Here is a 72,089-nt window from a genome sequence, read left to right as displayed (position 1 = left end):
ACTCGATGATAAATCTAAATCCTAACTGAATAGATACTAAACCGATTTCCTCATTTATTCTAGGCTTCAATGAATAATTACTGAACTGGACTGGATTAGTACTGAGTTTATTGAGTTTTCCTAGATTCTAGCACTGACTAAAAGTACCACTAATCGTGACCTGACTGGGATTATTCTGTAACTAACATTGGCTCTAGGTGTACATCTAAATTTTCGGGTATTAAATACCACCAGGACTCAATCGCATAAAGAGTAAAGCATAACATATTTCTGTAAGGCACAACAATGGCCACATGTTCATAATTCACTTTCTAAGGCATTTCGTCAAACACTTGCACATATTTCGGGATGCATACTATCATGTCATAAGTAAACTAATAATTCATATAGGCATTTCAACAAACACCTTCCATGCATAGGTTTAACATCGGAATCATTTAGACATGTCATTATTTCATAAGGTCACAATTAAGATAAAAAATGGATCAGATTGCATAGTTAATTCACTTAGGCATTTAGGCAAACATATGGGAGGCATCACATTATACTTGGGCATGAATAATAATTCAATACATCATGGCTATATTAATCACTTCAATTTAAAATAATTCAACCCACATGCTAACATAAATTCATGAAATTCATTAAATACATCATCTTGGAAATCACAACAAAGGATTAACAACAATACAAACAACCAACAACATAGAAATCATGATTTAAGATTTTAAAAAGGGTTTCTTGAACTCCAAGTCTAAAAGTGCCCTTGGATAAACACTTCACATACCTTTATGCTTGCTTTTTAGAAGATTGATGGTAAAATCCTTAAAATTTTAATCTTGAATTAAAAACACTAATGCTTGTTCTTGAGAGAGTTTGAGAGAAAGTGAGTATAGTTTGGTCAATGGGGGATTAATTTTGTGTTTTTGGGTGAATAAGGGTAGGTAAATTGACCTATTTACCCCCATAACTCGTAAGTTAAATTTGTTGAATTGGGCTACCCATCGCATCATGACCCCTACTTACGTTTACTACCTATCTCAATCCGGCCCCTAGCTGGGTTGACTGGGCCTCACGACACAAGGACATTGAGAACCCCACACTATTTTTTGAATCTAAACTCGCCCTTACACTGGTCAAAAAAACTCGAAACTCACCCGAGATAGCCAACAAATGACCCTGATCATGAATCAATTTGAAAATTTATAAAATAAGGTTGAAAAGGTTGTGAACTAGGATTTCCAAAGTATGATGGATAAAATGACTCTAAGTATAAATACTTAGCTGACTTTTTTCAATGTTTGGGACCCCTTAGTAGGCTTTAAAGGACTGAGTCAAGCTTCGAATTTCGTTAGGTCTTACAAAATGTCCCCCTTGGGAACATTTTTCCTCGGATGAGGATGACTAATCTTAGATTACTGAAGGACTAAACTTATTTACTGGACACAAATAATGAAACATGATTGAAACTCGTGATATATTGAGTTTTTCATACTGAACATCCATATCAGAATGTAATGAATACATGACTAAATATACTGACAAACTAGGTTTGTATACTGAATATGCATATCTGAATGCAATGAATACATAAGTGAAAACACTTTATAAATGCATGAATAAATGTGTAATGGTAACTGTTACCAAGTTTTTTCAAGGGAATTCTAAGTAAGTTTTAAGAAAAATTGTTACCTTGAGCTAAGTCTGAGTTGGAAGATAAGAGGTGAGGGTACATGGTTCACATATTTGTTTTTGCTTCCTAAGTGGCTCCCTTAAAGGACTAATTCTTCCAAAGAACTTTGAATAGATAGACTTTTTTGTTCCTTAGTCTACGAATTTGATAGTCAAGGATTTCGACTGGAACCTCTTTATAAGAGATACTGCTCTAAATATCTATGCTCTCTTTAGGGACCATGACTGGTAGGTCACCTGTGCATTTCTTTAAAAAGGAGACATGAAACACTACATATACTGAAGTTAGATCTGAAGTCAATTCAAGCTTGTAAGCTACCTTTCCAAAATGACTGAGAATTCAGTAAGGGCCGATATATCGGGGACTTAGTTTCCCCTTATTTTAAAACCCCTTCACTCCTTTCATATGAGAGATTTTCAAATACCCATAGTCACTAATCTCAAACTCAAGATCCTTTCTGCACATGTTTGCATATAATTTCTGTCAGCTCTGAGCTATCTTAAGCTTTTATCTGATCAACTAAACTTTATCTAAGGCATCAAATACCAGGTCAGGCTCTATCACCGCAGCCTTACTTACTTGGAACCAACTAATTGGAGATCTATATCTCCTCCCATAAATCACCTAAAATGGAGACCTCTGACTGATGCAATGATATTTGTACTTATATACGAACTCAATCAAAGGCAAGTGGTCATCCCAATAACCTTTAAAATCAATCGCACATGGCCTCAGCATATTTTCTAAAGTATTCATGGTCCTTTCATCCTAACTATGTGTTTGAGGTTGAAAAGCAATACTGAGGTAAACTCGGGTACCAAGAACATTTTGGAAAACCTTCCAAAAATGAGGGGTGAATTGGGAACCTTTATATGAGACAATGGATAACAAAACATCGTGAAATCTTACCAACTTCCTGATATAGAGTTTGGCATAATCATTGGCTAAATAAGTGGTATGGACCGGTAGGAAATAAGCTGATTTGGTTATCCTATCTATAATGACCTAAAATGAATAATGCTTACAATGAGTACGTGGAAAACCTATCCCGAAGTACATGTTTACTCCTTCCTACTTCCAAGTAGAAATTCAGAACTCCTACATGGATCCACTAGGTTTCTTATGCTTAATATTAACCTGCTGACATATAGAAAACCTCTTATGGAAACTATATGGAAAGGGAAAGCTACTGACCTTAGCAAAAATTCACACTTACTGAATTTGGCAAATAGCTGGTGGTTTCTGAGAGTCTGCAATACTATTATGAGATGGTCTACAAGATTCGATTCACTACGGGAGTAAACTAGGATATCATCTACAAAGAGTATAACAAACTTGTCCAAGTACTGCTTTAACACACGGTTTATCAAGTCCTAGAAATTTTCTAGGGTATTAGTAAGACCAAAGGACATGACTAAGAATTTGAAGTGATAGTACCGAGTTCTGAATGCTATTTTTGAGATGTCAAATTCCCTGACCCTGAAATGATGACATCCCAATCTAAATTTTATCTTAGAGAAATAGCTGTCACCCTAAAGTTATCCAAACAAGTCATCAATTATTGGAAGTGGATACTTTTTCTTGACCATAACTTTGTTTAAGTGACAGTAGTTAATGTACATTCTAAGAGAACTGCCTTTCTTTTGCATGAATAGAACTGATGCACCCCATAGAGACACAGTAGATCTGATAAAACCTTTATCTACGAGATCTTTTAACTACTCTATTATTTCTAGGAGTTCTGCTAGAACTATTTTGAATGGACGAATAGACATGGGCTGAATATCTGGGAGGAGATCAATTTAGAAATCAATTTCCTTTTTGGGAGTGACTCCAAAATGATCTTCTAGAAATACCTCTAGCAATTCACAAGTTACTAACACTGATTCAAGGGTAGGGGTTTCTGATCTGGAGTCTGGGACTCGGAAAAGATGGTAGAAACACCCCTTAGATATCATTTTTCTAGCCCAAAGGTAAGAAACGAGCGACCCCATAGTGCTGAAGTACTACCCCTCCAATCTAGGATAGGTTCATTCGAAAATACAAACTAACAAATTCTATTTTTGTAGTTCACTGAGGCATAGTAGGAATGAAGCCAATCCATGCCAAGAATGATATCAGTATCAATAATCTCTAATTCGACTAAGTTTGCCGAAGTGACTTCCAGAGATACCACAACCAAAAAGTTCTTGTATATCCACCGGGCTATGATGGATTTACCTACTAGGTTAGAGACTGAGAAAGGCTTTGCTAGGATTTTAGGACTGAATCCAAAATTAACTTTTATATCTGGAATAACAAAACACAAAAAAGGTCTTGGATCTAGCAAAGTATAACTATGCAAATGATAAACTTGTAACGTACCAGTGACAACATCAGGAATATTTTCCTGATTTAGTTGGGCTAGAAGAGCATAAAATCTCTTTAGGCGCTACCCACTGGAGGTACTGGATAAGGCACCCTACTGATTCGGGCGACCTAACTGATCTAGAGGACGGTTACGCTGACCCTGAGAACCTTATAGGGGATAATCACTAGCTCTGTGGCCTGGCTTGCCACATCCCAAATCGGCAGACATCTTGATGGTTTCTTCCACACTACTAGCAGAAAGGATTCATTCAAGCACTGCTAACACTACCCTAAGGTTTAGGGCCTGATGCCCTATCTCTGTTGCTATATCTGAATTTCGGCACTTAAGCACTAGCTTAGGATGGTAATTCCCACTCTCTAAATTAGGCTGAGCAAAGTTAAAACAACCTGTTTTAGCCCTTTTGTTCTGTTTCTCTCTATCCTTATTCTTCTTCTCTTCAATTGGTTAAGCATAAACCATCAATCTAGATTACTATATCTTACTAATATGCATAGTAGTTCTACACTCCTTAAGCATAGTGTCACTAACCCCAGACACGAACTTGCTCATCTTCAACCTGCAATCTGCTACCATGTGCAGAGCATATCTCGCTAATTGAGTAAACTTTAGACAATACTCTTTCGCATTCATGTTGCCGTGCGTTAGATTGATGAATTCTAGAACCTTTTCTTCCCTTAACTACGGTGGGAAGAACCTATCAAGAAAAGTAGTATAAAACTCCTCCCATTGTATAGGCCCTACGTCTTGGGCTATTTTTTCTTTCCACTGCCTGAACCACGAGTGAACCACATCATGCAACTGATATGCAGCTAGCTCAGCACTATCAGTAGTCATTACCCCCATAATGTTAGTAACTTTTTGCACCTGATCAATAAATTCTTAAGGGGACTCATCTGACTTAGACCTAGTGAAAGATGGAGGGTTCATTCGGGTGAAGTCCCAAATCATGGAAGCCGCTATATTGGCCACTGGGTTGGCTGGAATGACAACTAGGTTCTCATCCTGGGCTACTACAACATGAGTTTGGGCAGTGAAAGTTGTTCTGAACTTAGCATGGAAGATAGGTTAATCTAGAGGATCTAGCTAGACGAGATGGGGATCTGGCTGGTCTCCCATTCCTCTTCCCTTAGTTATTTTAGGAGGACTGATTTGTAAACAAAATATAAACTTGGATTAGATAGAGAGTTTAACTAGAGCTCATGCTCATTCGCACGACATGAATAATGAAAGAAGGAACACTGTTCCTAAAATATCTCGTAGCCTCTTGTCCATAAGTGTGGCGTGCTACACACCCATGCACAAGACTCTACTAGATGCGGCTTCTAGACTTTCTAGGACTTAGTTGAAACTTTGGTTCTGATACTAAGTTTTGAAATTCCCTAATTTTATACCCAAGATGCTACACGGTGCTAACAATCCTGAAGTACCACTAGCTAACCCATGACTAGTACCTGCTATAAGCTCTGAATAATAAAGATGTTGTAATTAAAAATTAAGGAAGTAAATGCAGAAACAACCATAAGGTTCAAATCTCAATACAATACTTTGTACGAAAAACTGAATGCGGGAAAACAACTGTCTAAAAACACTTTAGTCTTATAAGCCTCTAAATTATCTTAAATATGGAGTTGATGGGGTAATTCCCCAACTAACTCTGTCTAACTGCTGAAATAACTGAAATGCTAAAAATAATCATGTCCTCGAAATATGAGGACTCACTACTACCCTATCTACTAAGAAGTTGTACTGCTGATGATGCTATTGGGCCCTGTGTCTGAACCTATAATATAAGACATCATAGCACAAAAAGCATGCGTTAGTACTTTGAATGTACTGTTATGCTCAGTGTGGTAGGCTTAAATGCATGGGTTCATGATGCATGAACAATACTAACTGAATAACATGAATATTAAATTAATGGGAGTGGATGCATGAATACATAGACTGTAACTGAAATCATGATGATACCGGATACTGAGTTTGAATACTAATTTACTGATATCTGAGTTTACTAATTCTGTATTACTGACACTGAAATTGAGTCTGTGGGAGGTAATCATCTAACTTTCATGCCCCTTTTTTGAAGAGGTTTTGTGGTCTAACCTATAATCCCAGTTAAAAGGGTGTCAGTATCATGCCACGGGTAAAACAACTGAAGAGGTACCCTCATCTAGCAAGTACTCTAATAAGAACGTTGGAACCATCAACTAATAGGTTAAAACACCTTATCCACCCTCTACTAGTAGGTTTGATGTATCAACCTATGCTGCTATGTATTTCTGGAATGCAGGGATTGTTTTTGAGAGTCACACCCTCTACTGGCAGGTGAGTCCCTATCCTTGGGTTCACTCAGTGCTAAATCCTACTCCCAACTGAATAGTGACTTAATAGATTTCCTAGTTTATACTAGGCTTGACAGAACTGTTACTGAACTAAACTGGATTTGGATAGAGCTTACTATGTTTTCTTTGATTTTTGAACCGACTAAAAGTACCACTAATCATGACCTAACTAAGACTATTTTGTAATTGACATTGGCTCTCGGTGTATAGCTATATTTTCTGGTAGTAAATACCCTCAGGACTCGATAGCGTAAAGAGTAAAGTGAAACACAAATCTTGAAGGCATAACAAAGGCCACATGTTCATAATTCACTTTCTAAGGCATTTCATCAAATACTTGTAAATCGTGAACTTGTACATGTATAGGGATGCATACTATCATGTTATAAGTATACTAACAATTCACATAGGCATTTCAACAAACACCTTCAAGGCATAGCTTTAACATGGGAGTCCTTTAGTCATGTAGTTCTTTCATGAGTTCATAATTAAGATCAACAATGGATCAAATTGCACAATTAATTCACTTAGCCATTTTAGCAAACACATGGGAGGCATCACATTATACTTGGGCAAGAATAATAATTCAATACATCATGGCTATATTAATCACATCTATTTAAAAGATTTCAACCCACATGCTAACATAAATTCATGAAATTCATTAAAGACATCATCTTGGAAATCACACCACAAGATTAAAATGAATACAAACAACCCAAAACATAGAAATCATAATTTAATATTTTAAAAATGGTTTCTTAAACTCCAAGGATGAAATGGCCCTTGGTTGGACATTTCATATACCTTTATGCTTGTTTTTGAGAAAATTGATGGTAGAATCTTTGAGAGTTCAATCTTAAATTGAAAATCCTAATGCTTGTTCTTGAGAGAGTTTTAGAAAGAGTGAGTATATTTTGGTGATTGGCGGCTTAATTTTGTGTTTTTGGGTGAATAAGGGTGGGGAAATTTACCCATTTAGCCACTTAACTCGTAACTGAAATTTGTTGAACTGGGCTGCCCCTCGCGTCGCGACCCCTACTTGGGTTGACTACCTATCGCGACACGACCCCTAGCTGGAAAAACTCAAAACTCACCTTATATGGCCTACAAGTGACCCTGATCATGAATCAATTTGAAAATTGAAAAAACTAAGGTCAGGAATATCGTGAACTAGGATTTCCAAACTATGAAGGCTAAAATGACTCTAAGTACAAATACTTAGCTTAATTTTTGTTCTATGTCTGGGACCACTTAGTAGGATTTAAAGGACTTAGTCAAGCTTAGAATTTGGCGAGGTTTTATAAATATCCTATGTCTTCTTAGAGATCTTATCTCAAGAATACTATTCCTTACAACTTCAACAACATACTTCAAACTCTAACAAGTAGTTCCATAGTGCACAAATCATTCATCCACTTATATAACAACATAACATCCAAGCCTATTGTTATAACAACATATGAACTTCTAGGCAACCAACCCATATAGGAATTTTTACTATATTCTCTAATACCTCTATCAATTACAACTTTCATGCATTATTCCAATGTAGACATTCCTAGAATTCTCAATTAACTATGGTGTACCCAAGCTTTGATTCACTCTTCTTTCATACCTATAACATTAAATAAAACAAGCATTCAACAAATTTTACCTAACAAGGAACACCTACTCTCCACCCATCTATACCATTATTCATCAATTATCTCTAACAAGGCATGTCTATATCAGGAAAGTCATAGATTAGGTTCCATAATGATAGAAATCTAAGAAAAGGAAAATTCTAGAGAAAGAATGGATCACTATTTTATCACAACTCTTATTGACATGCATCATGATCTAATTCTCAAACCATTTTCGGTTCTTCACCTTATCATCTACTCCTTAGATTAAAGCCAACCTTCCAAGCTTATGGTTCTATTCTATATCCTCAACACTAACCATTAATGTCTTAAATCTAATGGCCTTCACATAAAAGCTCAAACTCAACCAAATAAACAATGCCTTGACAATACCACTTTCTTTCTTTGACACTCCCTTAATATCTACCATCCTTAACTTTCCCTAGCTACATTAATCATCATTATATACTTACGCTCTTCTTCACCTACATACTTGTCTATCTAAACATATAATCTACCTTTTCTTCATAACTTAGTAATATCACACCTTTAAACTTATAATTAACCCTAAATTATAAGAAATGAAATTATTTTATAGACTTAACATCCTCAACCTATAACTCCCATCATAGGTATGAAGAACACTATATACTTTACACTAGCCTTCTTAACAGATAGCAACTTATGGGTACTATCTAAGCACACAAGATACTTTAAAAACATTGAAAATAATGCGTCCCCATATCACCTTGGGTACACCGCAGCATCATATCTACCCCATCATACTCCATTGAGAATAAATGAGCTTAACTTCTTTCATGTATCATTCTAAGCCTACTAACCATCTTACCTATAACTAGACTCATTATTCCAAGCAATCATTATTTCGACCTTGATGATCATCTACTATTTAAACTTATTATCTAAATCAAGAGCTAATTAACCACACAACTTCAGACTCTATTCATGCTTGGAAACTATAAAAAAAAATACAAAAATACTAGTCCACTGGAAACTCATAATAAAAATGATTGACCATAATCTTATGGTCTATCTTTCCATAATCAATTAACATATCCTCCTTCCACGCATTGCTAATACTTCTATATATCAAAATTATACTCCTTGCACTATAAGCATCGACCTATTTCTCTTTCATAACCACAAGGCGAACCCATATTAACTATCCTTAACAACATAATACTTTCGTTAATAACTTATACTTTCAATACAATGGAATATCATCGAGAAATCCTTTCCTACTATAACCATAGAAAAATTCACCTTAAGTACCAACTCTTTCTCTACCTTCAACCATGAAATCTACAACTCTCTCACTACCCTTTAGCTAACACCCGAAAGTATATCATCTTAATTCTAGCTCAATATCATGCATTGTTTCATCTATATAAATTAAATCAATAGTTATCATCACATTTTGTTGTCACTAAATTTCTAGTACTACTAACTCTCAGGTTGTTCTACTACTTATGGATCAGCACACCCTAATTATAATATCCTTTAATAAAAATAAAAAAATCGACAATCTAGGTCCATACTCTTTCATCTCATGAGTGATATCTTTAATGAAGGGCTAAGAAGATATCTAAATACATGGCATATTCTATCTTAATCACATAATTTATTTGGATGAGGAGAAAAGCTTTCAAATGAGGGACTTATATTACACTAATAGGCTCTTGTTAAGCCCTTTGTGTGCATTCTCAAATTACTGATAGTTAATCTTAGAGCATCATATCAGGAGGAATTGGAATTTACTTCTAATATTAACTCAACATAACTCATAGTTGTGGGATTATGAAGTAACACACGTATCAAAAAAAGTTTTTGAGAGAACAACTTTGCTGCATGATCTAGAGCATGATAGAAGAGAAATATTTCCTAAATGCCCAATAGCCTCTAGAAGAAAAGTACATTAGTCTCTACACCATTCTCAAAGACTTTACTAGACATGACTTCACAAATTCCCTAAGACACTTAAACAACTCTTTGATACAATGTTTTGTAACATCTCGAGACTACCCCCTGATGTCACATACTACTTAAAACCATAATTTATCCTAATCTAACCCATGATACTGTCATAACTTCTTAGAAACTAAATAAAATAAATAAAATTAAAAGTAATAAGAGGAAGAAATGCCTTTTGATGAACATTTTCAATACAAAATTTGTTTAAAACATTACAGTTTGGTTATAGAAAATAAAGTTGAAATTAAATACATCAACTTTAACTGACTTTCTATGAATCCTTTACTAATATTGTCTGTAAGTCAATGGGACATGACCCCCAGCTAGCCATAATTAATACAGTTAGATAAAAATGAAACTAGAACTATACTTGAATCGAATCCTCAAATCAGAAGAACTCATCATTTGTGGGCTGAAAGATGCAAAGTATGTAATTATGATGTGTGGGCTACATGTGATACTTAAATTACTAAACAATGTAGAGACATATACGTATATATAGTCAGTACATCTGGAATGTACTGAGTATATGGGGGTGAATGCATTAGGTCAAACTGAAGATGAACATACTTTCAAATCATACATGCAAAGTGTAAAAAGACTCACCTTAATCATTAATAAAATTGACAGCTTAAATATCATAAAACTTAAATAATAAAACATAATATTATAAGCTTAGTGAGTCATTACACTTAGTTTCTTAAATCTTTAATTTCACGAGAGATTCTTATAACCAATATAAACCATGTGAGCAATAACGGAATCCAATGTCTTACCCATGTTGAGAAGAGTTTTCCTACCCTTGTCATCAAAATTGAACCTTAACTTAGAGTGATCACTAAACTTAGGACCATATTAGGCAAGAGGAACACCCTATGGCGATGCCCCTAAACCTATGGTTGCACATAGTTTCTGGGAAATAGGATGTGCTAAACCCATATTCCCCTCTCAAGGATAAATACTACTACCAAAAAATATACTTAAATACTAGTGCTTGTGAAATCTACCTTAAAATAGCACATGGATTTGTAAACTGAAAACCAACTATGCTTCTCTTACATAAATCATATTCATGAGGAAACTTGTGGATTTCATGTCATATCTGAGATCATAAGATCAAAATAGAACTTTAATCATGATGTAAAACTTGTATCTTGAACTTATAAATTTGAACTTCTAGTAAACTTGGTAACTTATGCTTCAACATGAAATCATTCTTAATCTCATAGATAATTCATATCAAAATATCAAAGTTAATTCTTAAAATCACTTTCAGGGATAAAAACATATGTAAACATGAAATCAGATGGAAAAAAATGTTTAATTTATGAGAAAGCATCAAAATCTCAAAGCATAAGGAAACTGGGTTTAAACCCTTGTAAGACAATGTCTTTAAAATAAATTAAAAATCAAACTTTTGGGCACAGGAATGAAGAGTATCCTTGTTAAAACTCCACATACTTAAATTTCTTCACTTCTTTAAGGGATATTGAATTTAGTGCCTTGGGAGGTGAATTCTTTGAAGAAACCCTACCTCTTTATCTCTTGAGAGTAGAGAGAATAATATGTTTGATAAGCGACTAAGAAAGGGAAAATGTTTCCTATTTGATTATTAAAGTTGTTTCAAGAAAGTATACATGTACATAAGGAATGGGGAATGACATAGGGATATGAAAACACTCTTATTCCCCTAAAATATACTAAAAATGGACAATAATATGGGGGGAAAGGGTTCTCAGTATGACCCCAATTGCAAACCTAGGGGTTGGTAGGGTGAACCCAATCATGAACCTCAATAATCATGGGGAGAACCCAATTCTGAATATTAGGGTTTGTGTGATGAATGAAAATTGTGATCCTCTTGCGATAGCCTATCGTGGGTCTCTTCACAGCACGGGGATGCCGCAAAATATTTCACTAAAACATCTACACCCTTTTAATCCAAATTCGGATTGATGATCGGTCAGTTATGTTTGAAATAAGTTTCAATGGTCATTAATTTGATATATAGAAGGTAACATAACACGGTATATTCAATTATTAATGGTCGTTGAAGTTGACTAAATTAATAACTTCCACTAAATATTCAATTCATAAGAAGGTGCTCAACATAACTTTGAGATGGGAGAATTTTTTTTATTAATGCTATCTCCAAAGGTGTTCCCATAATTAAGAATTGTTATCCACAATTATATATAATTAGGAAATTAGTAAGTTTGGGTCTATTTATCAGGAAGGAAGATTCAAATTCTAGGCTAAAAATGTGGGGTGTTACTACATGCGCAGTAGTTTAATAATTGGATTCAATATGAGAAACCTACTATGTTAGAAGAAGATCACTAGCCTAGTTTTCATTTCAGACTATTTACAACTAATGCTTTTGAGTTCAGCTACTTGTTTTATATTTCGAGCGCAAACCCCCTGTTTACTTTTAGTACTTCTCGTTGGTTACAGCAAACGAGAGAGACAAGCCCACCTATTTTCTGTGGGTTTTACACCAGCCTTAGTTGGTTAACTTTACTTTACAATGACAACTTTATCATTTATTAAGAGTTTAGTTTTGGCATTGATCACTACACAATCACAAATTAAATAGTGATCCGTTCCTACTTCCTGTAAGGCCCTGAGTCTGTACCCCAGATGCTACACCGTTCTCATAATCCTAAAGGAATACAATCTAACCCATGACCAATACCTGCTGTAATAACTGAACAATAATATGTTAATATGCAAAAAATAGGTAGAAAACTGGCCATAAAGTTCAATACTTTAAATAATACCAAATATGGTATCACAATAAAAAAATTGTGCATCAATACTAAAAACTAAAAACTATCTAAAATACTCTAGTCTCAAAAGCCTCTAAATTGTCTTAACTGTAGAGTTGATGGGACAAGTCCCCAACTAACTTCTACTACTAAAAATGAACTTAAATGCTTTAATAAATAATCATGTCCTCAAACTATGGTGACTCACCATAACTTTTCATGCTGAGAATGTTAACTTCTAAGGGTGATCGGGAGCCCTTGCTTCAGAACCTATGATATAAGACATCATAGCGCAAAGAAAATCTTGCGTTAGTACTTTGAATGTACTGGTATGCTCAGTGAGGTTGGAGGAAATGCTTGGGTTCATATCATGATCAATACTAACTGAATATCAAGAGTACGACTGAATGAGAGTACATGCATGCATATGCAAAATGTATTTAGATTGTAATAACACTGAATACTAAATTACGAATAACTGAATGACTGTATCTGATGGTCTTAATTCTATAGAACTATTCTGAGTCCCGTACTGAGCTGAGTGACTTTGTCTGACAGTTCAGAATCTATGAAACTTAATTGAGTTCCATAATGAGACTAAATCTGAAACTAAGACTGTGGGAAGTAATCATCTAACCGATATGACACTTTTCTAATTGATTTGGGGCCCAACCTGTAACCCTTGTTGGAAGTGTATCAATACAGTGTAACGGGTAAGGACAAGTACTGTGTTACCCTTTTTTGGCAGGTGCTCTGAATGAGAACGGTGGTACCTTCAACTGACAGGTAAATCACCTTATCAATCCTCGACTGGTAGGTTAATGTCTCAACCTATGTTGGCTACGTAGTTCAAGAATACAAGGACTATCTCTAAGGATTTCACCCTCTACTGACAGGTGAGTCCCCATCCTTGGGTTCACTCGGTGCTGAATCTTACTCCTAACTAAATAGAAACTAGAGAAATTCTAATTTGTACTAGGCTGGACTGAACTATTATGGATCGTACTATATAACTGAACTGAACTGGATTAATTTTGAGTTCAGTTATTTATCCTAAATTTGTTAACTGACTAAATTTTTCTAATTTTGATATGACTGATACTACTCTGCGACTGACCATGGCTCTAGACAATAATCTAAATTATGGGGTGTTAAATATCCTTGGGATTCAATAGCATAAACTTAAAAGACATGGGATAATCTTGAGCCAGGGTAATTAACTACTTAGTCATCATTCATTCATTTAGGCATTCAATCAAACACTTGCATGACATGAACTTGAATACATGCTAACATGATGTAATTTCACTATTCCCTACACACGGACAATTAATTAAATACTTGTGGGGCATAATAGATACACATAATACTAAAACAACATGTCGGCATTGTGATTCAATTACAATTACCTAATTCCAAGAGTTTCAATATCAATTCACATGGAAAACGACAAATATCAATTAACTCTACATGAATCTTGTAGTAAATCATGAATAGAAACCCAATTAAGTAATAATCATGAATAAAATTTAATTCAAATCATGAAAATCATGAAATCACTCTACATGAGTTTTAAAAGAGTTTCTTGGACTCCAAGGGTAGAAGGAACCCTTGGATGAACACTTCAGATACCTTCGTTGGTGTATTCTAGAAAATTAATGGTGGAATATTGAGCCTTGAATTTGAATTTAGTTCACCTCAGACTTTTTTTCTCTAGAAATTTGAGAAATAATGATTATATTTAAGTAAAAGAGGGTTAGATTTCGTGTTATGGGGACTGAAGGGCATGAGAAAAAGACTTAATTAACCCAGAGGATGAGGCCTTTTCAAAAAATGTAAACTGAATCTCGACTTGCAAGACGAAGTGCCTCGTTGAGTCCATGTCAATTCACTGGAAATTCACTGACCTGCGGGAAAAATTATCTATTGATGTGATGGACGATGCGATGCATCAAGATCGCATCGACATACTATTTTTGTCATTCAAACATGATCTAAATGAGGTTCGAAAATTCCAAAACATATCTGAAAACACCTATTGACATTCCTTTTCAAGAATTAACTCAAATATCAACATTTAATGGATATAAAAATCATGAAATAAGTTTGCCAGCTTTTAACGCTAAAATAACACTATGTTTGAATACTGAGCTAGAATTTTCTATGTCTGGCACCCCTTAACAAGTCTAAAAGACTGAATTAAACTAAGAATTTGGTGGGGTCTTACATTATCTCCCCCTTGGGAATATTTGTCCTCGAATGAGACAGGCTAAGCTGAGAATACTTGTAGACTGAACTTACTTACTAAACATGAACATCTTAAACATGATTATCTAATTGTCACTACTGACATACTGAATTTCATACTGAACATGCATATCTAATGCATGAGTACATAGTTGAATTGACTCCTAAACATATGAGTGAATATTCAGTGTTAACTGATCCAAAGTTTGCATTGGATAATCTGAGCATAAAACTGATTAACATTGAGAAAAACTATTACCTTGAGCTGAATCTTAGTTTGTGGAGAAGAGCTAAGGATATTTGGTCTGCATATCTGCTTCTACTTCCCAAGTAGCTCCCTCAATGGACTGATTCTGCCAAAGAACATTTACTAGAGTGACTTTTTTTGTTCCTCAGACTGCAAATCTAAAAGTAGAGGATTTAGACAAGAATATCTTCCTAAGAGAAGCTGTTCTAAACGTCTATGCCCTCTATAGGGACTACGGCTGATGGGTCGCCTATGTATTTCTTTAGCAAGGAGATATGAAACACTGTATGGACTGAAGATAGATCTGAAAGAAACTCAAGCTCATAAGCTACCTTTTCAAAATAGCTGAGAATTCAGTAAGGATCGATATATCGGGGACTGAGGTTCCCTTTCTGGTGAAAATTCTTCACTCCTTTCATAGGAAAGATTTTCAAGTACACATAGACACTAATCTCAAACTCGAGATCCTTTCTGTGCATATTTGCATACAATTTCTATCATATCTGAGCTGTCTTAAGCCTTTCCCCGATCAATTGAACTTTCTCTAAGGTATCAAATACCAAGTCAAGTGATACCACTATAGCCCCACCAACTTCAAACCAACCAATGGGTGATCAACATCTCCTCCCATAAAGAGCCTCAAACAAAGCCATTTGAATACTGGAATGATAGTTGTTATTGTATACAAACTCAATCAAATAAAAGTGGTTATCCCAAATATCTTTAAAACCTATAGCACATGCTTGTACCATATCCTGTAAAGTCTGAATAGTCCTTTCTGCTTGACCATCTATCTGAGGGTGAAAAGCTGAAATGAGGTGAACTCAGGTACCAAGACCCATTTGGAATGCTTTCAAAAAATAAGAGGTGAACAAGGTACCTCTATCTAAGATGATGGACAATAGAACATCATGCAATCTGACCAACTCCTTCATATACAATTTGCTGTAATCCTCGGTTGAGTAAGAGGCATGGACTGGTAGGAAAAAAGCTAATTTGATTGTACTGTCTATAATGACCAAATTGAATCATGCTGACGACGAGTAAGAGGAAAACCCATCACAAATTGCATGCTCACTTCTTCCTATTTCCAAGTAGGAATGCTGAACTCCTGCTTAGACCTACTAGGCTTTTGATGCTCAATCTTATCCTGCTAACATATCGATTGCTTAGCCAAAAACTCTTAAATATCCCTCTTCATCCCACTCCAATAATAGACCTCCCATAAATCACGGTACATCTTAGAGACCCCGAGATGAATAGAGTAGCACGCACCATGCGCTATTTCAAGAATTTGCCTCCTAAAGTCATCTACACCAGGCACACATAGTCGACTTTAAAAATGAAAAAAAACCATCTGACTTTTGGTAGAAAACCTTTTCCTTTTAATCTCTAACTGATTCTTTTAACTTGACTAGACTGGGTCCCTATCCTACTTTTACAAACTTTGAAAACTAGGGATAATTCTAAACTACTCTACACCCATACACTACCTTCTGCTGAATTGACTAAGAGGATACCTAGTTGGGCTAGCTGATGAACTTTCTGAGCTAAATTTTTATTAATGTCCTCGGCATAAGCAATACTACCCATAGACATTCTACTAAGAGTGTCGTCCACTATATTAGCCTTGCCTGGATGATACTGGACACTCATGTCGTAGTTTTTCAACAACTCCAACCACCTTCTCTGACAAAGGTTTAGGTCTTTTTTAGATAATACATACTGCAGGCTCTTGTGGTCTGTAAACACATCTACGTGAACTCTATACAAATAGTTTCTCCAAATCTTTAATGCAAATACTACTGCTTCTTGCTCATAATCATGAGTAGGGTAATTCGTTTCATAGGCTTTAAGCTACCTAGAGGCATAGGCTATGAACATACCTTTCTGCATCATAACACACCCCAAGCTAACTCTGGAGCCATCACAATACACCATAAAGACATCTAAACCATCCAGTAAGGTCAACACTGGAGTTGTAGTGAGTCGAGTCTTTAACTTCTAAAAAATTTTCTTACAAGAATCTGGCCATTATAACTTGACTTTTTTCTGAGTCAATTTGGATATAGGGGATGCAATAGACGAAAATCCCTCAGTAAACCATCGGTAATAGCCGACCAAACACAAAAAAATCTTAATATCTAATAGAGAGATAGGCCTGGGCCAGTTTCTCACTGTTTTCATCCTTTTGGGATCAACTCTAATGCCATCACCGAAAACTCGATGGCCAAGGAAAGCTACTGACCTTACCCAAAATTCACACTTAACAAATTTGGTAAATAACTTATGAATTCTGAGAGTCTATAATACTATTTTGAGATTGTCTACCTGATCATGTTCACTACATAAGTAGACGAGAATGTTATCTATGAAGACTATGATGAACATGTCTAAGTACTGCTTGAACACACGGCTCATCAAGTACATGAAGGTTGCTAGGACATTGTTAAGACCAAAGGACATGACTAAGAATTTGATGTGACCATACCAAGTCTTAAAAGTTGTTTTTAGGAGGTCACACTCCCTAACTCTGAGACAATGATAGACTGATCTAAGGTCTATCTGAGAGGCGTAACTGGCACCCTGAAGTTAGTCAAACAAGTCAGCATTTCTAAGAAGTGGATACTTGTTCTTGACTATGACTACATTTATTTGATGGTAGTCAATACATATTCTGAGGGAATTATCTTACTTACGCATGAATAAAATTGGTACGCCCTATGAGAATACACTAGGTCTGATGAATCCATTATCTAGGAAATCCATTAACTGCTCTTTTAATTCTCTGAGTTTTATTAGAGCCACCTTGTATGGCGGAATAGATATGGGTTTTGTATCTAGAAGAAGATAAATTCCAAAATCAATTTCCCTTTTTAAAAAAACTTTACAAATATATTCGAGAAACACATCTAGGGATTCACATGTACTGACATAGACGTAAGAGTAGGAGTTTCTAAACTAGTGTCCTGAACTCAAACTAGATGGTATACGCATCCCTTAGATATCATTTTTCTATCCCGAAGGTAAAAAACAAGTTGACCCTTAAGTGCTGAAGTGTTACCCCTCCACTCTAAGAAGGGTTCATTCAGAAACTGAAACTTTAAAATTTAGTTTCTGCAGTCGACTGAGGCATAGCTGTAATGAATCCAATCCATGCTAAGAATGACATCAAAATCAGTCATCTCTAATTTGACTAAATCTGCTGAAGTGATTTTTTGAGATATCATAACTAGGAAGTTCCTATATACCTGCTTGGCTGTGATGGATTTACCCATTAGGTTACAGACTTAGAAAGGCTCTACTAGAATTTTGGACTGACTTCAAATTCAACTACTAAATATTGAGTAACACGGGACAAAGAAACTCTTGGATCTATCAAAGCATAATTATACAAATGGAAAACTTGTAACGTACCAGTGACCACATCAGGAGAACTCTCCTGATCCTGTCAGGATTGAAGAGCATAGAGTCTATTTGGGAACTGCCTACTGGTGGCACTAGAAACGACAATCTACTCATTCGAGTGATCGAAATAACCTGGGGGACGCTTATTCTAACCCTGAGAACCTGACTGGGAACAATCTCTGACTCTGTGGCCTAGCTTTCCATACCCAAAACACACATCGCTACCTGCTCTACAATTCTCTTATGATTTCTACCACACTTCTAACAAAAGTGATTGGTTTGGGCACTGCTAACATTACCTTGGGGTTTAGAGCCTGGTGCCCCATCCCTACCGCCGTCTCTGAATTTTGGCATAGGAGCATTGGCTAAGGAAAGAGCTGGGACGAATGAATATAGGTGGAATGGAGATCGATTTCCACCCTCTGAATTAGGATGAGCAAAGTTAAAACTACCTATTCTCACTCCATTGTTCTCTATCTCCTTCTCTTTATTCTAAGCATCTTCTATTAGCTGAGCATTAACCATGAGCCCGATATGTCCATCTCATTAATAAGCATTGTGTTCGTACACACCTTGACCTCATTGCTATAAATCCCTGACACAAACTTACTCATTCGGGATATACTGGCAGCCGCCACATAAGGAGCATATCTAGCTAATTGAGTAAACTTTAGAGAATATTCTTTCACTATCATATTGCCTTACTTCAAATTTATATATTCCAAAACCTTCACTTTCCTCAACTCTAGTGGGAAGAACCTATCTAGAAAAGAAGTGGCAAACTCCTTCCACTCTATGGGCCCTGCATCTGTAGCCCTTTCTGCTTTCCATTATTTAAACCATGACTGAGCCACATCTTGCAACTGAGCTAGGGTGTTGGAGGCTTCTCTAAACTCAATGTGGAAGACATTTTCATCCAGTGGATCTAGCTGGACGGGCTAGGGTTCTTGCTGGTCTCCTGTTCCTATTCCCTTTGTCCTTTTTAGTGGAATATTTCTGTAAACTGAAGAGAAAAGATTATATTAAGAGTTGAACTAGAGGTTATACTCTCTTACATGACCTAAATACTAAAAGAAGGGAAACTTTTCCTAAAACATCTCATAGCCTCCTATCCATAAGTGTGGCGTACAACACAGCATGTATGAAACTCTACTTGATGCGACTTTCAAACTTCCTAGGACTATGTTGAACCTTATGCTTTAATATAAAGTTTGTAACGCCCCGAGTCTGAACCCCACACGCTACACGGTGCTCATAATCTGGAAGTACCATAAGCAAACCCATGACTGGTACCTACTATAATAACTGAACAATAATATGCTAATATGCAGAAAACTGGTGGAAAACTAGCCATAAGGTTCAATACTGTAAATAATACTAAATATGGTATCATAATACAAAAACTGAACATCAATACTAAAAATTGAACAACTGTCTGAAATACTCGTCTGAAAAGCCTCTAAATTATCTGAACTATGGAGTTGATGGGACAAGTCCGCAGCTAACTCCGACTACTGAAAATAAACTGAAATGCTGAAATAAATAATCACATACTTGAACTATGAGGACTCACCACTAACTCTGTATGCTGATAATTCAAACTACTAAGGGTGCTCAGGAGCCCGTGTTTCTGAACCAATGATATAAGACATCATAACGCAAAGAAAAGCATGCATCAGTACTTTGAATGTACTGGTATGCTCAGTGAGGTAGACTAAAATGCATGGGTTCATATGCATAAAAAATACTAACTGAATATCATGAGTATGGTTGAATGAGAGTATATGCATGAATATGTAAATTTTATGAAGATCGTAATAACACTGAATACTGAATTACTGATAACAGAATGATTGTTTCTAACAGTGTTGATTTTGTGAAACTGTACTGAGTCCTATACTGAGCTGAGTGACTGTGTCTGCCAGTCCTGAATTTGCGAAACTAAAATGAGTTCCATACTAAGACTAAATCTAAAACTGAGACTATAGGAAGTGATCATGTAACCGACATACCCCTCTCTAACTGATTTAGGGTCTAACCTGTAACCCAAGTTGCAAGGGTGTTAATACCGTGCCACGAGTAAGAAAAAGTACTGATTCACTCTCATCTGGTAGGTGCTCTATACAAGGATGGTGGTACCCTAAACTAGCAAGTAGATCACCTCATAAACCCTAAACTGGCAGATTAATGTCTCAACCTATGCTGGCTTCATAGTTCTAGAATGCAAGGATCATTTCTAAGGATTACAACCTCTACTAGTAGGTAAGTCCCTTTTCTTAGGTTCACTTAGTGCTGAATCCTACTCCCAACTTAATAGGCATTGGAATGAATTCTAATCTATACTAGCCTAGACTAATTATTACTAATCATACTGTATAAATAAACTTAACTAATTTTACTAAACTGAACAGGACTGATTCTAAGTTCAGTTTTCTTAAATTCTATAACTGACTGAATTCCGCTAATTGTGACATGATGGAGGCCCTAGACAAGCAGGAAAATTGTTGGGTATTAAATACCCCCAGGACTCGAAAGCATAAACTTAAAAGACATGATATAATCTTGATATATGGTAATTAACAACATAGTTATCATTCGTTCATTTGGGCATTCAAGCAAGCACTTGTATGACGTGAACTTGCATACATGCAAACATGATATAATTTCACTATTCCCCTCACATGGACAATTCATCAAACACTTATGGGGCAAAATATATGAACAATATACTAAAACAACATATATGCATCGTGATTTGATTCCAATTACATAATTCCAAGAGTTTCAACATGAATGCACATGTTAAAGCACACATATTAATTAACTCTACATGGATCTTTTAGTAAATCATGAAATAGAAATCTAATTATGTAATAATCATGAATATACTTTAATTCAAATCTTGGAAATCATTAAATCACTCTACATGAGCGTTAAAAGAGTTTGTTGGACTCCAAGGGTGGAACTAACCCTTGGATGAAAACTTCAGATACCTTTATTGTTGAATTCTGGAAAATGAACGATCGAATCTTGAGCCTTGAATGTGAATTTAATTCACCTAGTGTTTTTGTTCTTGATAAATTTGTGAAAGAATGATTATAGTTTGGTAAAGAAGGACTAAATTTTGTGTTATGGGGGCTGAAGGAAATAGGAAAAGACTTAATTAACCCTGATAATGCAGCCTTTTTAATGACAGTAAATTGAATCATTGATACACAGGCCAATGCACCGTATCATTGTCATCGACGTGATAGCCAGTGCGTTACATCGAATCCGTGTAGAGTCGACATTGATTCACTGGATATTGCACTGAGCTGAGGGCAAAATTATATGTCAATGCGATGGATGACGCGATGAGTCAAGATCATATCTACTCTCTATTTTTTTCATTCGAATATGATCTAAACGAGGTCCAAAAATTCCCAAACTTGTCCAAAAATACCTATTTACATTCCTGATAAAGAAATAACTCAAATATCAACATTTAATGGATGTAAAGGTTGCAGAATAAGATAGCCAACTTTTGAATGCTAAAATAACAGTAAGTCTTAATACTTAGCTAGAATTTTTTAAGTTTAAGACCCTTAACAACCTTAAAGGACTGAATTAAGCTACGAATTTGCGGGGTGTTACATTATCTCCTCCTTGGGAATATTTGTCCTCGAATGAGACTGACTAAGATAAGAATGTTGGTAGACTGAACTTATTTACTGAACATGAATACCTTAAACATGATTATCTGATTGTCATTACCGATATACTGAATTTCATACTAAACATGCATATCTAATGCATAAGTACATGACTGAAATGACTCCTAAACATATGATTGAATATGCAATGGTAACTGATACCAAGTTTGTAATGAAAAATCTAAGCATGAAATAGAATAAGCTTAAGGAAAACTATTACCTTGAGCTGTATCTGAATTTGCAAAAAAGAGGTGGCGATAGTTAATCTGCATATTTGCTTCTGCTTCCCAAGTAGCTCCCTCAATGGACTGATTCCGCCAAATAACATTGACTAGAGGGACTTCATTCTTCCTCAGTCTGCAAATCTGATAGTCAATGATTTCAACTGGAATCTCTTCATAAGAGAGGTTATTCTGAACATCTATGCCCTCTATGGGGATTACGGATGATGGGTCACCTATGAATTTCTTTAGGAAGGAGTCATAAAACACTGTGTGGACAGAATATAGATCTAAAGGCAAATCAAGCTCATAAGCTATGTTTTCGAAATGGTTGAGAATTTGGTAAGGAACAACATATCAGGGACTGAGCTTTCCGTTCTTGCCAAAATGTTTCATTCCTTTTATTCGAGAGATTTTAAAGCACACATAGTCACAAATCACAAACTCGAGATCTTTTCTGCACAAATCTTCATATAATTTTTGTCAGCTCTAAGTTGTCTTAAGCCTTTCCCTGATCAACTGAGTTTTCTCTAAAGTATCAAATACCAAGTCAGTCTCTACCACCACAACCTCACCCACTTCAAACCAACCAATGGGAGATCTACACCTCCTCTCATAAAGAGCCCCAAATAGAGCCATCTAAATACTGGAATGATAATTGTTGTTGTATACAAACTCAATCAAAAGAAAGTGGTTATCCCAACTACCATTAAAATCTATATTACATGCTCACAGCATATCCTCTAAAGTCTAAATGATCCTTTCTTCTTGACCTTCTATCTGATGGTGAAAAGATGTACTAAGGTGAACTCAGATACCAAGACCTTATTGGAATGCTTTCCAGAAATAAGAGGTAAACTGGGTACCTCTATCTGAGATAATGGACAATGAAACATCGTGCAATCTGACCAAATCCTTGATGAAGGGCTTAGCATAATCCCCAATTCAGTAAGAGCTATGGAATGGTAGGAAATAAGCTGATTTGGTCATCCTGTCTACAATGACCCAAAGTGAATCCTACTGATGAGAAGTACGAGGCAAACCCATCATAAAGTCTATGTTCACTTCTTCCTATTTCCAGGAGGGAATGCTGAACTCCTGCATGGACCCACTAGGCGTTTGATGCTCAATCTTAACATACTGACATATCGAGCACTTAGCCACAAACTATTCAATATATCTCATTTCCCACTCCACCAATAGATTTCTCATAAATCACAATACATCTTAATGGCCCCTGGATGAATAGAGTAGCACGCACCATGCGTTTTTTTATGAATTCGTTGCCTTAAGTCATCTACGCCTGGCACACATATCCAACCCTAAAAATGCAAAATTCTTTATCCCCCTTTGGAGGAAACCTATACCTTCTGAGCTCTGACTAATTCTTTAAGCTTGACTAGACAAGTATCCCTATCCTACTTTTCCTTCACTTTGGAAACTAGGGATGATTTTGAACTACTCTGTACCTGTACACTACCTTCTGCTAAATCGACTAAGTGGACACCTAGTCAGGCTAGATAATGAATTTCCTGAGCTAACTTCTTCTTGTTGTCCTCGACATGAGCAATACTACCCATAGACATTCTACTGAGAGTGTCTTCCACTATATTGGCCTTGCCCAGATGATACTGGACATTTATGTCATAATCTTTTAACAACTCCAACCACCTTCTATGATAGAGGTTTAGGTCTATTTTAGAGAATACATACTATAGGCTCTTGTGGTATGTAAACACATCCACATAAACTCCACACAAATAGTGCCTCCAAATCTTTAAGGCAAATACTACTGTTGCTAGCTCAAGATCAAGAGTTGGGTAATTATTCTTATGGGGTTTAACCTTCCTAGAGGCATAGGCTATGACCTTACCTATCTTCATCAAAACACACCCCAAGACAACTTTAGAGGCATCACAAAACAGTACAAAGTCGTCTGAACCATCTAGTAAGGTAAACACTAGAGCTGTAGTGAGTAGAGTCTTCAACTCCTAAAAATTCTTCTCACAAGAATGTAACCACTGGAACTTAACTTAATTCTTAATTAATCTAGACATAGGGGATGCAATATACAAAAATCCCTCCACAAACCATCGGTAATAGACAGCCAAACCCAAGAAACTCCTAATATCTGATAGAGAGATGGGACTAGTCCAGCTTCTCACTACTTCAGTCTTTTGGTGATCAACTCTAATGCCATCACCAGAAACTATATGGCCGAGGAAATCTACTTACCTTAGCCAAAATTTGCTCTTACAGAATTTGGCGAATAAATAATGATTTTTGAGAGTCTATAATACTATTCTGAGATGGTCTACATGATCAAGTTCACTGCGAGAGTAGACAAGAATATCATCTATGAAGACTATGATGAACATGTATACATACTACTTGAACACATGGTTTATCAAGTCACTGAAGGTTGCTGGAGCATTGACAAGACCAAAGGACATGACTAAGAAATTAAAGTGAGCATACTCAGTTCTAAAAGCTATTTTTGGGTTGTCATACTCCCTGACTCTGAGCTGATGATAGCCTGATCTGAGGTGTATCATATAGAAGTAACTGGCACCCTGAAGTTGGTCAAACAAGTCATCGATTTTGTGAAGTGGATACTTGTTCTTGACTATTACTTTACTTTATTGATGGTAGTCAATACATATTTTGAGAAAACTGACTTAGTGATGCACGAATAAAATTGGTGCGCCCCACGAGGACACACTGGGTCTGATGAATCCCTTATATAGGAGATACTTTAACTAAAATCTTAATTCTCTGAGTTATACTAGAGCAATACTGTATGGCAAAATCAATATGGGTTGAGTATCTGAAAGAAAATTGATTCCAAAATTAATTTCCCTTTCGGTAGGAACTCCAAGAAGATCTTCGGGAAATGCATATAGGAAGGCACATGCTACTGACACTGACTCAAGGGTAGGGGGTTTTGAACTAGTATCCTGAACTCAAATGAGATGGTAGACACTTCCCTTAGATATCATTTTTCTAGCCTGAAGGTAAGAAACCAGCTGACCCCTAAGTTTTGAAGTGCTACCCCTCCACTCTAGGATGGATTTATTTAGAAACTAAAACTGGAAAATTTTGTTTCTACAGTCAACTGAGGCATAGTAGGAATGAAGCAAATCCAAGCTTAGAATGGCATTAGAATCAGTCATCTTTAATTTGACTAAATCTGCTTAAGTGATTTTTTGAGATGTCATAATGGGGCAGTTGTTGTATACCGCTTCCTGGCTATGATGGATTTACCCATTGGGGTAGAGACTGAGAAAGACTCTATTAGAATTTTAGGACTGACTCCAAAATGAACAGATATATATGGAGTAACAAAAGGTAAAGAAACTCCTGATCTAGCAAAGCATAAACATAAAAATAGAAAACTTGCAATGTGCTAGTGACCACATCAGTAGAACTCTCTTAATCTTGTCGGGACTGAAGAGTATATAGTTTGTTTGGGCGCTGCCCACTAGTGGCAATAGAAGTTGCACCTTGTTGATTCGACCCACTAGACTGACCTGGTGGACGCTTATTTTGACCCTGAGAACCTGACTAAGGACAATCTCTAACATTATGGCCTGGCTTGGCACACACGAAACACACCTCGCTACCCGCTCTACAGATACCCTGGTGGTTTCTGCCACACTTCTTACAAAGGGAATTGGTTTGGGCACTCGTAATACTGCCCTGGGGATTAGGTCCGGGCTTGCCACACCTGAAACACACCTCGTCCCCTCTAACTTAGGTTGAGCGATGTTGAAACTACCAGTTCTCACTTACTTATTCTCCCTCTGCTTCTCTTTATTCTTAGCCTTCTCTATCTATTGAGCATGGACCATGAGCCTCGATATTTTCATCTCCTGATTAAGCATTGTGGTCCTACACTTCTTGACCACACTGCTAGATACCCCTAACATAAACTTACTCATCCGAGATCTGTTGTCTGCCACCACATGAGCAGCATATCTAGGTAATTGATTAATCTTGAGATAATACACTTTCACTGTCATATTTCCCTACTTCAGATTGATAAATTCCAAAACCTTCACTTCCCTCAACTCTAGTGGGAAGACCCTATCAAGAAAAGCAATGGCAAACTCCTCCCACGCTATGGAACCTACATCTGCTGACCTTTTTTCTTTCTATTGTTTAAACCATAAGTAAGCCACATCCTGCAACAATATGGGGCTAACTCTGCACTCTTGATAGAGGTCACCCCTATAACATCACTAACCTTGTACACCTCAACAAGAAATTCTGAAGGATTCTCATCTGACTTAAACTCGATAAATTATGGAGGCTTCATTCGGCTTAAGTCCTAAATCCTGGAAATAGTAGTACTGGCTACTAGGTTGGCCAGAATGGTAGTTAGGAGTTCATTTTGGGCTACCATAAAATGAGCTAGGATGGTAAAGGCTGCTCTAAACTTAGCGTGAGAGACGTGTTCATCTAGTGGATCTGGATGGACGGGCTGGTGTTCTTGCTGGTCTTATGTTCCTCTTCTCATAGTCCTCTTTGGAGGCATATTTATTTAAACAAAAGAGAAAGGATTAGACTGAGATTTTAAATGGAGCTCATACTTACTCATACGACACAATTACTTAAAGAAGGAAAACTTTCCTAATATATCTCATAGCCTCCTGTCCATAAGTGTGGCGTGCAACACACCCATGCACCTGTTGCATAACTGAACAATAATATAGTAATATATGGAAAATAGGTAGAAAATTGGCAATAATTTTCAACACTATAAATAGTACAGAATATTGTATCACAATAAAAAAAATGAACATCAATACTGAAAACTGAACAACTGTCTAAAATACTCTACTCTGAAAAACCTCTAAACTGTCTGAACTGTGGAGTCGATGGTAAAAGTCCCCACCAAACTTTGACTACGAAAAATAAACGGAAATGACAAATTAAATAATCACATCCTTGAACTATGAGGACTCACCATTAACTCTGTATGCTGAGAATCTAAACTGCTAAGGTACTCAGGAGCTTCTACATCTGACCTATGATAAGAGACATTATAACACAAAGAAAAGCTTGCGTCAGTACTTTAAATATACTGCTATGCTCAGTGAGGTAGGGTATAATGCATGGGTTCATATGTATGAATAATACAAACTAAATATCATGAGTATTACTGAATGAGAGTACATACATGAAAATGTAAACTATACTGAGATCGTAATAACGCTGAATACTGAATTATTGATAACTGAATAATTGTATCTGACAGTCTTGATTCTGTGGAACTATATGAGTCCCATACTAAGCTGAGTGACTGTGTCTGACAGTACTGACTCTGCGGAATTGAACTGAGTTCCATACTAAGATTGATCTAAAACTGAGACTAGGGGGAAGTAATCATCTAACCGACATGTCCCTTCTCTAACTGATTTAGAGTCCAATCTAAAACCCCAGGTAGAAGGGTGTCAATACCATGCCACAGTTAAGGACAAGAGATTAGTCACTCTCATCTAGTAGGTGCTCTGAATGAGAATGGTAGTACCCTCAACTGGCAGATAGATCACCTCATCAACCCTAAACTAACAGGTTAATGTCTCAACCTACGTTGGCTATATTTTTCTAGAATAGAAGGACTATTTCTAAGGATTTCACCGTCTAATGGCAGGTGAGTCCCCATCCTTGGGTTCACTCGATGCTAAATCCTACTCTTAACTGAATAGACTAATATGTACTAGGATGGACTGAACTATTACTGATCGTATTATATAACTGTACTGAATTGATTTTACTGAACTTAACTGGACTGATTCTAAGTTCACTGAGTTTTCCTATATTCTGTAACTGACCGAATTCTTCTAATCATGACATGAATGACACTACTCTGTCACTGACCATGGATCTAGACAGGCAGTTAATTTTTTGGGCATTAAATGCCACCAAGACTCGATAGCACAAACTTAAAAGACATGGCATAATCTGGAGACATGGTAATTAACCACTTAGTCATCATTCATTCATTTTGGCATTTAAGAAACAACTTGCATAACATGAACTTGCATACATGCTAACATGATATAATTTCACTTTTCCACTCACATGGACAACTCATCAAACACTTGTGGGGCATAATATATGTGCATAATACTAAAACAACATTTAGGCATCGTGATTCAATTCCAATTACATAATTTCAAAAGTTTCAACATGAATTCACATGACAAAGCAAACATATTAATTAACTCTACACGAATCTTGTAGTAAATCATGAAATCGATACCCAATAAAGTAATAATTATGAATATACTTTAATTCAAATCACAGAAATAATGAAATCACCCTACATAAGGTTTAAAAGATTTTATTGGACTCCAAGGGTGGAAGGAACCCTTGGATGAACACTTCACATACCTTAGTTGGTGAATTTTGGAAAATTAATGATGGAATCTTGAGCCTTGAATTTGAGTTTAATTCACCTAGGGTTTCTGTTCTTGAAAAATTTATGAAAGAATGATTATTTTGGTAAATGAGGGATAAATTTCGTATTATGAGGACTAATAGGCATGGGAAAAGATTTAGTTAACCATAAGGACACGCCCATTTTAATAACTTTAGGCTAAATCATCGACGCGTAGGCCGACACGTTGTGTTGAGTCCCCATCAATTTGTTGGAAATTGCTCTGAGCTAAGGGTAAAATTATCTATCGATGCGATGCTTCAAGATCGAGTTTAGTCACTATTTTGGTCATTTGAACATGATCTAAATGATGTTCGAAAAATCCCAAACTCGTTCGAAAATAACTATTGACATTCCTGATCAAGAATTAACTCAAATATCAATATTTAATGGACGTAAAGGCCGCGAAATAAGATTTCCAACTTTCTAAGGCTAAAATAACACTAAGTCTGAATACTTAGCTAGAATTTTCTAAGTCTGGGACCCCTTAACAAGCATAAAGGACTGCATTAAGCTAAGATTTTTGTGGGGTCTTACTAATCCACTAAGGAATGGGAAACCTCTAAAGCAAACAATTAGGTCTCAATTTCATAGCCTTCACCTGCTGACAACATAGTCAAAAAGGTACAAAATCCACTACACTCTTACTCATACCACCACATAAATAGTGCCATCTCGAATCATAATACATCTTAGTAACTCTAAAATAAATTGAATACCTAGAATAATGAGTCTCTTATAGAATCAATATAATCTAATCACCCCCTCTCTTCACATAAACTAGGCCTTTAATCTTTAAAGCACCACCTGGATCAAGCGAGGCTTCCTTATCTTCTCCACTCAACACCTTATCCCAAAGCACTCTTAGTCTAACATCATCAAATCGATGAGCCTGAATCTCCTCCATCAAGAAAGACCTAACCTCAAAAAAATCCAAAACACACCCACGTGTTGAAATATGAACCCTAACCATATGAATAGCCAAAGACTGAACGACTAAAGACAAAGGTATCTCTTAAATGACAAGATATACCAAGCCACCCATGCTAGTCGACTTTTGGCTCAAAGTTTTGCAACCATATTAGCCTTGCCAAAATAATAGAGAATAGTCATGTTATAATCCTAAGAAACTCAAGACAACGACAATGGCTCATACTAATTTCTTGTCGGGTTAAGAATATAGAATACTACGATGATCCAATAAAATCTCACTAAGGATATCATACAAGTTATTCCTTCATAAATTCAAAGCTAAAATAACCACACAAAACTTCAAATGATAGGTAGGGTAGTTCTCTCATGGTGCTTTAACTAATAAGAAGTATACGCAATCACCTTACTGTCCTGCAGCAACCCAACACCTAACCCAACACATGAAGCATCACAAAAGATTATAAGACTAATGACCTCCTTCGGCAAAGCCAAGATAGGGGATAAATTTAACAATCCTTGAGCTTTTAAAATCCTACCTCACATGCGCCGTACAGCTAAAAGAAAATCTACTTCTGAGTCAACTTGGTCAATGGAGTTGCAATAGATTAAAAACCCTCAATAAAGTGCCGATAAAAACTTGCAAAACCAATAAAACTCTAAATCTCTGTAGAAAAAGTAGGCATTTCCCAATCATAAGCCGCAACAATATTTTCCAGATCAGCCGTAATGTTATCTTTGTTCACAACTATTGACACAAAAAGTTATCCCATATTTCTTTCAAGTCATCTTTGCGCTTCTAATAATTTTGATAACTTAGAAAATGCATGTATGTTATTTCTATAATTTGGAGTTTATGAAAATCTTGCCACCATTTATATTTTGCACTAGGATTCACTGATATTATTTTATTTTTATTAATATTGATATAATTATTATCAATTACTATTAGTGTTATATTTTATATTATCATCACATTTCTTATAATCATCCCCTGCTTAGGAAAGGGGATAGGGCGTGGTGTAAGGACTGTAAGGTCATCCCGAGTGAGAATCTTTCGACCCAGCATAGGCTCTTGGTTATGGATTTAGGTATAAAGAAGAATAGAAAGAGGAGGAGTAGGGAGTGTAGACCTAGAATTAAGTGGGGTGGCCTGACGCCAGTGAATGCGTGGGAGATAGGGGAGAATTTGGCGGGAATAGGGGTGTGGAAGTGTAGGGGAGACGTGGATAGTATGTGGGATAGGGAGGCTAGGTGCATCAGGGAGAATGCAAGTGAGGTGTTGGGGGTTTCTAGGGGCCGGGCCGGGCACCATCAGGGAGATTAGTGGTGGAATAAAGAGGTGGAAAAGAAAGTGGGGACCAAGAAAGGGGCGTATGCCAAGTTGGTGGAGAGTAAGGACGATGAGGAGAAGCGGGAAAATAGGAAAGAGTACAAGCTAGCGAGGAAGGAGGCTAAGGCAGCAGTCACGACAGCTAAGACGGCCGCCTTTGAGAGCTTGTATGCAGGGTTACAGGGGAAGGGAGGGGAGAAAAAGTTGTTTAGACTCGCTAAGGCTAGGGAGAGGAAGGGTCGTGACCTCGATCAGGTGAGGTGCATTAAGGGGGAGGACGGTAGAGTGTTAGTGGAGGACGGCCACATTAAGAATAGATGGCAGTCGTACTTTCATAGGCTCTTGAATGACGAAGGGGATAGAGCTATTGTGTTAGGGGAACTGGAGCACTCTGAGGAGTGTCGGGATTTTAGCTATTGTAGACATTTTAAGGTAGAAGAGGTTAGACAGGCTGTTCGCAGAATGTGAAGGGGTAGGGCAATGGGGCCGGATGAGATACCGGTGGAGTTTTGGAAGTTCGTTGGAGAGGCTGGTGTTAGGTGGTTGACTGGATTGTTTAATGAAGTCTTCAAGACGGCAAAGATGCACGAGGCTTGGAGGTGGAGCACCATGATACCTCTCTATAAGAATAAGAGGGACATCCAGAGTTGCAATAACTATAGGGGGATTAAGTTATTGAGCCACTCTATGAAGATCTGAGAGAGAGTGGTCAAGGTGAGGCTGAGACGGATAGTGTCTATTTCAGAAAACCAGTTTAGATTTATGCCTGGCCGCTCGATGACGGAGGCAATTCACCTGGTACGGAGGTTGGTGGAATAGTATAGGGAGAGGAAAAAGGACCTGCACATGGTGTTTATCGACCTGGAGAAGGCCTACGACAAAGTCCCCTGGGAGGTGCTTTGGAGATGCTTGGAGGTGAGTGGAGTACCGCTGGCATATATCAGAGCAATCAAGGATATGTATGATGGAGCAAAAACTAAGGTGAGGACAGCGGGAAGAGACTCAGAGCATTTCACTATCCGGACATGGTTGCATCAGGGATTTACTCTTAGTCCCTTTTTGTTTGCATTGGTGATGGATGTGTTGACGCGGCGTATTCAAGGGGAGGTGCCGTGGTGTATGCTTTTTGCAGATGATGTAGTTCTGATAGATGAGACTCGAGGGGGTCTGAGTGGCAAATTAGAGGTGTGGAGGCAAACCCTTGAGTCTAAAGGGTTCAGGGTGAGCAGAAGCAAGACAGAGTATGTGGAATGCAAGTTTAATGACGTGAGGTGGGAGAATGAGGTAATAGTAAAGTTGGAATCACAGAAGGTAGGTAAGAGGGAGAGTTTCAAGTATCTCGGGTTCGTGATCCAGAGTAACGGTGAGATTAACGAGGATGTCTCGCACCGTATTGGGGCGGGATGGATGAAGTGGAAGCTTGCGGCGGGGGTGCTGTGTGATAAAAAGGTGCCGCCCAAGCTTCAAGGCAAATTCTACAGGGCGGTAGTCCGTCCGGCCATGTTGTATGGAGTGGAGTGTTGGCCAGTTAAGAACTCCCACATCCAAAAGATGAGGGTGGCAGAAATGCGGATGTTGCGCTGGATGTGTGGGCTAACTTGAGGGGATAGAGTTCAGAATGAGACCATCCGGGAGAAGGTTGGTGTGATTCCAGTGGAGTGCAAGATGCGGAAAGCCCGATTGAGATAGTTCGGACACGTGAAGAGGAGGATCATGGATGCCCCGGTCCGTAGGTGCAAGAGGCTAGCGTTGGATGGTTTTAGGCGGGGTAGGGGTAGGCCGAAGAAGTACTGGGGTGAGGTGATTAGGCGGGACATGGAGCAGTTACAGCTCACCGAGGATATGACCCTAGATAGGAAGGTCTGGAGGACGCGAATTAGGGCAGAGGACTAGGGCCAGTTTGAGTCGCTAGTGTAGGAAATTGCTTTGTGGGGGTTTATTCTTGTTAAGAGTCCGTGTTCCATGTTTTATTATGAATCTGTGTGCTTTCCTCTATTTTATATTACTTATGGGTGTCGTATTTATCTTATGTAATCTTGTGCTGTGCTTTACTATGTGTTTGTGTGGTATCTTGTGTCTTAAGCCGGGGGTCTATCGGAAACAGCCTTTCTACTTCTTCAGAGGTAGAGGTATGGACTGCGTACATCTTACCCCCCCCCAGACCCCACTAGGTGGGAATACACTGGGTTTGTTGTTGTTGTTGTTGTTATTCACAAAATGCATTATATTTATTTTAATATATTTCAATGAAGTATTTTGTAGTGTTATACTTTTTAAATACTATCATTTAGTTCCAACATTTATCATGCAACTTTTTTAAGTATGTAATTTTTAATATTAAATAATTTTTATTTAGTCAGATATTTTTAATATATTTTAATTAATTTTTATTTAGATTAGTTTAGAAGCTCAAGGAATATAAGAAATAAGACATTTCTAATTAGCCTATTTTATAATAATCTTGAAATTTTGGCCCAATTTCAAAGCCTAATCCACTAAGCCCACCCTTTTACTTTCAGCTCTTATGCATCAATGCTATGTGGATGCCACATTTTTTCATGTAAGGTGCCAGATATTAATGACAACCTCCTAGCACACGCTTGTAGCACTTCTTCTAAAATAACCACATGTCTCGCCAGTTGTCTCACGCTTATTATCAGGTCAAACTTAATTAATTTCTAATCACCATGAACTACCTCTAATACACTCAATTACCCATATGAAGTACCTGTAATGCCTTTTGAAATCTTAGAAATAGACTAGGTTGTTCTCCTCTACTCTATTAACACTGCAATTTTCTCTTAATTATTAGCAAAAGTCTCACCTTATTTATCCATGGAAAGAATCTCCCATCCCATTTCTTCTACAAACTTTGATAACTCGATCATCCCTATTCACTTCTCTCTCTCTATGATGATTTTAGCCGAACATAGTAAAAAAAATTCCTTCTGAGATATTAGATTGCTATGTTTAGAGGTTCAACTTTTACAAATTTTTCTTTGAAATTCAAATAACTCTTTCATATTACAGATTACCTCCTAAGGTAGTTTCTACTCTATAAATACCAAATTCTGGGGGAGGCTTGAGGGGGATTTATTTTGAAAGCCAAGAAGATCTCTATTCTACAACACAGAATAAAAGCTTCTCTTTTTAGTAAATATCAATTCCTTTCATCTCTATTTGATGTTTTGGAATCCTTTGTTCCATTCGAATTTGGTGCTTTCGGATATAAGTGCTAATTTTTTATCTATTACTACCTTAGTTCAATTCTCCAAAATAGAGCATGTTTTATATTCTCGTGGCTTGACTTCTTCTCTGTTCAAATTAGAGAAGTGATCGATAGATGCATTATGTGTCATTCTCAATCAGTCTAGTGCTTCGTTTCCCTCCTCTAAGCTTTTATTTTACTTTGTATACACTAATGAGTGGTAAATTTGCAACTTATTTAAATACAAATTTATGCACACTACTGATCTAAGGTGGATTTATGCACCTGATTGTTGTTATCCGAGCGTATTTAACCATGTTTAAAGGACTTTTTATGTGCAAAATATGTAAATAATGATGTAATTCAAAATATAAGTGTTAAGCTATGTGATTACAATGTTTAAGGTTTTTTTGAAATAATTTTTTACTTAAATGTGTTGCTTTGAGTTTAAACAAGAAAACTAGTGTTACTGGCTTACGCTCTGTGTAGTTTTAGTTGATCTCAATCGACTGAAGTGTGTGTAATTTGTTCGTGAATGGTATGATTGTGTAATTTTGTGAGGAAAACATTTTATAATGTTTAAGGTTCAATTGAAACAATCGAAGAGTAAAAACTAAGTTAAAGATCAAAAAGGGCAAAAATAGTTCTTAAGTTTCTAGTTCACCGTCTTATATTGTGTGTTTCTTTAAGCTCTAATTTATGGTGTGCGATTCAATAGGAAGCTAGGTGATTTAATGATGTTTATATAAGTATGATACGCAAGATGTAAATCAAGATAAACCCATACCAAAAGGCTTGGAATGAATGGATGAAAGCAAGGGACAATATTTGATGTAAAACGGACACTTTGGAGGCCTTAGCGCATCACGGAATATATCCAATGCTATAAGGTCCGAAACATGGAATTGGGGGCTGAAAAGGGGACAGAAAACAGAGTGTATCCATTATAAGAGGGTAAAACATACCCTAGGCACTACAACGGAGAGGGCGATGTGGACTCTAGTTCAAAACAGACAATTTTTTCCTCCTATAAATAGGACACTTAAACATGATTGTAAACACCATGAACGACCTTGGAAATTTGGGGGAGGATGGATAACACTTAAAATAGGGTTTTTATTCCTTTACTTAAGTTTTTTTACTGATTTGAACAAGTATTTCATCATTGCGATTACGGTTATGTCCATGAGCAGCTAAACACCCTTTTCTTGGGTTAAGGCCAAAAACATGATTACTATTGTTATGAATTATTTTTGCTTTGATTAATAATAATATTTTGTTTTTATTTATTCTTGTAATAACTATTTTAATTGTTTGATATCCTTAAAATACATCTAATGTCATCTAGTGAACTAAGAAGGAAGAAAAAGATGATAAAACGTAGTGGTAAATAAAGTAGGGTTGTAATCTTCTACAAAATAAAGTTATAATTTGAACTAAGTATAGGAATATAACTAACTGACCTATTTGGTTCACTTATGAGATGAAATATGAATGCTTTTAATTTAGCTCTCACATCCCTGCTCAATAATGTAGTTGTGTGTCTAAGTTAGATAGGTGACTAGAGGCTCAAAAGCCCATAGTCATAATATCTACCTCATCTATCAACAGTCAAGATAAGTTATATGACCAATGATGTTTAATAATACATTATGATTATTCATAGAGCCTTAACCCTGGGCTATTTCCATTGATGGTAAAAGAATCTTCAGTTTGTTGAATTGTTTACTTTACTTTTAGGTATAACTCTAAAACTCTCATGGTTATGTTTGCACTAATTTAATCTCAATAGTTAACTAGAACTTGATAGTAGTCAACACAAGTCTCTGAGGAATCAATACTTACCTTTTAAGATGTCTCTATATTACTTGGTGAGACCGGGTACATTTGCGTGTGCGCTTAGATGCAAGAATTTTTTGAAGTCGGGGTAGTATTAGTCTTAGTTTTGAATTTATAGGAAATAGGTTTAGACGCTAGTAAGCTGGTAAGGGATAAAGAAATGGTTAAACCAGAACCTGAGCGAGAATAACGCTTAAAACAACGTAAAAGAGAAGTAGTCCTTCTCTACTGCTTCTTGCAAATCAATAAAGAGCAATATAATTTTTTTCGCTTGGCTAACCAGACAGTCCGCAATATAGTTCGCGAAGTGTAAATCCTACTTCTGAAAAATTTGACCTCCCTAATTCAAAATTCTGGAGGTATATTTAAGCTAAAGCAAAACATTGTACAACTTTACAGAGAAGTGGACAATTCATCGAGCTATCACATAAAGATCCACAAGTCCACTTGCAGAATGCTTTGGAGATCAGTGACATATTCATCCCTACATGTGTGTCACCTAACTCGGTGAGGATGATAATTTTCCTCTTTTTACAGATGGGAGAAGAAAATAATCTGTTGAATGTTAAGCTGGAAAATGCAATCACAACTTTTGATGACATATCCCAAAAGTTTATCTTCTTCTTTCTACTTGGAAATACTTCGAGACTTGATAATAAATTTTATAATGCTTGGGATGGATTCAAGTCTCTTCTTCAGGACTTTCCACATCATTTGTAGTTCAATGAGGTATTAAATCACACCTTTGTTGAAGCCCTTGATCATAATACAAATTTTTTTCTAGATTCAGTTACTAGTGGTCAGGCTCTTCAAAAGACTTATGATAAGTCTTATACGGTTTAGAATCGTATTGAACAAGGAAATTTATATTAGAATGGTGATGCCTTAGGAAGATCAATGAAAAAGGTTGTAGGCATGATTGAATTTTTTTTTGTTTCCCATCCGGTATCTGGTACCCGCATTGGAGCCTGACTAATCTGAATTCATGCCAAGTAGAGCTCCATTTGGGGTGTAGTGCTCCCAATAGAGTTTTCTCCATGTCTAGGGTCGAACCCTCGATCTCTGGTTAAGGGTGGAGCAACCCCATCCATTGTACCACAACCCATGTTGCCTAGGCATGATTGAATTTTACCATATTACAACCTTAGCTGCCCAACTATTAGCTCTGAATAACCAAATGATAATATAATACAACAAGTTTGGTGTGCAACAGACTCCAGCATGGTGCGAGGTTTGTGATTATATTGTCTACTCTGCAGATACTTATGATGTAAAGCCTGAGTCAATTTATTTTGTGAGTAATGCTTAATGACCAAATTATGGTAATGCCTAAAACAAAAGTGATAGACTCAGACACCAAAGAATTTATTGAAAAATAATCAACTATATCAGCCGCAGCAAAACACACAAGTCAGTAACCTAGAGGACATGTGAAAGAATATCATGGACACCCAAGAACAGTTGGTTTCTAAACTCAAAAATCAGTAAGTACATGAGAAAAAATTGAAGTATCAGTTGGAGAAAAGTCAACAGGAACCAAATACCAGGCCTAAAGGTGGTTATACAAGTGATAATAAACCTTCTAATAAAGTAATGACAATTAGTTTTAGGGGTGGTAAAAAGTGAGTGACAGATCTCTAAATACAAATAAAAAGGTAGATGCAGAATACGATGTTTTTGGTTATTTAGGGAAGTTCGAGTACCCAAAATAAAATGTTGTAGAGAAGGAGAGACCACTACTACCATTTCTAAAGAGGCTAATAAAAGCAAAGAAGGAGGCATGCTTTAAGAAGTTCTTTAACATATTCATAGAGATTCACAGTAACCTTTATTTTTTTGATTTTTTCAAGAAATGCCCAAGTATGCTAAGTACTTGAACGATGTGGTAACGAATAAAATTAAAATGCAGGATATAGAGACAGTAGCACTCACTAAGCAGTGTATCTATTTGGTGATACAGAAGATACCTAAAAAGCTTAAGGACTCTGGAAGGTTTACACTCTCCATTTAGATTGGTAGCAGTGAGGTATTCCATGCACTGAGTGATTTGGTAGAAAGTATCAATTTGATACCCCTAGCAATGTTCAACACTTTGGGCTGGAGGAAACTGAGACTGTACTCTGTACTACTTTAAATGGTAGACCAAACCATAGTCTATCCTAAAAAAAGTATTGAGGATATTCTCATTATGGTTACTAAGTTTATTATCCCTATTTATTTTATTGTGTTGGAATATAAGGCAGGTGATAGGGTGTCGATCATCTTAAGACATCCATTCATGGCGACCAAAGTAGCATTAATAGATGTAAAAGAGGGAACATTCACCATGTGATTGGATAATGAAGAGATAGTCTTCAAGGTTTAAAAACTACCCAACATAATATCCTAATACAAATATATATACATGGTTACAATGATGGAAGTCGATGAGTATGGGGTGGTGCAACCCAATCCACTAAAGACCTCTTTGAGCTTTCTCATTGAACTTACAAACACACCAATACCTAAGACAGAAGGGCTACTAATTTATAAGACATAAAAGACTATTGTTGTGAAAGATATTGACCTTTGGAGTTCACACTCAAATGGTCAAAATCAAATAAAAGGATGGTCTCCAAGTAGGAGGAAGAGGGTGATGAAAAATGGTTAAGTGTGATATAGGTCATGTTGTGACACTAAATTAGGCACTGTTTGAGAGGCAACCAAAGTTAAGGTAGGTATTTAGTTTTAGTATTTTTGGGTTTTACTTCACGTAGTTTTTATTTTTGTTGAGTCAAAAGTTGATTAAAAGTCTAAGTACAATATATCTGAGCTAAGGATCATAGAAAAGACTAAGTGTGGGGTCCTTAGATCAACCTGATATATATAAAGAAGCTACTATCCTGGCCTAGAGGCCTCATGAAGTATGTCTAAGCCTAGAGTCCTCAGGAAGTATTTGTATCTCTACTTTTGATTTGACTTTAGGGCCAAGTTGATTTTTAAGTGTAGGGTTGTGAAATTGCCATTATTTTGAGTGAAGTGAAGTTGTAGGGTCTTGGGTTTTAGTTGTTTTGCTAGTTTTTGGGTAAATTTGAAAAAAATTACAGAAGTATATTATCTTTTTAGTTTAAGTTGATTGGGTCAGTTAGTAGGTGCATACTTCACCCACCCCATGGTTGATTTTTTTGGTTATTTACCATGGGGGTGCCCCTTGGACCCAATATCTTTTTTATTTTTATGTGTAAATTTTAAATTTTTTGTTATAGGTAAGTGAGATATTTTTATTGGTCCTATGTTTGATTGCCCCATGCAAGTATTTTGGTTGCAAAATCATGTTGATTATGTGAAATACTGCTTTTAAGACTCATAGGCTAATGATTATAACTCTTGTACATTGTTGGCTTAATGTTGAATTCGTGCTATTATTTGGTTTAAAGTTTATGATGACCCTACTTGAGTTGAACATATACCATCTGCGATATAAGGTTGTTATGTATTCCTTGTTGCATATGATGTCTAGAACTTGCCTAGTGTGTGCAAAGTGAAATAAAGAGTGTGATTTTAAGAGATAATGTATGCATTTTTTTGCTAGTCTTATTTCATACACTCTTTTACCTACCCTTGTCCATAATCCTAGTTAAGCCCATTGAGCCTTTTGATTATTTTCTTTGGTAGCCTTATATGTATCTTGTATCCCCTGCTTTGATTAATCATAAGTTGGTCCAAAACCAACTAAGCGATTTAGTGAAAAATTAATTGAGTTAAGGAAGTTTAATTTCATGTAGGATAAAGGTGAAATTAAAGCCCTAAATTAATAGTTATTGGTGTGTACAAGTGATGTGTTGTGTCTTGGAGTGCAAAGAAAATCTGTCCAAAAATTAAATCATGAATTAACATACAATACCCCCTTCTATATTATATGTGAGTTTGTTTAATTAGATAGGGAAAAACAAAAAGATATGTGTGAAGATAGATGAAGTTGAAAGTTGGTTGTTAAAGGTGAATTGAATTAAAAGTTTCATGTATCAAAGAACTTATGGAAGATAGTCACTATTACTGACCCAAATAGTTTCTAACTATCCCATAGCATACATTGCAACCCACAATGACCAATTTGATCTTGAGACTTAACAGTCTGATATTAGCGGAGTACAACACTAAGGGAAAGCCTTTGGTTCATCATTGTCACTTGTGAATTCTTTGTGAGAGTTAGTGTAATTTGATTCTTATACCCAACTTGTAATTAATTACATCTATGTGAAGGATTATGGGTAACTATTTTTTGCTGAGGGCACATGTTTGATAATAGTTGGGTGATTTGTATGATTTCTTTGATTGATAAATATTTATGAGTTTGCTAACTTAGTATGTTAATTCTTGAGGATAGGATGTTTTGTAGTAGTATTCTTGAGCTTTCAATTGTGAACATACCATGCTTAGTGTAGAAACTTGTATTCTGTGTAAGCATTGTAGTACTATCTTGATTTTCTTTCTTTTAATATAAATATGGAGTTTCCTCTGATAATTATTCTTAATATAAAGAGTTGTTTGAGGATGAAGAAGGTTTTAAGTATGGGGATGTGATCTGAGGTGGATTTATGCATCTCAGTGTTGTTATCCGAGCATATTTAGCCTTTGTAGAGGAATTTTTGTGTGCACAATGGTTAATAATGATAATGTTGAGCATCTAAGTGTTAATATACAATATGAAAATCTTTAAGGTCTTTTTCAAACAGGTTTGTACTTAAATTGGTAATTTAGAGTTTGCACGAGAAAACTAGTGTTATTAGCTTGAGCTATGTGTTGTTCTAGTTGATATTTATGGACTCTAGTGTGTGTAATGAGTTCCTATATTGTATGATTGTGTAAATTTTTGTGTAACAACTTTTTTATAATGTTTAAGGTTCAATTTAAAAAATCTAAGAGTCAAAACTAAGTTAAAGACCAAAAAGGGCAAAACTAGTTCTTATCTTAAGTTTCTAGTTCACTGTCTTATATTGTGCATTGTTTTGAGCTATAATTGGAGGTTTGTGATGCTATATGATGATTTATTATTTTATTATGATGATATATAGATAATACAAAAGATTTAAATCAAGATAAACCTACACCACAAGGCTTGGAATGGATGTATGATAGCAAGGGACAAGATTTGATTTAAAACGGACACTTTGGAGGCCTTAGTGCATCATAGACCATATAAAATGCTATAAGGTCTGTTACATGGACAATGGGTATTAATAAGGGACCATAAACAGTGTGTATCTACAATGTGAGTGCTATGAGGAGCCAAGCCACCGAAATGGATAGTACAACGCGGACCCTAGTTCAAAATAGACAATTTTGTTCTCCTTTAAATAGGATACTTTAACACAATGCTAAACACCTCGGAAGACCTTAGAGCTTTGATGAAGGCTGTATAACACATAAAATATGGTTTATTCCATTATTTTAGTGTTTTTAATAGATTCTAACATGGAATTCATCATTGCCATTATGGTTATGTCCACGAGCGGCTAAACATTTTTTTCTGGGTTAAGGCCAAGAACATGATTACTCTTGTTATAAACTGATTTGGTTTTTATTAATTATCATATTTTATTGTTTTGTATACATCTTATCACTATTTTAAGGACCTGCGACCCTTATAATACTTCCATTGTCATGTTGTATGCTCCAAAGGAGGAACACCATGATTGAACGTGGGGGTAAGTAAAGTAGGATTGTAATCTTCTATAGAATAAAGTTATAATTGGAACTTAGGATAGGAATATACCTAAGTGACCTATTTTGTTAACTTACAAGATAAAATATGAATGTCTTTAACTTTTCTTTCAAATCCCCTCTCAACTATGTAGTTGTCGGTCTAAGTTAGATAGGTGACTTAACCCTTTGTTAATCCTAATTATTTTCCAAGAACCTTTACTTTTCTGCATTGTTTACTTTACTTCTGGTTATAACTATCAAACTCTCATAGCTGTGTTTGCACTAATTTAATTTCAATAGTGAACTAAAATTGGATAATTGTCAATACAAGTATCTCATGGGTTGATAATTGTCCTATTAAAGTCAACTATATTACTTGGTGAGACCACGTACCCTTGCATGTGCCCTTAGGTTCAATAACTACTATGATTAAATTATGTAAATGAGGAAAATTTTCCATTTGAATGCCCAATTCCCATGGTTTAAAGAGTTATAGGTTATTGAAAGAAAATAAGTGAGGTTAGATAAAATGATAACAAAAAGGGTAAAGTTAGTGGAAAGGTTGGAAAAGCCTGAGAAGGGATTGACCCTCAATTACCGCTAACGCGGTCTGAGTCTTGGAATTATGACTAGTCAAGTTTGGCGATAGAGAGAGTATCAATATGATCGCGAGAGTCACAATCAGGATTAGGCAATGTCTATCGCGATAGCGTGCTCAAATTCCCGGGGGAAGATTCATCATTTCACACAGCTGGTTCCAATTCTCAAAAAGGCAAAACCCTTTCACTCTTAAGTCATCTTTCATCTAGAATTTAATTTTTATATTGAGGAAAACTCTACTACCTTGGGAAAAGAAATTGTTGCTAAATTTTCCAAGGAATTTTTAGTTACAATTTGGAAATAGATTTGATAGTATTCTTCTTTTGCAATAATGGATGCATTGAATGCTAACTTGGGATATTTCTTTTCGGAATTTCCATGAATCGCTAAATATTAACTTGAGGTTATTTTTGAATACGGTGAAAATGTGTGTGGGTCTTTATTTTTAGTTTCAAATTTTAGTTAAGGATGTTGGCTTTCACTAATACTTGATTTTTAAAATGGAATTTGATGGTGAAAGCCCCAATTCCACCAAACACCCTATCATCCTTGAAAGAGGGGTATGGGTGTTTCCCTAGATCCCATATCATCCATGAAAGAGGGACGTGGGTGACAAGTATTTGAAAACAATAAAATAGATGTTAGCTTATTCCTGTATGTTGTCTTAGAAATAATGTTGAATTGTAAATTAGCTATGTCTTGTGAATCATTCTAAAAATAGGGAGGCCTAATTGAGGTTTTGGGTTTATATGCTTGCTACACCTATGAGGTATTCGAAAAATCCATGGGTGATATTTTATTGTTTTGTGAAAAGACTAATACAAAAATTCCTAACCTAGCCCACGCTTATATTCATTAAGTAGAATTTAAATTCTGATATCATTTACTCATACACTATTTTCCCATAGGAAAGCATAATCCTAAGACCTTTGCCTAATTAGAATTTATTCTAAATTGCTGCTCTATAGGAGTGTTTAAAGTTCATTTTCTTCTAATCAGCAACTCAAATCTTACCCCCTAATTTAACTTATATCTTACTTTATATCTACATTAGGAGTAAATACTTAGTAGCTTTCAACATACATAGGATTAAAATACTAGTTACACTTCTCATGGATTAGACCCCAACTCAAGTTGGGTAATTATATTGACAATGATCATCCAATACTTAAAAAATGGTATAAGTGAGCATGATCAAAATTGCATCATTGATGGGGAGTGAAATTTAGTTTTTGCTTGTGTGGTGTTGATAGTTACTTTGGGTTCACCGGTAGCATGTGTTATTTAATTTGTTTTGTTTGTTCTTTTTAAGAAGATTCCCATAGTGTCAATGAATCACTAGTGATCTTGCAAGCAATGTCGGTACTTTTAGTAGTCCCCTCGATGATGAGGATTACCTCCATGATGTGGCATGTTCTAGTGTCATCTCTATTACACCAAATAAAGATAGTGGGTTATTTCACGTCATAAGTGTGATGTTAAACACGCTTCAAATGAAAGGTCACTTTAGGGGTCAAGCTTATGAAGACACAAACTTGCACTTGAAAAATTTTTTGGAAGTGTGTGCCGCATTCGACATTGCTCATATTTCAAAAAAGTCCATATAGTTACGCCTCTTTCTATTCTCTCAAATAATTAAACCAGTGTTGTTGTTGTTGTCTTTTTCGGCAGTGCCCATTACTTCCTGGGTTGAGCTTACCAATGCTTTCTTATATTATTATTTCCCATCATTTAAGATATTGCAATTGTGAGATAAAATAATTAATTTTTGTCAACTCAATGGAGAGCCTCTATTTGAAGTTTTGGATAGATTTAATTAAACTCTTGTGCAACATCCTATCCATGAAGTAACAAATAAGATGTTCCTATAAATGTTCTATAGTGTGTTTGACTAATTCAACAAGACCGTTTGGGATAACGCGACTTATGGTTCATTTGTGAGGTTGTCATATAGTGTGGATTAAATGTTGCTTGAGTAAATCACAAATCAAAATACTAGGGTGGCTTACCTTCGATACTGAGGTATCCATGGGCTCTCCTACATCCTCAATTATGAATAAAGAGCAAACAACAAACGAAGAAGAGAAGGACGATTAACCCTCAAAAGTGGTATATGTCATGGAATCCCAAGGATATGGTGATGATGAGGTAAAGGCCCTTTTATGAAGAAAATAAATACTTGGAAAACTTCTTGGGGGTTCCCTATCAACCTATCTAAGGCAAGGTCAGAACCAAGGTTTGAATTTTCATGATCTAGAAGGGGAATTGCATTATGGAGAAAGAGATTGTGATTGGAGTGACAATGAAAGAGAGTGTGATAGATATGTGCCCCCATGACCGAGTAAAGTGCAAGGAGTCAAATCTTGTAGATATTAAAAAAGTTCAAAGCCGAGAATGTGCTTGCTATAATCATGATGAGATAGAACGGATGGACAAGATGGACTATGAATTAAAAGGAGACTTATCTCAAATCCACAAAAATATTGTATCACAATCTGCTTTAATCAATCAATTAGATACCCAAATTTGACAAATCTCAACCATACTTAATGATAATCCCAAAGGTGGCCTCCCTAGTGATACAATGGCAAATCCTAAAAACGATGCTTATTTTTAAGCAATTGTCGCATAAAGAAGTAAAGAAATTAGTACACAAGAGGTTAAGGTCAAATAAAAGTCTCATGATTATCAAATAAGCATAAAGAATAAGCATGTGAGTGAGTCAAATAACAAGGATCCAAAGTCTCAAGAAGGGGTTGATGAAGAAACAATGATAATTTAAGATATGGTTGATGAGGATGGAGCTCCTAAAGTAGTTGACGGTGCTGAACCACAATGTTACCCTTTGTCTCCAATGCAAATCCCTCATACATTTCCTCAAATACTCAATAAAAAGAAGGAGAATAACAAATTTGAGAAGTTCTTCACTAAGCCTAGCAATATTTCAATCAATATCCCATTGCTAGAAGTTATTCAAGAAGTTTTGGGATATGAAAAGATAATGAAGACATTGATGTCAAAAAAGAATCTTGTGGATGGTGAAACCATTGAAGTTACCCATGGCTATAGAAATATCATGACTAGTGCTATAGTGGAAAATAAAAAAGACCCGGGAGCTTTCACAATTCCTTGCACCATTGGGACAGACAAATTTGAGAAAGCCTTGTGTGAACTTGGTGAAAGCATCAATCTAGTGCCATATACAATCTATAGAAGACTTGGTTTGGGCACTCCTACACCCACAACAATGAGGTTATTGATGGTGGATTGCAATATCAAGAAACCGATTCGAGTCTTGCATGATGTATTAGTGAATGTCAATCATTTAATTTTTTGGTAAACTTTATTGTCCATTACTATCAAATAGACCAAGAAATACCCATTATTCTTGGGAGACCATTTTAAGAAATCAGGAGAACAATTATTGATATGGATCAAGGGGAAATGAGGTTTAGGGTTCAAAATGATGAAGTTTCCTATTGGGTGTGTAAAATTGAACAAAAAAAACAATGAAACTTCAAGTGGTGTCCTTCATTGAAGTAGTGGACATAAAGTTTGATGATAGATCCCTCAAGGATCCAACTTGAAGATTGAAATAACTGAGGGCATGTTTTGATTAAACTCGCACATATCCCGATCATGATCTAGACTAGTCGAAATTATGGTGACCGAGATCATCCAGACAGACTTGTCCAATTCTCACACCTCTTGTTTTAAATCATGTCCATGCCCTATGATTTATTCTTTTATCTCAATAAAGTTGAGTATCATGTTTTTATTCACATTAACCTTGATGACAAATGTCCTTTGTGTATGACTCCCAAGTACAAAATGGCAGGCTACAACACAAACTATTTCATAGCCTTGATATTTGAGAATGAATATTATGAGGATGCCCAAGAGGGGGATATCACTAAATAATATGCCCAAAAAACTCCATGCTTTCTATGGGAGACTAAAGGCTAGAGGATGGATTTGTTTTTGCCTTAGAACCTTGCTAGGAAAATGAGCATTAGGTGAGCAAATTCTACGGGAATCTCAACATAGTAGATCTCTCCAAGTCAGAGATAAGAATGAGAGGAAATGAAGTTCTTTTGGGGATGAGCAATTTAATAGAGTTTATGGGCTTCACAATATGGACATGACGGAATATGAGGCCAAGGATTATGCTCTAGGATTTGGTTGGCTTATCATCTATGCCCGGGAAGAGAGGTCCATTGGGGTACCACTAAGACTGGGATATTATTGGGTTACTTCAACGCTTAAGCTAGGATCGAATTGAATATTTTTTCTAGTTGGATCAATCCTAACACCTGCCTGATAAATGTCCCGCCTATGCGTGCTCATATGCTGGCCTGCCTTATGGATAACATTGCATTGAATGTTGGCCACTTTGTTCTCATGGAGACCTAGCACTACAGAAATAATGAAGGGCCTCTTTCTTTATTCTCGTTATTGATAATAGAGTTATGTAGGAGAGCTGAGGTTTATGATTACTCGGAGGATAATTGGATCATCCCCAAGGCTCCCATTTACCCACTAAAGATCCGAGGAGAGAGAGCTCTTTGGAAGAGAAAGAAAAGGAAGGCCAACATGGGAAAGTCAATGGAGGATGATAGAAACTCCTTCAGGCAATCCATAATAGGGACATTTGAGGAGATCTTAGATTAGATAAGGACAATCAGTGTTCTTTTGTCTAAGCTACCTCAGGGGCTAAGATATCCTTCCACCACCCATCACTCATATATTTCTCAGTCCGATTATAAGAGGTACCTGGAGGACTAGAAAAACTAGGGGGCTCTATTTCTAGATTTGAGAGGGCGTACTCCTTATTTACAAGATCCTATCAGTTACTATAGGAGTCGCATGATAAGATATGACAAAGAGATAAGAAGAGGGATAAATTATTCATGGAGATTTAGAAAGGGTGAAGGGCATGTGGAAGGTCCTGAAACCCAGAGAGTTACTTCCTTCTCACAGGGCTGAGAGTGATGATGAGGTCTTAGCTAAATGATAAGACTCAGATAATGTTAGGAATGACCTAAAGGCTGAGAGCAGGAATAGTCCATGATGTAGTCACAGGTATCACTATTTACCTTTTCTATACTTTCATGATTATGTAGTGTAGTCACTACAATCTTTAAGTTTGGGTGGCCCATCTCCTTAATATCAATAGTTAAGGACTAAAAAAAGATTCATTCTTTTCGTTAGAGAGGCGAATGGAAAGGAAGTCCTAATGGCTCAATATTATTTGGATATTTATTGGATACTTCATTTTAGTTTTGGATAATTTTATTTTTATTTTGGGTTGTAATATTTGAGAACCCTCATGGTGCCTACATTTTATTGATTATTTGTCTTTTTTCATTTTTAGATTTTTTTTATTATTATTTTATTCATAATGATGTCAGATGAGCCTTTCCCTATGATATATTTAGTGATGACACTCTTAAGAAAAAATTATTGTGCTTGGGTTTTGAGTCATAAATGCAAGAAAAGTCTAACTACCCATAGCATTGCACTTTTGGGATTTCCTTTCTACATACGGTGAAGTCTGAGTAGCGTAAAGGTGAAGCAAGCACCCCTTCTGACCAAATTTATAAAAAAACAAGGGCATGGATATAAAAAATTTTCTTAACAATGCTTTAACACTTTTTATGACTCCAAATGTGAAGCAAACATTCTCTTCCAACCAAAAATTTTTAAAATACAAGGGCATGGACATAAACAATTTTGTAACAATGCTTTACCACTTTTCATGACACCCGAGTCCTTAGTTGATAGTATATGGAAATACCTCCTTTTGTCTTTATTAGGAAATGCAATTGAGCCTTCATGAGAAGTTTGCATGTCATGTATCGTGAGCGTAGTTGTTTAGCTCTCACGCTTACTTTTATCATCTAGAATTTTCCCCGTTAGTCTCTCAAGGCTAAATATGATTATACATGGTTGGTGAAAGTATCTTAGGTCTTCTTTGTGAACATTGGAACCCACATTAGCCTAAAGATCCTACCCATACTTAGAATGGTCCCCCTAGTTACCCATATAAGGCCTTCGAACCATTCTTTGGAGAATACATTACAAGCCTTAAACTATTTGAATTCTACCCCTCTTTTAAACCCTACACTCCTTTAACTTTAAAATTCAACTTGAGGCCAAAAGCTTAAGTTAGGGGTGGTAAGTTTTAGAACAAATGGCCTTAGACTATGCGATTGTACATGGATGCCTAAAATCTAAGCACAAAGAGCAAATGAAAAAGTGAAAAAGAAAGGAATCATCAGAAGAAGGAAAAACATTGATTGCATTAAAGAAATAAGTTAAAATAAAATTCTTTCAAGGAAATAGGTAAATCAACGTAGTGAAAGTAGGCATGTGTGAAGTTAGAAACAAATAAAGTGGGATATGGTCCAAAGATTTATGGAATAGAGTGATTTAGATGTTCAAGTTGGTTGTAGTCACTTTGTTCCCAAATGATATCATACCTTTCCTCAAGCCTAGATTACAAGCTTCAAAAAATCCTTCGAAATCTCAAATAAAGTGTAGTCAATGTAGTGGCGATTGAAAATAATGGCAAACATATGCTATGATACTTGTTCTCATGGAGATATTCTTTGTGAAAGTTATTGTTATCACTTAAATCCCTTGTTGAATTATAGATATTTGGGTGTGTGGGACTTCCTTTCATGAGAAATCAAGCATACAAATTAAGGCAGGTGAAATAGTCATCTTCCAAAATGAGGTAAAGAAGTATAGTTGTGTCTCTATCGATGGAGAGTGACTCCTAAAGTGTTAGTGATTGTTGATTCGCTGTTCTTTAAAGTCTTTTTTATCCTGGAAAGTGTTATTTAGATTGAGAGGAGTTGTGAGAATAGCTTGACCCATGCTTTAGAGCTACTTGTTGGTCATAACAAAGTTCAAAGTCATTGTGATCATTTGGTCATATAAATAGACTTATAATTACATAGCCTCATTAAATAAGAAGTAGTGTTGCTTGAGGACAAGCAAAGGTTTATGTTGGGGTGTTGATGAGCTATAAATTTACCACTCATTTACAACTAAATTTTTGCCCAATTCTATGATTAAATTGTGTAAATGAAGTAAAATTATCATTTGAATGCACTAATTCCCTTGGTTTGCAGGCATATAAGTAATTGTAAGAAAACAAGTCAAGTTAGTTGAAAAGAGAACAAAAAGGCAAAAGTTTGTTCAAAAGCTAGAAAATAAAAAGTATGTGTTAACACTAAGTTACCACGATCGTGGTCTGAAAGTCGCGATAGTGACCAGTAAAGATTGAGTCAAGTTTGGCGATCGTGAAAGGATCACCATAATCATGAAAGTTGTGATCGCGGTCAGGCAATGACGATTGCGATGATACGACTAAATTCTAAGGGTAAGATTCATAATTTCACATATTTGGTTTCAATTCTCACAAGGGAAAAACCCTTTCACTCTTGAGGCATCTTTAAATTTTGAATTTAATTTTATATTATTCTTACCTTGCATTAATGGAGGCATTGAATTCCAAATTGGGTATAATTCTTTTCTAAATTTCAATGAGTAGCTAAATATTATCTTGGGGTTATTATTGAATAGGGTGCAAATATGTATGTCTCTTGATTGTTAGTGTCAATTTTTGTTAACAATGTTGGGTTTCACTAATACTTGATTGCTAAATTGAAATTTGTAGGAGAAAGCCCCAATTTCCCAAAACCGCTCATCATCATTGAAAGTGGGATGTGGGTGTTTACTTAGATCCCATACACCCTAGAAAGAGGGATATAGGTGAGAAGTATTTATGAATAATAAAATAGATGTTAGCCTATTCCATTACATTGTCTTAGAAATAAGGATAGATTGTGAATTTTCTATGTCTTGGGCATTATCCTAGTAATAGAAGGACCAATTGAGGTTTTGGGTTAATTTTGTTTCTACACCCGTAAGGTATTTGAAAGAATCCATGGGTGATATTTTTGTGTTTCGTCAAAAGACTAACACCAAAACCCCTAACCTAGCCTACCCATATATTCATTAACTAGAGTTTGAAATCTAATCTCATGTACTCATACACTTTTTCCCCTAGGAAAGCATACTACCAAGACTATTTCCTCATTGGAATTTATTCTAAAATTTTTGCTCTCAAGCAGTGTTTCAAGTTCATTTTGTCTAAACAACATCATAAATCTTACCCCCCCCCCCCAATTTTAACTTATGTCTTACTTTATGTCTACATTGCGGGTAAATACTTAGTAGCTTTCAACATACATCGGATTAGAATGTTGGTTACACTCCTCGTGGAATCTACCCCCACTCAAGTTGGGTTATTATATTGACATTGATCGTCCAACACCAAAACAATTGTATAGGTGAGCATGATCATACACATGTTGTTATTTCTTACTAAAATATAGAACATTATCATTTGGAATATACATTAACTTTTGTTTATTTGTAATTATTCTAATTTAATAGAAAAAAAATTCATTCTCTTATTGCCTCTTAAATATTAAATTTAGAATTATCGATTGGTTAAGGTATGAAAGGCTAAAATTTCATAAGTAGACATATCTCTTTGATTTTAGTGGTTTTTAAATTTTTTAAGTAATAGTGGATTAACAAGTAAGTTCTTACTAGTTAATAATATTGAAATAGTTAAAGTAGAAGTTCTGAGGTGATGGGATGGGTACATTTTCTCTAAACTTGATAATCAGCTTTATAAATTTTCGATCTGGCGAATCAATTTCATTTTTCATTAATTTCAAATAAAAGATGGCAACTTTGTCAAATCGTATTAGCAAGACCTTTTTTATGATTTCAAATGGCAAGAAAATATATGATTTTCTTTTTTATTTCTCAAGATATAGTAGATTTAAACAACTTTTTTGTCGATTCATTTAGTGCAGGATAATTAATCTATTTTTATAAAATTTGCTTAAAAAGGTGGCAAAAGAGTCATTTTTTAAAAAATGTAAAATTCGTAACATAACTAGCCTTTTTTAATTATTAGTTGAAAGCTTTGTATATCTTTTAAAAGAAATTATTTTAAATGACTCACTTTTGATAAAATAATATCGCATCATTGTTAAGAGAATTCATATAAGGTTATATTGGTAGTTTTAGAAAAAGTGGGTTTTATGGTGAGGATGTTCTAAAGTTTTTTTCTTATCTTTTCTGATAAATAACTAGCATATGTTATTTTCAGAAAGATATATATGTGTGTGTATATGCCAAGACTATAAGTTTTCTTAGACTAATATTCAATTCTCTTATCTAATCTAAGTTTGACCATTTAACGCCAGTTAGCGGATCCTTTAGGGTGCCTAATCCCTTCTCTTTAGGATAATTAGAATCCTTACCTAGAATCTTAATTTATGTAGACCTTAATATGAAGTCATTATTTTTTTAAAATGCATAGTTTATAATAGGTGTCCTAATTTAGGATAGAACTGATTAGGTGGCAACTTCATAGTTTTAATCAGAAGTTTTCAATATATTGTACCTCGGTTTAGCCCATGTTAAAATAAGGTATAAAAGCTTTGTGTATTCATTGGATACTATTAGGTTCTTATCCATAACAAATTGATACTAATAATTATGTTTTTCAAATATCTTTTTATTTTACCTTATTTGATTTATGTTTTTATCATGTTTAGGTGATATAAAATAGTTATTTACTATTGGTTTGAACAAATTATTTACTATTGCTTTATATTAATTGTTATTACATTTATATTTCCTTCATTCGGGAATTTTGATACTATCACACGTACATGTGAGGAGTGTTTGCGCACATGCAAACTTCTTTCAAATTCCAAATTTTATGAGCTTTGGCGTATGTGCGGTTTGTCTGAATATTTTACTTTGTGACCATGGTTAGCCTTCCCAGTCAAGTTCTCCACTCGGGAATCTTATGTTTGTAAGCCAAATCTTAGAAGAACTTAAGATAGAGCTTCCCTGGACATGTCCTATGAATGCATAAGCCTTAGGTTGTTTGACCCATGGTTTCATGCTAAAAATTTAGAAAATGCCCTTATGTCAAATTGGATTACGACCCGATGTCAACCACTCATATTATGTTCATGAATTAATGATAAATGTGTCCAAGCCTAATTATGACATTGCGAGTTTGGAAATATGTACTTATATTTTTGTATTTTCATTATAGGACAGATTTAGTTCCCTAAGTTCCCAAAATTAGAATTTTAGAAGGTGTTTCACATAAGTTTAGAATATGGTGTGAAAAGTTTGGTTTTACTAAAAAGTTTACGGTCATAAGAACGTTGGGGTTCCTCCATACACTTTTCAATATTTCTCTCGATAAGTATGTGGATAGAGCGTTGATTCCATTTTGGGACCCAAATAGAGTTGTCATTGCATTTAATAACTTTGAACTCACCCCCACATTAGAGAAGACCTATTACTTCACTAATTTGATGTATCAAGGTAGAGGATAAATCATCCCATATAGTCAGTTAAGGAAGACATTTCTTTTCTACTTGGGATTAAAGAACACTGACAAACTTTATTTCTTTGAAAACAATTGGGTTTCATTAGATTATTTGTACTAGACTTATTGTTGTGAAGATGGTTATAAGTTTTTCAATAAAGAATTCACTTGCACTTTTACCCATTGGCGGGTTAGACGTCTGATTGAATTTGTTGTTGCCTTGCTAGGGACCACAAGAATATTGAAAGATTAGTTCTTCAATAGGTTATGTGGCTCGAGCACTTTTTAAAGAAGTTGACGGTGAAGAAAGCACCTTTTTTCCTAAACTCATGGAAGAAATGTTTCGCGCACTTGAAAAGTGTAAAAGAGGTGAAACAAAGTTCTTTAAAGGTTGCAATCTCTTTCTGCAGCTATAGGCAACAGAGCATTTTAACAAACATGACAACATGACCAAATTTATTTTAAGTTCTTCACATGAGATCGATACTTATAATAACAGGATGAGAAGTTTCGTGTCCTGGATATACACTGATAACTTGTTTGAGTTTTTTACCTCTGGTAACAATGACCAAATACAGTTGACATACCTATTACTATCATCTTCAACAACTTACATAAGATGTAGAGGACTTTATTATATTGAGCTTATTGTATTGAGAGGTCTATAACATTGTGTTCCAGTCACTGTACTCAAATAGTTTGGTCAAATGCAAATTATCCCCCTATGAGCAGATATGCGAGTTTCTGAAGTTATCTTTGGACCAGACTTTCGAGTCCCTAGAGCCACTCAAATTTTGCATGAATGGAGTAATATTGTCATAATAGACCTGAGATGTGGACTATTAGTGTTTATTAAAAAATATTAGGTATGGGTTTGAGAATATCGTGGCAATATAAACCCTAATCCTGAAGGTGACCAAGGCTTTGAGGATGTTGTGATAACTATTTGGATAAGGCATTTCATCTTGGAATCACTATTGCTACATCTAAAACGTATACTGAAATGGCCAACATAATATAGTATTTGGAAAATGCATGGGCAGCTACTAGCAATTTTGTGGTATCATCTTCACTTATTCCTCTAATATGATCCCAAGCATAGTGTAGGCCAAGTCTTAGCATTGTCTTTTTTACCTTTTCAAATATTTTGCTTTTATTTTTATTCGATCAGTATTTCAATGAAACATGGCCTTTTATTTCCTAACTGAAAGTTTGTCTCAACTTAATGGCTTGGATCAATTTATAGTAATTTCAATTAGTTGACACTTAGCCCCACCTATTGGAACAAAAGAGGCCCTGTGAATAGTAGGATTCATTTTCTTTTATTATGTGCTTTGTTTGCAATTCAATGCATTCTTTTCTTTCTTTTCTAACATAGTTTACTTAATTCCATGTTATTTTATTTAGGCAAATTATTCGCCTATATTAATATATTTCTTTCTTTTGAGGGTTTTCTTCCTTTTAGTTTATTCCCCCAAAGGTGGATTAGTGTTGACTACAAACTAGATGATCACCCATATTTTACGAGATCAAAAGCATGAGCAAATGCTAACATGACTAATTCAGGTGAACAAATAGATTAGGACTTGTCACTATCCCAAGAGGTGAACCTGAGACTTCAGAGGATAAGGATGCCCATATGATGCAACAAATGGTCGACATGCAAAATGAAATCAATCAATTTCAAATACTCACAAAACTAGCCATTAGCATGAATACTAAACTTCCCGAACATGGAAAAAGTACCACTATCCCGTCTTCTTTTCCACATGTTTATTCTCCCGTGTCCTAAAACATCCCACCAAATCCTTCACTCCACCTAAACAACCCAATTTCCATAAAATATCCCATAAACTCACAAGAAAACAACCCGCAACAAGTTAGCTCGCAATAAAAAAACGATTACCCTTTGTTACTCCATATGTTCCTCAAGCTCCAGTTATCCAAATACGTTTACCCAAGATCCACATACAAAAAATATCACAATTTCCCAAACTACCCCAGTCATCCAAAGACACCAGGAGGACCCATATATATCAGTGGCACATGCTGCAATTCCTAGCATGCAATGTCTACCATAAGTATATTTAGTAGGAGTTCAACTTCTTACTATCCCAATGCCAACCACACAAGAAATTGATCCCTATAATTAGACAGAAATGAAAGTATGGTCAAAAGTAGATGAGAATGTAGCAAAGGAGATTGTAGTCTAAATGAAGCATTGAGAATCATTTGATAACACAAAGGATGTGAATGACTTGAGTATGAAAATTTATGTGGTCATCCAAATATTGAGTTGCAGGTAGGGTATAAAGTTTCGAAATTTGATATGTTTGATCGAAAAAGGAATCCTCAAGCTTATTTAAGGTTGTATTGTGATAAATGTGTTAAAGTAGGGAATGATGAGACCATTAGAATAAAGTTATTTATAAGGAGTTTGACATAAGAAACACTAGATTGGTACATGAGACAAAAAATGGTGTTGTTGGAATGCCATGGGGCAAGAATTTATGGATAGGTTTTGGTTTAAAACTGAAGTCATACTGGATAGGTTTCATTTTTGAAGATGGAAAGCAATCAATAGAGTCCTTTAAAGAATTTGTTATGTGATGGAGAGAAGATTGCATAAAAGTCAACATCTAATGATAGAAAGTGAGATGACTTCTCTTATTGTGCAGTCACAAGAAAATGCAATGTATTATGACATGATAATAATTGTTGATGCGCAAAAGTTCTCTGAGATTGATAGGATAGGAAAATTCTTTGATGAAGGAATTAAAATAGGAATAATCACTACTCTGGTAGCTTTACAAGCAACAATTATGGCAATATCATCTGATCCAGCAGCAGAGCGAATAAAAAGAATGATGAATTTTCTGCTATCATGACCATTCAAGAAAAATAAATGAACCAAATGTTAACATAACAAAATCCGCCATCCCTACCTTCCTTCTATAACCAATATGACCAATCTCCTTACTAATATAACAAATAATTACTTTCCCCATATCCAATTTTGCTACTTATCCAGTATATTGTCCACCTTGAGCACCATCCTATCAAAACTTGCCGCAATATCAACCTATTAATCTACATCAAACCCTGTACGAACAACAAAATCATCCTCAAAATTCACCTCCACATCGCTCGAACAATGAAAAAAGGTTAACCAAAAGTTATACACCTCTACCTGAACTCTTATCCCAACTATATATAAGATTGAGAGCTGCAAAAGTGCTCATGCCAATCAAAGGTAAAATTCCCAAAACATTATGTTTATCACTTAGGGGTTTTGGGTATGTCACTGAGAATTTACTTACTCTCAAGGATAAGATTGAGACACTAATCAAAGAACGAGATATTCAACTAAAAGGAGATCTCCCCAATGTGAAGAATAACCCCTTTCCAAATCATGGAAATTCCCATATGACCATGATCAACATCGATGAAAAGTATAATTTGGATGAAACTAATATATTAGTCAATGATAAAGAAAAGGTGGAAACATCAACTTTCGTTGCACCTATTATTACAGCTTAGATGCGAGCACCAATTCAACTAGAAATTCTTATTCCTAAGTCTACGATCACAACCTTAGTTGCTGAAAATCCTTAAGATACTAAAGCAATGTCTTCAAATTACTCATCTGATGCAAAGGGCAGAGAAAAGGGAAAATTTATTGTCGAAGCCATTTTTTTGGGAATGACAAGAGTCAGTCTATGTTCTTCCCCTGAAGTAGTCATGTTAGAAACGCTGAATAAGGAGATTTACCAAAAAAGGTTTGTGAAGGAGTCTGAGGTAGATGAGTTCTTAAGGAAAATGCCGACTAAGAAGTATTCTACTATGGAACAGCTAAAGGAAACTCCTACCCAAACCTCCTTATAGTCAGTATTTATGAATTCTGCAACTCATAGGAGCACTTTAGTTAAGGTACTAAATAAATCCTATATACCAACTAAGATAACTAGAGAAAACTTTTTGGCCCCGGTAGGATTAGTTTAGAAAACCAATACGGTCTCTTTTCATAAAAATAAGTTATCTTTTAAAGGCTTAGGTATAATAGATTATTGAACATCACTATCATGTATAAGGACAAGTTTATTTCTAATGTTCTTATTGAGAATGGTTCAGCTACCAATATTTATCTTGACACTACTCTTCGCATTTTAAGAATTTAATTTGGGAAAGTTCATGAAAGTAATATGAGGGTTAAAGGTTTTGATGGGGCTCAAAGATGAGTTATTGGAGAAATTAATTTAGTGCTACAAATGGCACTTGTATAGGTCACTGTGGAATTCCAAGTGTTGAAAATTTCTGCTAGTTACAATCTATTACTTGGAAGAACATATATTCACGGTGTTGGCATAGTCCTTTTTTCTGTAACACCCCGATTTCTTGAACCAGAATGTTACACAGTGCTTATAAACCCGAAAGATCACAAGTTAACCCATGACTGATGTTTGTACCTGTACACTGTAATATATGATGTTATAATGCAGAAAAACATGAACAATAGGCCATAAGGTTCAACTAAATAAAATATCTGACAAAGGTAATATCCATATGGGTGGCAAATACCCAAAAAAAACTAAAATATGAATCAGTCCTGAACTAAATCTGAAAGAATCTAAATACTGTGTGAGTAAGGAGTTGAAGAAACATGTCTCCAACTAACTCCGTCTAGAAAAACTCAACTGAAATAATAAATAAAATAATATCGTCCTCGAATAGATGAGGACTCACTACAACTCTACGACTGGAATGCGACTGCTGATCTAGAACAAGTGCCTCTAAATCTATGGTGTAATATAAGAGAAAACACCATAGCATAAATGTGTTAGTACATCTGAATGTACTGAGTATACGAGTGAGGTAGGCTAAATGCAAAGGGTTATATGCATGAACAATTTTGACTAATATGAACGTGAGAATACATACATGCATAAGCAACTATAACTGAACTCGTGGTGATACTGACTACTGAGTCTGAATAATGACAACATAACTTTACTAATACTGAGCTACTAAAGAGATTGAATGACTTTCTGACATTTCAAATTATAAAATACTAGTCTGATTGACTGTGTCTAGCAGTCCTAAAACTGAATACTGATAACATAAGCTATGACAACTTACATAACTAATATAACTATGATGTTTGATAAGACCGATGTAACTATTACTGAGAAACTGTATTTAACAGTCTTAGTTCTGATGGAACTATCTAAGTTCCGTTCTATAAGGAGTAACTGAATTTAAGATCAGTCCTATCTAGCAAGCGATGTTTAAATCTTATGATTCAGATACTGATTAACAATAGTTGAGATCATTCCTATCTAATGGGTGATCTTGATGTCTATTTATAATAATAAGGATTGACTATCTCTAACAGTACTGAATTTGTACTACTAAATTGAGTTGACTGTATCTGACAGTCCAGATCTGTAACAAAAACTGTGGGATGTATTCGTCTAACCGACATACCCCATGCTAAACTGACTAGGGTCCAATCTCTACCCTGACTAGAAGGGTGTCTGTACCCTGCCAACAGTAAAGACAACTGTTTTGGAGTCAGTCCTAATCTAGTGGGTGACTCCTGGGATCAGTACTAGTCCTATCTAATAGGTGACATCTTGTTCCTATGCTACCTACGTTGTTCTGGAACTTAGGGATTACTTCTAAGGATCTCCGTCCTTCTAGCGGGTGAGTCCCTATACCTAGGCTCACTCGGTGATGAATCCCACTCCCATCTGAAAGACACTAAACTGGATAACAGAGCTAAACTAAATAACTGAATTGAACTGATTAGCTAAACTAAAACTGATTAACTGAACTGATGCTAGTGGTATTGTTTAGCGGAGCTAAACTAAGTTTACTGAGTTCCCTTGACTAAAGAAACGTACTGAGTTCTGAGGACTGACTGAGAGTACCAAAATTATAGAGATTGCTGGAAATACTGTTGTTCTAAGATCACTGAGATTACAAAGTACTGAGGTTACTGAACTATTGAGACGACAAAGACTTCTGAGTTTTCCTGAGTAACATGACTAACTGAATTCTATAGACCATGGCTTGACTGAGAGTATCGTGATAACATGACATGGCACTAGGCACACAGCTATATTAATTTAAGTGCAAGTATACCTAGGACTCGATGGAAGGAAAATGATACACATGACTGACTTGATCATAAGAATAGGGTTCACAATTCACAATATCATAAGTAAGGGATTTCATACTACACTTAGTTCTAAACATCTTATACATAGAAAGGGATACACAGAACATGTGTATACTCACGTTCCTTGAATATCATGCTCATTCCATATCACAACAAAAACATTGAGTTCATGTGGAATCATAACGAATATAAATGGGCTTGTCATTTAAGTAATATTAAGTCATAAAAACATGGATTCTATCAGTCTTGGAATTTTATCAAACACCTTACATGAATAACTTTGGGCATAAGTGTACTTATCAATTTGACAATCCTAATCCATCCAAAATCCATCGGTTTCAACTAACCTACTCACATGCATCATGAAAAATACATCAACATACAACCTTGAATCCAAACAACAATCATCAACATTAATATAGTTATAACACAATAAGAAAATCACAATTTGTAATTTAAAACATGATTCTTGAGCTCCATGGATGAAAGGGACCCACAGATGAACACTACGCATACCTTAAAGCTTGATCTTGAAAGAGATCTAATGTTACTTGAAGATTCTTGAAGAAATCCTTAGTCTTGTTCTTGATTTTTATTGACTAGGGTTTAACCCCTTTGGGACAGAATGTTCTTGTTCTTGAGGAGATGATCTTGAGAGAAAACTCTAATCTTGTGGTTGGGAGTGTATGAGAGAGCTTTTTGAGATATTTAACTAAGAGAAAGAAAGATAATATGCTCCTTAAGGGTTATAAGTCATGGAAAGTAAAGGAAAAGACCAAAATACCTATGCAGAAAAATCCCTCAATTGATGAAAAAATAGCTAACGACATTCATGACAAGTCGTCAAGCTAGTGATAAGTCATCAGAAAATGTCATCACAAAAGGGTGAAATCTTGATTTTCTGGTTAAGGTTAACAACATTGGTGATAAATCATCACCGGTGTGACGGCTTGCCACAAAATTTCATCACTGAAATTAGAAATCTATCCAGGGTTGATGACATTGTTGATAAGTCATCACGCTTGTGACAGCTTATCACGAATGTCGTCACTCAGTTTCCCAGCCTGACATGCTGGAGTAAAATAGGTATAACTCCTTGCTCCGATATTGGATTAAGGAGAAATTGGTATTTTTGGAAATATATTAAATTATCTATCTTTTGGTAGGTAATTACCTCTAAAATTCATAGTATAACGAGATATATTCTCATTCAAATTAGACTATAGCAATATCTTTCTAAGAATTCAATTGGTAAGGAATGTTTTGATTCATCTGATAGCTGGGAGTTAGTTGAAGACTTAACATACATATAAATTGCTCATAAAACTATAAAATAACCATGATGTACTATGGATGAGCTTGAAACATTGCGCTAATATTGGTTTAAATTTTTTGGAGTATACAATATCTCCATCTTGAGAACATTCGTCCTCGAATGGGAATGACTGAGATGGAAGAAAAGATCAGCTGAAGTACGTACAATACATACACTACTGAAATATGGTTTTGGGACTGACATGACTAATAAGCTGAATACATCATACTGAACATGCATATCTGATCATCAGTAACTAATTCATGAATACACGACTGAGTGTTTTGATGAACTGAGTTTCTCATTATAAGAATGCATATCTAATGCCTAATTAATGAGCTTATTCCATATATATCTGATACATAATTATATGATTGATATGATACATGAATGCACGACAGAAAGTACTGATAAGATGGTCACGCATATCTTATGCGTGAATATATGACAATACGGGCTCAGGAATATGCAGCTGAACATGCAATGGTAAAGTTACCAAGTTTGAACTGAAAAAGTTAGCATGGAATTGAATACAAAGTTTTTTACAAAAATCTAAACATGGGAACAAGTAAGATCAAAGTAGACTGTCACCTTAAACTGAAGATATCGATGAGGCTGAGATTAATCACTTAATATGCATGAGCAAAAACATAAGAACATCACTGAGTCTGGAATGTTATACATGAACTAAAATGAGTCTGCAATTTATGACATGGATAGAGTATCGTATCATGGACTAAACTGAACCATTGTGTACATGGCTTACTGCTGAGTTTTAGAGCTAGAGGGTTGGCTCATAAGTAACACTTCCTCTAAGATAGATTCATCAAAGAAAATGACATGTATAAATCATGAAAGTTTGGGGGTTATAGTGTACCCCTTGGGACACTATGTCCCTTAAAGGATGCTAGACTAACATTGCTGAGATATTGAGGAAGGTGAGGCGATGCACAAGGCATCTACGAACAAGATTATAACTAAACCTCGGGAGTCTGAGACTAATGCATGATGCATGAATTGAATTGAACTTTCAAATACTAGGAGGTTATACTTGGAATTGATACATTCCCTGAGATCTTGGATAGCATGAATAGATGCAAGGATGAGGAAACAAACTATACAAATCTGACTGCTCGATTGCTAAATAGACTTGCTGGTTTTACTAACTAAATCATGCTAAAACATATGTACAAATCATAGAAAGAGATCTAACAATGCATACCATGAACATCAAGGACTGGTAACGTACTTGTATCTAGGTTAGGGAAACTTTTATGATCATGACGGGTCTGGAGTGCATAAAGTCTATTCTGACGCTCACTACTCTTGGTGCCTTACTAAGGCAAATTTTTGCCCCTCTTTTCTAGAACACTATACTCTCGCATCCTGAGGTATGGTTTTACACACCCAAAATATACATCACTACCTGCCCTACATGCACCTAGGTGATTCTTACCATACTTTTTGAAAAGTGGATAAGTAAGACTTCTATTCTTACTACCCTGGGCCTCAGAGCCTAGCGCTCCATCATGATAGTTATTTCTGGACTTAGGTACTGGTGCAGTAGCTGAGAAAGGAGCTGGGGCTGAAAACTTTTAACTATGCTGAGAACGGTTACCACCCTATGACTTAGGATGAGCAACGCTAAAACTTACTATCCTTGCTCTCTTACTCTATCTCTCCCTTATTCTAATCTTCTGCTCCTTTATCTGCTAAGCATGAGTCAAAATTCTGGCTAAAGTTATATCACTATTCAACATGGCAGATCTGCACTCATTTACCATGCTATCATTCACCCCTAACACGAACTTACTCATCTTGGATCTACTATCTGCAACCACATAAGGGGCATATCTGGCTAATTGAGTAAAGCTAAAAGAATACTCTTTCACTATCATACTGCCCTGTCTAAGGTTGATGAACTCTAGCACCTTAGCTTCTCTAAGCTCTAGTAGGAAAAATCTATCAAGAAAAGCAGAGGCAAATACCTCCCACTCTATAGAACCTGCATCATCTAACCTTTTTGACTTCCATTGTTTATACCAAGTATCAGCCAGAACCTACAACTGATATGAAGCTATCTTAGCACTTTCCATAGTATTTACCCCTATAATATCTATCACTTTCTGAATCTGAGGTAAGAATTTCTACAGGCACTCATCTGACTTAGACCTCGTGAAAGAAGGAGGATTAATTTGGGTAAAGTCCTAAATTCTAGCTGCAACTGAATTGGCCATTGGATTTTCTAGAATGACAGATAGTCGTTCATTGTGGAAAGCAACTGACTGAGCAAGAGTGGTGAATGCAGTCCTAAACTTCGTATGAGAAATATGACCGCCCAAAGGGTCTTCGGGCTGAGGTGCTAACTGATTCCCATTTCTTCTTTTAGGAGGCATGTTCTGTAGAAGAAAGGGAGAAATAGATTAGACTAAGAGTGACTTGAGATTATGTTCACTGGCACGACATGAATACTGAAAGAAGGGAAATTGTTCCTAAAATATCTCATAGCCTCCTAGACATAAGTGTGGTGCACAACAAACGTCTGTACAAGACTTTACCAGATGTGGCTTTCAGACTTCCTAGGACTCTATTGAACCTTAGGCTCTGATACCAAGTTTTTAACACCGTGATTTTCTGAACTGAAATGCTACATGGTGCATATGACCTCAAAGGACCACAAGCTAACCCATGGCTGATAAATGCAGAAAAATATGAATAATAAGTCATAAGGTTCAACTAAGTAAAATATCTGACAAACATAATATCCATATGGGTGGCAAATACCAAAAAAAAACTGAAGTCTGAATCAAATCTGAACTAAATTTGAAAGCCTCTAAATACTGTGTGAGTAAGGAGTTGAAGGAACATGTCTCCAACAAACTCCATCTAGAAAAACTAAACTGAAATAATAAATAAAATAAAATAATATCATCCTCGAATAGATGAGGTCTCACTACAACTCTGCGACTAGAATGCTACTGCTGATCTAGAACACGTGCCTCTAAACCTATGGTGTAATATAAGAGAAAGCACCATAGCGCAAATACATCACTAAGTCTGAATGTACTGAGTATACGAGTGAGGTAGGCTAAATGAAAAGGGTTATATGCATGAACAATGCTGACTAATATGAACGTGAGAATACATACATGTATAAACAACTATAACTAAAATCGTGGTGATACTGAATAACGAATTTGAATACTGACGACATGCATTACTGATACTGAGATACTGAATAGATGACTGACTATTTTTGATAGTTTGAATTACGAAAAACTAGCCTGATTGACTTTGTATAATAGTCCTGAAACGGAATATTGATCACATAAGCTATGACAACTGAAATAACTAATATATAACTGTGATGATTGACAAGACCGATGTTATTGATACTGAGCAACTGAATTTAACAGTCTGAGTTCTAATGGAACTATCTCAGTTCTGGTGTATATGGAGTAACTGAATTTAAGATCAATCATATCTAGTGGGTGATCATTAAATTTGATGATTCTGATACTGATTAACTATAGTTGAGATCAGTCTGTCTAATGGGTGATCTTGAAGTCTATTTATAATTATTAGGATTGATTGTCTCTATCAGTACTGAATCTGTATTACTAAACTGATTTAACTATATCTGACAGTCCTGAATCTATAACTGAAATTGTGGGATGTATTCATCTAACCGATATGCCCCATGCTAAGCTTACTAGGGTCCAATCTTTACCCTGACTGGAAGGGTATCAGTACTATGCCCCCAGTAAAGAAAACTATTATTGAGTAAGTCCTAATCTAGTGGGTGACTCCTGGGATCAGTGTTGTACTTATAAATGTGCTAACGGGTAACCCCTGAGTATGCCAGTCCTATCTAATGGGTGACATCTCATACCTACACTGGCTACATAGTTCTGGAACTTAGGGATTTCTTCTAAGGATCTCCGTCCTTTCTAGCGGGTGAGTCCCCATCCCTAAGCTCACTCGGTGCTGAATCCTACTTCCATCTGAAAGACACTAAACTGGATAACTGAGCTAAACTGAATAACTGAACTAAATTAATTAGCTAAATTGATACTGATTAACTGAACTGATACTAGTGGTATTGTTTAGCGGAGCTAAACTAAGTTTACTGAGTTCCCTTGACTTAAGGAATGTACTGAGTTCTAAGGACTAACATAGAGTACTAAAATAACTGAGATCACTATGAATACTATTGTTACTAAGATCACTTAGATTATTGAGTACTAAGGTTACTGAACTACTGAGACTGCTGAGATTATTGAGTTTTCCTGTGTCATATGACTAACTGAATTCTATAGACCATGGCTTGACTGAGAGTATTATGATAACATGACATGAAGGAAACTGACACACATGACTGACTTGATTATAATAATAGAGTCCACAATTCACAATATCATAAGTAGGGGATTTCATACTACACTTTGTTCTCAACATCTTATACATGGAAGGGGATGCGTACAACATGTATATACTTATGTTGCTTCAATATCATGCTCATTCCATATCAAAACTATAACACACAACAATAACGTGGAGTTCATGTGGATCATAACGAATAGAACATGGGCTTATCATTTAAGCACTATTAAGTCATAAAAAAATGGATTCTATAATTCTTGACATTTTATCGAACACCTTATATGCACAACTTTGGGCGTAGGTGTACTTATCAATTTGATAATCTTAATCCATCTAACCCCTTAGGAATAGAATGTTCTTGTTCTTGAGGAGATGATCTTGAGAGAAGACCCTAATTTTGTGGTTGAGAGCATATGAGAGAGCTTTTTGAGATGTTTAACTAAAGAGAATGAAAGATAATACGTTGCTTAAAGGTTATAAGTCATAGGAAGTGAAGGAAAAGACCAAAAAACCCTTACAAAAATGTTCCTCAATTTTTGGAAAAAAATAGATGACAACATTCGTGATAAGTCGTCATGAAATGTCATCTCAAATGGGGGAAATCTTGATTTTCTAGTTAAGGTTGATGACATTGGTGATAAGTCGTCACGGGCGTGGCGAATTATCTCAAAATATCATCATTGGGATTAGAAATTTACCCAGGACTGACTACATTGGTGATAAGTTGTCACGTTTGTGACAGCTTATCACAAATGTCATCACTCAGTTTCCCAGCCTGACATGCTGTAGTTAAATAGGCATAACTCCTTGTGCTAGTATTAGATTTAGGAAAAATTTGTATCGTTAGAAATATAATTCAATTATATATCTTTTGGAAGGTCATGAGCTCAGAAATTCATAGTATAATGAGAGATATGCTTATTCAAAGTTTACTATAGAAATATCCTTCCCAAGAATTCAATCGGTAAGGAATGTTTTGATTCGTCTGATAGATGGGAGTTATCTGAAGTCTTAATATACATACAACTTGCTCATAAAACTATCAAAGAACAATGATGTACTATGCATGATCTTGAAATGTGGCGCTAATATTGGTTTGGATTTTTTGGGGTATTACACTTTCACACTGCACCATACTTTGTAATTTGTTTGGGATTATCATGACATTGTGATTGATGGAGATAAAAATAGTTATATCTACCATGATAAATCAGTCCCTCTTATTAAATATGTGGAACACCTGGATGGATCTATTTTTCATGTTGAGGAAATTATATGTTCTGCTCATGTAAAATGGTTAAAGTTTCCAACGAGCACTTATGATGGTACCCTTAGAAATATTAAAGTATGGTTTGATGCCCGTTTAAGGACTTTATTTGAACTTTGATGGAATACTATAGCCATTCCAATTATCAAGATATAAAATTACTTTTGGTCTTGGTTACAAGCCCATTCCTGAGGAATTCTCATTGGCTAATCTAAAAGGAAAAGGTCTCATTCACCTACAAAAGCCTGATCCACTCCTGAATTAGTCATTTTCCGAAGAGTTTGTTATCCAATTATCAAAGGAAGGTGTTGAATAAGACCTCATGGAATGACTCAATTTATTATTGAATAAGAAGATGAGCAATGTGATTCTGGAAGATATCAGTGAGACACTAACTATCTGGGATGCTAAGCCTGGAGATGCTTTTAACAATTTCACTTGTATGCAATCCCCCATTCTTCCATAATCTTGGTAGATGATTGTATTACTATTAATGAAAATAACATAATTCAAATTTAGGCCTGAATCATGATTATTAATTTATGTGTTTTGGCTCCACTTTTGAAAGATTAAATTCCAAATCCAAACTATGTTTTTTCTTCTCTTATTTCAAATCATTTGCATTAAATTATTTATTATTTTTCCCTTTTCAGCAAGAAAACTAATAAATCTATCAATACTATGAATATGACACGTAATGGAACAAGCTAAATAATTCCAAATAACAAACAAGACATTGTAGAATATGAAGAATATTCGTTGTTTAAAGAGTTGACTACAAAATTTAAACATTTTGAAAATAAGGCAAAACTAAATTTTGATGAAACTGAGATGATAAACTTGGGGAATTCTAAACTCATTAGAGAAACAAGGATTAGCGTTCATTTGACTTTGTCCCAGAGAAAATAATTGATTGATCTCTTGAATCAACATATAGATGTGTTTGCACGGTCCTATGATGATATGTTGGGTATAAGAATAGACATTGTTTCACAAAGGTTTCCAATAGATCCATCTTGTCCTACTATGAAGCAAAAGTCGATAAATTTGAAGCCTAATTTGAGTTTGAATGTCAGGGAGGAAGTGTCCAAGCAATTTGATGTCAACCTTATCTGATTCACGAAGTATCCCACTTGGTTAGTCAATATTTTACCCATACCTAAGAAAGACAAAAAAATCATAGTATGTGTGGATTATCAAGATCTTAACAAGGCTAGCCTAAATAATGATTTTCCTTTCAAAAATATTCATACATTTATTGAAATTTATGCTAAGCATGAGTTGAAGGTTTTCTGTTGATTGCGACGCAGGGTAATACCAAATTCTGATGAATGAAAAAGATATCAAAAAAAATTGAATTCATCATATTATGGGTTGTATATTCTTATCAACTAATGCCTTTTGGGCACAAGAACGTACGGACGAATTATATGAGAGGCATGACTACCATTTTTCATGACATAATCCAAAAGGAGATTAAATTCTATGTAGATGATGTCATTATCAAGTCGTAAAAGTGATTAAATAATTTTAAAGATTTGAAAAAGTATTTTGATATGCTGAGATGGTACGATATGAAATTTAATCCTACAAAGTGTGCATTCGGTGACCACACTGGAAAACTATTGGGTGTCATCACGAGTAGGAAAGGCATAGGATAGGATCCTTCCAAAATAAAGGCTACCCAAGACTTGCCTCCTCAGAGATGCCAATAGGACGTGATGAGTTTCTTAGGTAAACTCAATTACATCAGTCGATTTATAGCACAATCCACGGTGATTTGTGAACCAATATTCAAGTTGTTGAGAAAGGATGTTGCTACCAAATAGACAGAATTTTATGAGCAAGCTTTGGAAAGAATCAAGAAGTATTTGTCTAATCCACCAATTTTTATGCCCTTAGGACATAGAAGTCCATTGTTGCTATATTTTTATATATTAGAAAATACATTTGGGTGCATTTTAAGACAATAGTATGAAACTAGGAAGAAGGAGTAAACTACATATTACTTGAGAAAAAAGTTCACACCTTATGAATCAAGATATACATTGTTGGAGCGTACCAATTGTGTCTTGGCTTGGGTTGCACAAAAGTTATGGCAATACATATGTATGTCTACCACTTTTATCATTTCTAGGATTGATTCACTAAAGTATATCTTTTAGAAGCCCATGCCTACCGGAAAGCTAATAAAGTAGAAATTTTTTCAAAGCAATTTTGACATTGTTTATGTTACTCAAAAGATGGTCTAAGGACAATCTTTATCAGACCATCTTGCTGAAAACCCTATAGATGAAGAGTAAAAGCCACTTAATGTATTTCCTAGATTATATTAGAATTAGGCCTACATTGTCTGATCTGATTTCCATGCACTAACAATATGGCAGAGTATGAGGCTTTCATTGTTCATTTTAGAATGGTTGTGCATATGAATATATAGGAATTGTTGGTTATATAAGATTTAGATTTAGCTATTCATCAAGTAGAAGTAACATAAAGTGTCAACAACATGAAGCTTCTTCCATATCTAGAGTGCGTGAAAAAGTTGTGTAAGAAGTTCAACAAGGTTGATTTTAAACATGTCCTTAGAACTCAACATGAGTTAGCAGCTGTATTGGAAACTATATCATCTATGATTCAACATCGTCATAAGAATTTTATTGATCCTATCAAGGTGAATGTACAAGACCAACTGACATATTGTTTTTATATAAATGCAGAACTAGACAGCAAACTCCGGTACTACTAAATTGAGAGGTATCTCTAGGAGAGAGATTATCTAGAAGGTATAACAAGTATTCATAATAGAATACTTCAGAGATTGGAAAATCACTGTTTCTGAAATGAAGATATCCCTTATAGGAGGACTCCAGATTTTTTGATGTTAAGGTATGTCAATGCTCACAAGGCGATTCGGTTAATCGATGAAATAGATGGGGACATGTGTGGGCCACACAAGAATGGTTTTGTTTTGGCAAAGAATATTTTTAGAGATGGCTATTTCTAGTTGACAATGGAAATATATTGCTTTTAATTTGTGACAAAATTTCATCAATGTCTAATTCATGGTGATTTGATTCATGGTCCACTAAATGAACTTACTGCGATGGTTCTCCTTGGTCATTTGTAGGTTGGGGAATAGATATCATAGGTCCTATTGAGCGAGCTGCATAAATAGACATAGGTTTATCTTGGTAGCTATTGATTATTTCACCAAATAGTTAAAGAAAGTGCTGATGGATTTTTTTAATAATAATATTATTAGTCAATTTGGAGTTCTTAAGTCTATTACAACAAATAATAGAGCTAATCTCAAAAGTGGCTTAATGAATGTGATTTGTAACGAGTTTAAGATTACTTATCATAATTTCACCCCTTACCGTGTTCAGATAAATGGAGCAGTTGAGGCCGCCAATAAGAATATCAAATGGATATTGTGAAAGATGATTGATAAATACAGCGTCAGCACAAGAATTTGCAATTTTCCCTCCTTAGCTATCACAGCACTATTAGGACTTCTACTGGAGCAACGCCTTGTATTTTGGTTTTTAGAATGGAAGTAGTGTTACCTGCATAAGTAGAGATACCATATTTGAGATTCATGAATCTAAGTTAATTTATGCAAAAGAGATTCAAAATTGGTATGAAAAATTGATGCTAATTAATAAAAAGAGGATGGACACAGTTTGTCAAAGACGGTTTATTAAAGGTAAATGGCTAAAGCTTTCAATAATAATGTAAGACTAAGAAAATTCAAACTTTGACAATTGGTATTGTAGTGTGTATTTTTGCCCCATAATTAAGCTAAGGTAAATTTTGCACCTAACTGGCAAGGGCCTTACCTAGTTCACCAAGTACTGATAGGCAGAGCATTGTTCCTAGCGGAAATGGATGGTGAAGTATGACCAAATGCTATTAATGCAGATTTTTTAAAAAATTACTATGTTTAGAAGATTTTATTTGTTTCTTATGTAACGTTCTTTTTTATGTGATGAAACTACGAATGACCTAGTTTCGTTAGGGGAATACGTAGGAAACCCACATCGGGTTTGTTCTTTTAAGTAGAAATTTCCCAAAAATCACTCTTTAATTGTAATATGAACTTTAGTAGACCTAATTCCTGGGCGGATATGTAGGCAAGACACATCAGCCTTAGTCACATTAGAAGAAAAATTCAAATTTTCCATTCTATTTCATATCTAACGAACTGTGTTCGGCCTGATTCTTATGGGATACTTAGGCAACCCACGAAGGGTTCATCTTCCTAAATTTTAATTCTTAAAATGTATTTTATGAACTACACTTTTCCTAATTCCCTTGACGGAATACGTAGGTAGCCTATACAAGGCTTGGTCTCTTTGTTATGGAATAATAGTATCTCTCTCAAGTCAAAACTTGAATAGTTTGTAAGGGAATCATTTCGAGAAGTTGTCTAGAAGATATTGAGAGATATTGAATAATGTGTGCTCAACCATTTAATTGAAAAAGGGACATTCGATTTTGATAAAAGACATTTGCATTATTTCACAATATATAACAGTTAAAAGTTTGGTGGAATTTTTTTTTACAACTATTCATATTTGGATATTTTATTTATAAAGTTATTTATTACTCATATTTATCTTTTATTTAAATATTTTTCAATTAAACACTTCTTATTATCCATTGATCGAGATTTATAATAGATGAGGTCAAATACCCCCCAAACTTACAAATTTTCCTTGAGTGTAGGTTTTGAAGTATAGCAGAAGCTAGAAGTTAATAATATCTGTAGTTTTGTGAGGATTACACCTCTAACTATTTGAATTTCCTTTAACACATTTAGGAGAAATTATGCCTTTGTAGTAATATTTATTAAATTATTGTGAAGATCTTAAAAATATTTCAAATGCACTACACATAACTTCTGACTAGTCTACATAGATGTTTTTTAATATACTACACAACTGTTTTCAAGTGCTTAAAATGCACAATACGTTGCTTTTAATTATATTTCATATATGCTCTAAATTGCACCGAACATATTCTATAACATATTTTAGAATGCATTACACATAGCTTTAATGATTTTGCATAAGCACAAATGCACTACACAATTACTTTAAATTATTTTGCTATGCATGGCTTTCATATTCTTCTACAGCACAACATAATTGCTTTGAGTTATTTTTCTATCCATGGATTTTCTTTTATTCTATAGCACCACACAATCGCTTTAAGTTATTTGCACTATGCATGGATTCTATTTTCATCTATAGCACTACATAATTGCTTTCAAATGTATTGACTAATTGTTTCTTAAAAATGCACAAAACTTACGGATGCACCAAACAAATGCTTTACAGAAATCCACTGCTTATAAAAGTTATTTTTCATAAATTATCGACATACAAAAAAGTCTCCATTCATCAATCATTTAGCTAAAAATGCCTTATCATCATAATTTACTTAGTTTAAGGCCTCATTTTTATCACCGAAAGGCATCATTCACATTAATCATCATCCTAAAACTTCATTTTTTATATGCTTTATTTTTGACTTGCAAGATAGTATTTACATAAACTAATGGCCGAGTAGTGTTATTTTCGTTAATTCACTAAATATATTTGATATTCATGTACTAGTTTCTTTATCTAATTTTAGTTTTGTAGGAACTTTAGGACAAACATGGAACTATTTCTTAGCAATGGACTGGGTCAATTTTTTATGAATGAGGATCAAACCCCCAACAAAGATTAAGAGTCTACCTTGAATATCAATTGACCTTACTTACAAATGCCCTAATTGCATCCTCAACATAATAGTTGAGTTCTCTCAGTTTCATATTCTATGCTCCTGAATCATCAAACCCAG

This window comes from Capsicum annuum, chromosome 4, assembly GCF_002878395.1.
Source record: "Capsicum annuum cultivar UCD-10X-F1 chromosome 4, UCD10Xv1.1, whole genome shotgun sequence".
Taxonomy (NCBI): Eukaryota; Viridiplantae; Streptophyta; class Magnoliopsida; order Solanales; family Solanaceae; genus Capsicum; species Capsicum annuum.
The sequence above is the reverse complement of the archived record's forward strand: the minus strand, read 5'-3'. Positions refer to the sequence as shown.